Below are 72,089 nucleotides of genomic sequence, written 5' to 3'. Positions count from 1 at the left end.
ATATTTCTTCTGTGTGTTATTAGTGCCTTCTGTTGTTGAAACATTTTGGTTTGTTTGGGGCGCTTTATTCCCTTGTTTTTTCATGTTGTAAGTGTTTTACCATCTAGAAGTATGAATCTAAGGCAGCCTAAATTCTACCCTGTATACCTGTAGTGTTCCTGAAAGTTTCCAGTGCTTTGCTTTTAATGGTGAGCCCAATATCAACAGCACCCAGTATATACAATATATAACCTTAAACCTAATACCTCCTACTGAGGCATCTACTGCTTTCTTGCATTAAATCAAAATGATAAGTTCAATAACTATGGTATAGTACAAACAGAAAATTTGTTAAAATGGTTTACAATTTCAAATGGCGGATGAGAGAACAGAGGTAGTGTTGTATGCAATATTCATGAGGGAGGAAGAGAGAAGCTAGAAGTAAAAATTCACTGGAAGAGTGGAAGAGGAGCCGGCAGAGATTGCTGTTAGTTGGAGAAAAGTTGAAAAGAAAATACAAGAAAATAGATAAGAGAGAGGAAGAATACCAAGAAAGAGAAAAAATTAAAGACATAAGAATACAACAAAAATGTAAAACACCATTCAGGAAGAGTGACAGCACACTAGGGCTGGTAGTGCCCAAAGAGAGGCTGTGTTCCTCTGTTGCTTTCCCTTGCATAGCATTCTTGTTGGTGGTGACCATTTCTAGTTTTACTCTGTGGAGAAGCACTCATAGTGGTGAGAAGTGCTCCAGCAGTACAGTGTACAAAGGGCAGAAAGTCACAGTCCTCTAACATAAATGTTGCAATTATGTAGGTATTTAAGCCCATTCCTCTGGACCAAACACTGAAATCTGTTAGGCCTTGAGAAACTGTTTTTTTTTTTTTGAGATTAAATCTGTTGTAAAATGCTATAAATGTTATAAATTTATGTGCTATAAGAAAATAAGAATTATACTAGCTGAATGTAGTGGTACACACCTGTAACCCCAGCTACTCAGGATGCTGAGGCAAGAGGATCATATGTTCAACGCCAGCCTGGGAAACTTAGAGAGTTTAAAACAAAAAAAAAAAAGCTCTGGGAATGTTGCTTAGGGGTATAGGGCCCTTGGGCTCAACCCCCATTGTTTAAAAACAGCAACAACAACAACAACAAAAAACCCACAATTATACTATGATAGCTTAGTTCTGTCTTTTAGTGGTTGGTCTTTTACAGTATTAGATTTCAGAGGGAATGTGTGATTTTTTTCTCCCTTGCCTGAATCCAGCAGTTATGCAAGATGTATAGACCACCACATACACAACTGAACCTGTTCAGGCATCAATTCCTTGCCCACTCCTGGAAATAATTAAGTATATTTAAAAATAAAATACAAAGGCAAAACAGAGTAGCAACATTAGAAACATTAGCAGGGAATGAAAAGATCAGTCTGTATCTCTCATTTGTTGTGTGTTACATAAATTATGTATTTTTTATCTTCCCTTATATTTCTTGCCACTGTTCTTCTGTTTGCTGTGGAGAAGGTTATGATTAAAAAAAGCATAAAAAGATAAAAAATTCTTCTCTGTATCTGGATAAAAATAACAGACCCCATCACACCATTTCTTTTTAGGCACCGCCCCCTGTGTGATTGGTATTCAGTCCTGCAGTGCCTATTGCTGAAGGAAGAAGGACTCGATGCTGTACTTCAAAAATTATACAGAAGAACTAATTCTCTTCTACTTCTTTTAAGCTTTATCACTGTCATCATTTTGGTGTGTACACAGAATAAAAGGACAGAAGGGTGAATCGTCAACCCAGAACATTTTTGTTTTGTGTGGGTGTTTTCTATTTTATTCATCTGTTTAAATTATTTATTTTTTATTTGTCTATATAAGGGAGGAAAAGCTTAGGGAAAGAACCTGATGTAGAACAGTTGGGATTTGGCTAATCTGCTTAGAAATAACATTAATCACTGGATTAGATGCTGTCAACAATACAGTGCTTCCATCTCCATTTCCTTCGCCCACTCTTGTCTTGCCTTTTCTTTCTTCATGACTTTTAGTTTCATTTAGATTTATCTTTTTAGTTTCTAGCATTTTTTGTTTTCTAGAGTTTCTTTTCTAATTTCCCTTTGCATTTCATTTCTGAATTTCACTATTGCTTTGTCATGAAAAGTCTTTTCACATTTTGCTTGAAGGGTGGAGGGTATAGAAATGTGATATGCCAGAATAAGCTTTTTCTTAATGTGTGCTTATGAAGAACTTTATATTTTTTAGTGTTTATTTTTTAGTTGTAGTTGGACATGATACCTTTATTCTATTTATTTATTTATGTATGTATGTATGTATGTATGTATGTTTTATGTGGTGCTTAGGATTGAAACCAGGGCCTCACATGTGCTAGGCGAGCACTTACTGCTGAGCCACAACCTCAGCCCTATATGTTTTTTAATAATAATAAAAATATCACAGCTGTGCATATCAAAATATGAGTTTAGTGCCACTGCTACAACTATATGAGTCTAGGTGCATTGTATTATTTTCTTACTACTTAAAACCTCAGGTTATTTTTCTGAGATCAGATTCTATTACTATTTATTAAAAACCTCTTTTGTGCCAGGCAGTTTAATGTACTCTTTTTCAAAATGATTCTGGAGGTAGATATTTTTATTTCTTTGCTTATAAAATGCCCATAAGCTAAGGCTCAAAGGGTTTAAGTACAATGTCAAGAATATAGTAAGTTATTTCTCTATCTGAATTCCAAGTATCTTTCATCATTACTAGGAGGCTGTATGGGGTAGCAGTTAGGAAAAACCTGGAGCGACATTACACATTGGTTTGAGGCTCAGCTGCATCCCTGGACTTTGGTGTCTTCATGTGTAAAATACAATTAATTATACCAGCTCCAAGTCTTGTTTCTTACTAAGCTTTATAATAAAGTGTTAAGAACAGCACATGGCCTAGAAGTTCTTGATGAATGTCATCAGATATATATTAGACATTTATCATATTATGATCTTTGTATGCTAGAACATGGGCATATAGTTTCTACCTGAGACTCTGAGACCTATTCTTTGAGAATTTGAAGTGACATAATGGGTGGTTTCAAGTACAGACTGCCATGGAAACATTTCAAAGAGAAGCATAACCCGTCCTGGAGATCAGCAGGATTTTGAAATCTGAAGGATGGGTCACAGTTAGAAGGACTTGTGTGTGTGTGTGTGTGTGTGTGTGTGTGTGTGTGTGTGAGAGAGAGAGAGAGAGAGAGAGAGAGAGAGAGAGAGAGAGAAAGAGATTGGTTGATTGAGTTCAAATTAAGGAAAGAGACTATAAATCTCGAGGTAGGAGTACCCAGTGGGTTGCTGAACCTGATAAAAGTTCACTATGGGAGAAAGTTCCATAAGACTGGCTGAAAAGATAGGCAAAGCTCAGATTCAGCATGGTTTATGAGGCTACGGGAAGTACTTGGATTCATTGTCAGGACTTGGTTATAATGCCATAGTGTCTATTTCTAGATTTCTAGATTTCAAAGAATCTCTGAAAGGAAAACAAACTCCACATTTCCACATTTCAAATCTCTTATTTTTTCATATTGTATACTCCTAAAAATTCTTTAAACTGGTTAAAAGTTAAACTTAGTACTGACACAAACATATCCAGAAAAACAAGAATTTTTTTTAAAAATAGCAATCAATTTAGGAGGCACTGTTATTGGTGAATAAGAGTAAAACATTTCAGTTGAGCCATTTTTAAAAAGAAATGGTTTCAGAATATAACATCCTTCCTGATGGTTTCAGATGGCTTTATTTGTTCATAAATAACTCTACTTGTTGATTTAGCCAGTTTTATCATATGAATGCTTCATTAAACAAATGGAGCCTGCTCATTATAGTCAAGTGGGGATGTATTCAAGCAAGTGGGGAAGTTGAGAGAACATGCTTCTATTTAACAGCACAGGCCATCTATCTGGCCTTTTGCCATCTGGAAGCCCTATATAGCGCTTCCCAATATAAATCTTCAATCTGGTAACCAGACCGACAGGGACATTCAGCTACAGTATCACAATGTCAGAAAGGCCTACCAAAATAAAAATTACTCTGTGAATAAAGCAAAACTAAACCCGGAAAGCAGAATACATTCTGTTCAGTCTAGACATTATCCAAATTGAAAGACTAGATTTTTTAGAAAACCACGTAATTTTGAATTTTTCCCTCTAAAAAAGACCAATCTCTTTTAAGTTCAGATTTGGCTAGAGGGTTACCACTGTAATGAAAACAAGGCAATCTTGAAACACTGAAAAAATAGTCGATAGATTCTGGAAGTTTTCTCTCCCCATACCTCCCATTACTGTAAACTACAATTTTTGAAGTTTTAAAGCACAGAGTTGGAAGTCCTTCATCTAATTCTGGAGGCTTAAGAATTATTTAAAAATTATATTTATCATTTCTAGCCTTCACAAAGGCTTACAAAAAATGCTTGTTCCTCTGTCTTCTTTTTTGGGGATGGGTATCGGGGATTAAACTCAGGGCACTGGACCATTAAGCCACATCCCCAGCCCTTTTTGTGTTTTAGAGACAGTGTCTCACTGAGTTGCTTAGTGCCTTGCTTTTGCTGAGGCTGGCTTTGAACTTGAGATCCTCCTGCATCAGCCTCCCGAGCTGCTGGGATTACAGGCGTGTGCCACCATACCCATCTCCTCTGTCTTCTTTAAATCTAGTTAACTTTAAATCTAACTTCTTTCTTTCCCATGTGGCAAGCAATTTTATGTCAGTCATTAGGGTTCCCTTTTCCACACTACAAGGTCTCTTACAGAGCCAAGATTCTTGGGGATGCCTGTGATTTTCTGCTGGTGTTTCCCTTTTTCCAGTTTATGGGTCCCTTGAAGTCTGCAGCTTTTGTGGATCCTGGCATACGGGGAATCTTGCAGTGACAGAGCCACAGTTTCTAGGGACCACCATGTTTCATGAGGTGTGATTTCCTTTGTCTTCTGAGCAAAATGGAACATGAGTCCCTTCTCATCAGGGAACTTGGCCAACTTCCATTCCCCTTCTGAAGACCCTTTATTCTTCCTCCGGCTCAGAGGTGGCCCCTCCTTAAAACTTCACATTAGATAGGAACCTGTTAGTTTTCAGTCATATCAGCTTCCTACCTTGTAAATCCTGTGAGGTGAGGGAGTATGAGGACTGGATAAGAATAGGCTCGGAGGAGGTAGGGGAAGCAACGAGAAAGACAGTTTTAATGTCTTCATCTACACCTTGCTGAAGTCAACATTTGTTCTATTCATGGCTGACCATCCTTTGTGTTTTTATTTGTTCTTTTTAGTTATACATGACAGTAGAGTATATCTGAACATATTTATACAAACACGGAGTACATCTTACTCTAATTAGGATCCCAGTCTTGTTCTGTACATGATGGTGGGATTCACTGTGGTATATTCATTTATGTACACAGGAAAGTTAAGTCAGATTTATTCTACTGTCTTTCCTATTCTTGTCCCCACTTCCTTCCTTTTATTCCCCTTTGTCTAATCCACTCAACTTCCATTCTTCCCTCCACACCCTCTTGTTGTGTGCTAATAACATCCACAAGGCAGAGAGAACATTTGACCTTCGGTTTTTTGGGGGGGATTGGCTTATTTCGCTTAGCATGATAGTCTCTAGTTCCATCCATTTACCAGAAAATGCCATAAAGTCATTCTTTTTTTTGACTGAGTAATATTCCATTGTGTGTGTATACCACATTTTCTGTCTCCACTCATTTGTTGAAGGGCACCGAGGTTGGTTCCATAGCTTAGTTGTCGTGAATTGAGCTGCTATAAACATTGATGTGGCTGTATCACTATAGTATGCTGATTTTAAGTTCTTTGTGTATATGCCAAGGAGTGGGATAACTGGGTCAAATAGAGGTCCCATTCCAAATTTTCTGAGGAATCTCCATCCTACTTTCTAGAGTGGTTGTACTCACTCAAGAATGTGTGAGTATTCCCTTTTCCCTACATCCTTACCTCCATTTATTGTTACTGTGTTCTTGATTGTTGCCATTCTGACAGGAGTGAAATCTCAGGATAGTTTTAATTTGTATTTCTCCAATTGCTAGAGATATTAAACATTTTTTGGTATATTTGTTGATCATTCATATTTCTTCTGTGAAGTGTCTGTTCATTTCCTTAGTCCATTTATTGCTTGGGTTATTTGCTTTTTTGATGTTAAGTTTTCTGAGTTCTTTTTATATTCTGGAGATTAATGCTGTATCTGAGGTGCAGATGGCAAAATTTTTCCCATTCTGTAGGCTCTCTCTTCATGTTCTTGATTGTTTCCTTTGCTGTGAAAAAGCTTTTTAGTTTGATACAATCCCATTTATTGATTCTTGATTTTACTTCTTGCTCTTTAGGAGTCTGTTGAGGAAGTCAGTTCCTAAGCCAACATAATGTAGTGTTGGGCGTACATTTTCTTCTAGTAGGAGTTGGGTTTATTGTTTAATACCTAGGTCTTTGATCTACTTTGAGTTGAGTTTTGTGCAGGGTGAGAGATAGGGGACTGCTACATATGGATTTCCAGTTTTCCCAGCACCATATTTTGAAGAGGCTATCTTTTCTCCAATGTATGTTTATGGCACCTTTGTCTTATATGAGATAACTTTTTATTTGAGTTTGTTTCTGTGTGTTCTATTCTTTTCCATTGGCTTTCATTTCTGTTTTGGTGCCAATACCATGCCTTTTTGTTTCTATAGCTCTGTAGTATAATTTAAGATCACTTTTCATGTCCTTGGCAAATAGGGATAGTTTGAGCTCTTTTCCTATTTATATCACTTTTATTTATTTCTTCTGTCTAATTGCTCTGGCTAGAGTTTCAAGAACTATGTTGAATAGAAGTATTTATAGAGGACATCCCTATCTTGTTCCAGGTTTTACAGGGAATGCTTTAAATTTTTCTCCATTTAGAATAATGTTGGCCTTGGTTTAATGTAGATAGCTTTTATAGTGTTGAGGTATGATCCTACTATCCCTAGTTTTTCTAGTGTTTCGAACACGAGTAAATGCTGTATTTTGTCAAATGCTTTTTTTTTGCATTTATTGAGATAATCATGTGATTCTTGTCTTTATGTCTATTGATGTAGTGAATTACATTTACTGATTGGCATATGGTGAACCAGCCTTGCATCCCTGGAATAAAACTCACCCGATTATGGTGCACTATCTTTTTAATGTGCTTTTGTATATGATTTGTCAGTATTTTATTAAGAATTTTTGCCTCTGTGTTCATCAGGGATATTGGTCTGAAGTTTTCTTTCTTTGATATGGCTTTGTTTGGTTTTGGTATCAGGATGATACTAGCTTCATAGAATGAGTTTGGGAAGTGTTCCTCTCTTTTCTATTTCATGGAATAATTTGAGGAGGATTAGTATTAGTTTTTCTTTGAAGGTCTGGTAGAACTTGTCTGAGAGTCCACGTGGTCCTGGGATTTTCATTAGTGGTAGACTTTTGATGGTGTCTTCAATTTAATTGCTTGACATTGATCTATTTAAATTTTCCGTGTCCTCCTGGTTCACTTTGCACAGGTCATATGTCTCTAGAAATTTGTTGATGTCCTCAAGATTTTCTATCTTTTTGGAATATGAATTTTCAAAATAGTTTCTGATTATCCTCTATATTTCAGTGGTGATATTTCCTTTTTTAATAACATATTTTAGAAATTTAAGGTTTTCCCCTCTTCCTTTTAACTTGGCTAAGGGTTTATCAATTTTACTGATTTTCTTGAAAGAACCAATTTTTTGAAAATTTTTTTGGTTTCCATTTCATTGATTTTGCTATGATCTTCATTGTTTCCTGTCTTCTACTGCACTTAGTGTTGATTTGTTCTTCTTTTTCTAGGGCTTGAAGTGTAATGTTAGGTTATTTATTTCATGATTTTATATTCTTTTAATGAATGAGCTCAGTGCTGTGAACCTCCTTCTTGGAACTGCTTTAACAGTATTCCAGAGATTATGATATGTTGTATTGCTATTCTCATTTACCTATAAGTATTTTTTAAAATTTCTTCCCTGATTTTTTCTGCTATCTATTGGTAATTCAATAGCATATTATTTAGTCTCCAGGTGATAGAATAGCTTCTATTTTTTACTTTATCATTGATTTCTCATTTCATTCCTTTATGATCGGATAGGATGCAAGGTATTATCTCTACTGCTTTTTATTTGCTAAGTGTTGTTTCATGACCTAAGATGTGGTCTGTTTCAGAAAACGATCTGTGTGCTGCTGAGAAGAAAGTGTATTCAGTCATTGATTCATGAAATATTTTATATATGTCTGTTAAGTCTAATTATTAATTGTATGTTTTTACTTCTGTAGCTTCCTTGTTTCGTTTGTGTTAGGATTGTCTATCCAGCAATGAGAAGCATGTTAAAATCACCCAGTATTGTATTTTGGTCTATTTGTTTCTTGAAATTGAGAAGGATTTGTTTGATGCATGCTCCATAGTTAGGGGCATAAGTAATTATGATCATCGTTTCTTGTTGTATGATTGCCTTCAGCAGTATGAAATGGTCTTCTTTGTCCCTTCTGATTAACTTTGGCTTGAAGTCCACTTTATCTAGTGTGAGGATCAAAGCCCCTGCTTATTTATGAGATCCATGTGAATGATATGTTTTTTTCTCATCTTTTTACCTTTAGTCTTTGTCTTTGCCTATAAGTTGAATCTCTTATAGACAGTGTATTGTTGCATCCTGGTTTTTAATCCAATCTTCCAGTCTATGTCTTTTGATTGATGAGTTTAGGTCACTTACATTCAATGCTATTGGTGAGAAATGATTTTTATTTCCTGTCATTTTGATTAATTTTTGGTTTTTAATTTGAATTAGTTCCTCCTTTGATTGACTATTCTTCTAGTGTAGTTCCTCCTTTTGCTGGTTTATTTTTAATTTTTAATTTCTTCTTTATTGAGTATTTTTTTAATAGTGCAAGCTTTGTAGTTTTGAATTCTTTTGACTTTTGTTTATCATGGAAGGTTTTTATTTCATCATCAAATTGGAAGCTTAGTTTTGTCAGGTATAACGTTCTTGGTTGGCATCCATTTTCTTTCAAAGCTTGGTATATATTATTCTAAGATCTAGCTTTTAGGGTCTGGGTGGAGAAATCAGCTGATATCTGGATTGGTTTCCCTCTAAATGTGACATGTCATTTTTCTCCAGCAGCCTTTAAAATTTTATCCTCATTCTGTAAGTTGGGCATTTTCATAATGATGTGCCTTGGTGTGGGTCTATTGTAATTTTGTATATTTGGAGTCCTATAAGCCTCCTGTATTTGTTTTTCTATTTTACTTTTAAGATTTGGGAAATTTTCTGATATTATTTCATTGAAAAGATTGTGCATTCCTTTGGTTTATATTTCTGAACCTTCATCTATCCCAATATTTCTTAAATTTGGTCTTTTCATGTTATCCCATTTTTCTTCAAAGTTCTGTTTGTGGTCTCTTAACATCTTTTATCCATGATCAACTTTATTTTCTAGATTATATATTTTGTCTTCATTGCCTGAAACTCCATCTTCCAAATGGTCTTATCTGTTGGTGGTACTTTCAATTGAGTTTTTAATTTGGTTTATTGATTCATAAGAATTTCTAACCAATTCTTCTTCAGGACTTATATCTCCTTGTTGAAGTGATCTTTCACTTCTTGGATTTTCTGATTTCATTCCTTTCATCTTTTATCTGCACATCAACTTAGTATGAAATTTCTAAACTCCTTCTCTGACATTTCCTCCATTCTGATATCATTGAATTATATTAGTTAGATATTTTGATTTGTTTGGGATGGCTTATTGCTAGTGTTTTTATGCTATTTGTTTGTCTACCTATTTATCAATAAGAATCCGAGGTGGTAGAGCTTCTACCCTTTGAATTTATAGTGTTCCTCAAGATTTCTATTACTTTAGGTTTTGTGGGGGCAAATTATAACAACCAATGCGATCGATATTCAGCATTTTTCTAACTACTTAGTTCTTATTTTGGCATCTACGATGTTAATTGGCACAGAAATGCTGTGGTAACCAATTGCCAACAATAGAGATATGGCGTTTGCCAAAGGGTTTTTCTATTTTAAAAAGGTGATGAGGGAGAAGTCAAAGGAGATATAGGGTGTAATAATTGAGAGGAGGATATGAGAGAGTAGTAAAGAGATGAAGGAATAGTGAAAAAGAACAATACAATTTGGGTGTTAGCAAAAGGAGAGAAGAGAATCAGAGAAATAGACAGGAGAAAATATATAAAACATTCCAAAGTTTGTTAATCAAAACTCCTACTCTTAAAAAGACAAAATCAAGAAAATAACTACCTTCAACAAATGCTATAAATCAGAAGAGACAAATATGTATATATACAAATGTCCATGGATTATTCAGCACACAAAAATTAAGAAAAAAAAAAGATCCTTGATGGAAGAATAAGGAATTGTTTCAGCTGCAATGGTCAAAGTATTGTTTATAATATTATATGTTGGTTGTCAGTTCCCAGTTGTCTTTCTTTCCATTTTTTCTTAAGTATGTATTGTTCACAAGGGTAGGAATCAGGGACTGTCAATTCCTTCTTCTTTTTGTGGAGCTAGTTAGGTTGTTTGTTCTCAGCTTCCCTTCTCAGCATTATGGGGTAAAATCGGTTGGAGGGTGTTGTCTGCTCCACTCACAGTGAAAGGTCTCTATGGAGTTCTGTGAAAGGGGTTCCCAGAAGCCGAGCCTCCTAGAGGTAGAATTTCAGTCTAGCTAGACACCCGTAACATTTGGTCTCAAGCTTTTAAATCAGCACACCTCCAGAGCCCTGGGCTGGGAGTCTATACTGTTGGAATCTCCCCTGGGGGGCGCTGTAGCAGAGGAGGAGCCAGTCCTTTGTCCCCTCTGCCTCCCGAAGCTCCCATGTCTCAGTCTCTTGGGCTCAGTGCCAAAGTGAACATTCACCCCCACTACACACGCATCCCTCCCCCTGCCCAATCAAGTGCCCAGTGTCTTTAGCTGGTCCTATGGACAGTGAGATTTAAAGAATGAGAGGCACCCAGGGTCTCTGGGGTTTGAGTGTCTCCAATTCCCCTGGGAAAGGCTCTCTCTATTCCTAAATTTCTCCTGGTTTTCTAGCCACACGGGGTTGTATGGCAGGCCTCTGCCAGGTCAAGTTTTCAGACCCAGCTGGAATTACACAGGTCTGGGTGCTGGGTTTGGACCCTGCCAGCCAGTTGCCATGGAAGCTTTCTTTCCTGGTTCCCTGTGGGCTATTGGGAGACTCACTGTGTACTTCTCCCATGAAAATAAAGTGTAGCTCATCCACTGCGTCTGATCAACAGTTCTTGATCACTGATTTCTCTGTTTCAAGACATTCCATGCCACCTAAAATGTGGGTTTTCTTAGTCCCCCTCTCTGATTTGCCTGTGGTGGATCCACATTGGCGGCCAACAGTGGTTTCTTTCTTTATTAAAATTTTCTTCTATCCAACCTTCTGAGTCCATAGGCTCTTCTCAGAGTCCATATTAAATTCCAGGAAGATTTCTTTTTTCACCCACCTCAAAGAGAAGGTATTTTCCCGCCTTCCTGGTCTTGGCCATGGAGCAGCTTGGACAATCACCTCCCCTATTCCACCATCTTACCCCTCCTCTCCTGGCCTTCCTATTTTGAATAATACTTCCTTTTGGAGAAATTCCCACCTTAGGAATAGCTCCCCGATGTTAGAAGTGAGCACTCGAACTTCAAGCCTCTCATGCAGCTTGGGTTTTTGGCTGTCCAGTCAGAAGCCATAAGTGAGATGTGACTTGGAAGAGAACAACAGGAGGAAATGGGATCTGCACTGGTCTTCTGTCGTAGGCATGAACATCAGCCAAGAGTTTTCAGTGTGAGAGTGTTGTAGGGTGGATGCAGGGCTTGATGTAGGGATGGTGTCATTAGTAGTTGGGAGTAAGGTTCTGGCATTTGGGGTTTGGTGACAGACAGTTGCAGCTATTTCCTCATCAACTCGGTTCTACATCATAGATTTTGTATGTTTTCTGGAAGATTATCCTTTTGCTTATTTCTTCAGTAATCTCAGTGATTTTATGAGTTTCTCGACATTCTCTTTTCAAAAAAAATCAGATTCATTGAAACATAATTTATATACAATAAACCCCCCATTTTTAGGTGTATAGTTTGTTGCATTTTGACAAATGTTAGAGTCTGTAAACAAGTCAGAATGGTGCCTGGCATTTTGCCAGGGAAATGTTAGAGTCTGTAAACAAGTCAGGATGGCGCCTGGCAAAATGCCAGAGGGAGTGGTTTGTGAGGTGGCGCCAGTGAGTCATTAAGTGTGGAGATTTCTTATTGGTTGACTGCTGTATCTAGTTTATGTTAATTAAGATAAGCTGTGTGGAATGTATACATACCTCTGTTGTCCTACAATAAACGGCTCCCACTCCTGCTGTATCAATGTACACAAGTTGTTTGTCACCCCCCTGGTTATTTTGCTGCAGCCGGACTGCGGCAGACAAATGCTTATAGAATATTTCTACATCATATCAGAGAATTCCCTGATACCCCTAAGTATTCATTCTCTACCCCACTGTACTCCCCAGCCCCAGCTCCAGCACCAGGCAATTGTTGATTTGTTTTGTACTTCCATAGTTTTTATTGTTCCACAATGTATATTTTTTAAAAAAACTAGATGCATGCTTTTGATATTTATGCATGTTGTATATGTCATTAGTTTTTGTTATTGTTGTTGTTTGTTTGTTCATGAGTGATATTGCATTCAAGGGCTATGCCATGGTTTTATCCATTTGCAGATAGACTGATATTTGAGTTTCTGGGTTTTTGGCTATTGCGAATAAAGATGCTGTGTATATTTACATATGGACCTTTTTGTGAATGTATGGTTTTGCTTTTCTTGGATAAATACCTAGGGTTGTAATTACTAGATTGTATGGTTAAGTGTATGTTGGATTTAGTGAGAAACTGAATATGTTTCCAAATGACTGTACTGCTTTGCATTTTCTCCAAAAGTGTATGAGAATCAGAGCTGCTCTACATTCTTGTCAATACTTGCCATTCACAGTCATTTTAATATAACTCATTCAGTTGATGTTTTGTAGTATCTCATTGTGGCTTAAGTTTCTTGTTGGCTAACAGAGTTGAGCATCTTTTCAGTGGCTTTATTGCTCATTTTGTGTGTTTTCTATGTGAACTGTCCAATTTTTTTGTGCATTTTGAAAGTTGAGTTTTGTTAAATTGTAAGAGGTATTAGAAATACAAGTGTTATGCATTATAAATTACTTAATGTGTTTTGAAAATCTTTTATCCCAAACTATAGCTTTTATTTTCTTATTACTGTCTTTTGGAGACAAGAAACTGTTAATTTTGATGGAGTCTAATTTATCAATTTTTGAATGTGCTTTTTGTGTCCTATCCCAGAAGCCTTTTCTTCTGGTATATACTCAGGAGTGGTATAGCTGAATCATATGGTGTTGCTCTTTTCAGTCTTTTGAGGAACCTCCATACTGATTACCATTGTGGCTGTACTAGTTTATAGTCCCACCAACAGTGTATAAAGGTTCCTTTTATCCCATATCCTTATTAGCATTTGTTATTTTTTGTTTTCTTGATAATTTCATTCTGACTTGGTTGAGATAGAATCTCAATATGGTTTTGGTTTGCATTTCCCTGGTGGCTAAAGATATTGAACAATTTTTTTTCATATAATTGTTGATCATTTGTACTTCTTTTGAGCAGTGTTTGTTCAGCATATTGGCTACTTATTGATTGGATTACATCTTTTTTGATGTTAGATAATTTGAGTTCTTTATATATTCTGGTTAAGAAATGGTTTACAAACACAAATGCCCATAGGAATCAGACAGGTAACATGACTGAGTAATCTAAGTTATATATGGATAATAGGGAGTGGTGGGGATTGTGGCAGTATAGAGTCCATACTTTGTTTAAAAGTGCAACCACTAATTAATTGTCATGTGAAATTCAGGCCTGATGTAACTAATTTTTCTAGATAAATTGGTAACGTAGATTTTTGTATTATGTGATAATAAGAAATTCCAAGTTATTTACAAACACAGAGTGGGCCACACAATATGAACCAAACAAAATGTGTATATAAATTATCTGACACCTTTTTTTGGTGCTCTAGTGTAATTATTAATTTTTTAAAAATTAATTAATTTATTCTAATTTGTTGTACATGACAGAAGAATGCATTTCAATTCATAGTACACAAATGGAGCACAATATTGCATTTCTCTGGTTGTACACAAAGTAGAGTCACACCATTCATGTCTTCATTCATGTACCTAGGGTGATGATGTACATCTCATTCCACCATCTTTCCTACCCCTTTGCCCCCTCCCTATCCCTCTCTCCCCTTTGCCCTATCCAAATTCCTCCATTCTGCCCATGCTCCCCAACTCTGCCCCCATTATGGATTAGCATCTACTTATCAGCAAAACATTCATCCTTTGGTATTTTTGGGGATTGGCTTTCTTCATTTAGCATGATATTCTCCAACTCCATCCATTTGCCTGCAAATGCCATGATTTTATTCTCTTTTTGTGCTGAATAATATTCCATTGTGTAGTTTCTTTATCCATTCATCTATTGAAGGACATCTAGGTTGGTTCCACAATTTAGCTAATGTGAATTTTACTGCTATAAAGATTTATGTGGCTGTGTCAGTGTCGTATGCTGTTTTTAAGTACTTTGCTTGTAAACCAAGGAGTGGGATAGGATCACTGGGTCAATGGTGATTCCGTTCTAAGTTTTCTTAAGGACTCCACTATTTCTACCTTGAAGACTATGGTCACCCCTTCAAGGGGATTTCTAAATGAAATAGAACACTGAGACACATACCAGATATGAAATCAGGAAAGAGTGATAATAATGGGAAATTTGCTGAAGAGGATTCTGATAAAGTGCACACCAGGTATTAGGAGATATTGCTGAGTAAATGCCATCCACATATTATATATGCTGTAGTATGAATCAAAGTGAAAAAGAAGAGTAATTCAATCTAGTGAGTGAGCATTGACTCAGTACAAGAGTTTGGGTCCCTGCCCCTATTGCTGGGTCTGCTCTTTGAAATTATACCTAAGGAAAACATTTCTGTGCTCAGGTTCCTTGGCATGCCCTTTGCCCCTAGGGTGGTCCCTGAGAACTGTTTAGGCTTAAAGGGGAGAAGTCAATAAGAAGACACTAAAATAAGATGTAAAGGGCAACTGTGGTACCATAGAAATATAATACAGGAAACAGACTATGTAATGAGTGTTTAATGCTTCTGCTAGTAAATAAAGATATACACTTTTATGGTAGCCTGCCTAGTAAGAAAATTGTTGTGTAATATGGCATAAAACAAAGTAGAAGTTTTTCAGTTGTCCTAAAGATTAATGTAGATGACTAGTGTGTAATAGAGCCATCTACATTGATAAAAGTAAGCAGATACTGTCATTTAATTTACTCCTATGTTGATGCCCCAAACCTAATTTAATTTCAGTTAGCATAAGCATTATTTTTAGTTCAAATGGCAATGTTAAAAATGGTCCTATAAAAATACGTATATAGATATATTACACCATCTAAATAAAATTTGGTTAAAACGTGAAGAGAGAATTGTGCCATTCCTTAGTGTCCTTTAGAAAACATTATGGTATAGAATTTTACTATTTTGAAATGTATTCGTCTAATGGAACCATAAAACAATTGGAATAGGTTAAATAGATTTATATTATATATTTTAAATGCAAGATACATTATATGGGGATGATGTAAGCCAAGGAGTTTTTTTGTGACTGCTCATGTTAAAATTTGGGCAAAAGGAAAACATAAGTGTCCCAAAATGCCATAAGGTCCTTTTGATGCTTTGCTGACTATATTCCCACATGGACGCATACTGGCAGTTGGGCTAATTCTGAAACAGGAGCACATGTTCCATAGACATCAGAGAATACTCTATTAGGAAATCTCAGTTGGATTGCTTGGACCAGTCTCCATTCCTAGCTTTTGGTGTTCTAGCTTTGATGGGTTTTTAGGGGAGATTGCATGTCATTTGAGTCTAGCATTTGGCAGGATGCTGTAAAATGTCCTTGGTTTGTTCTCTTGGCTATGTGCTATGGATGATCCCTCTTAGGATTTTTAAGGCCTCTTTGCTGCCAGCTTCTTTCCCTCTGACATGTACTTCTTGGTCTGAGATAATGTGCATTTCTTCCTGCCTTAAATTGTGGGGGAAAAGGTCTAAAGAAAGACTATAGACAACTCTAACTTATTATTTCAACTCCTCAGAGGAAACATGACCATGTACTTTTATGTGTGTGGTTTTTTTATTATTTAATTGCTAAGAGTCATTCAGAATTCATGAGTTGATTTAATTTTTCTTTGGTGAAAGTAGTAAGAAAAGACTGCAAAATGTTACCAATTCAGCTTTTAAATTATGCATTCTACATGTAAATATTGCAAATTGTAGGGTGTTTTAAGTGAATTTTTAATTCAATATTTAGCATTAAACTTTAAATTCTTGCCTAGAATTTCAAACATGGAAGTACACTCTAAAAGGAAATGGGATTTTGGTTCTTTTTTTTTTTTTTACAAATGAAAAAAAGTTTAGCATTTAAAATGTGAAAAACACCCACTTCCCTCCTTCTTATGCTCTCAAAAATTTTTAAATTATGTTTAGTTAAATTGATATGTTAAGGAAGAGTCCCTGAGACACAATCACAAAACAACATTATTTTATCTTCCACATTTACTTAAATTTGTTCAAGAGCCAGTTCTTTTTCTAGATGAAAACTAAAGCAGGTTACACAACTTTTCTGATTTCTCTTAGTTTAAAGATAAAACACACAATAAAATCTTAATTTATACATAGACATTTATATGTAATTCTCAGAATGCCAAGGATAAACCTTTGGGGATCTAGAGGTCTCCATAGCTTCCTTCTGCTGAGATCCCATCAGAAGGGTTGATGACCCTTCAGAAGTGCAAATGATGAACATGCACCAGTATTTATATATGTTCACATCTGATCCATGGGATGCTTAGGCATCCTTTGCCCTAATACATATGAGGAGTATAGGCCCTTTTTTCATGGTGCGAATGGGATGGATCTTAAAGCATACAGCTCTAAATTAAAAGTTCTTTCCACAAAGCCTCCTTACAAGCTTTCACTCCTGGTCATTCACTCCCAGAATGGTAGTCAGTGTTGTATAACCAGTATTTAGCCTTCTTTGTACAAATTCTCCAGGGTAGGCTATCTTATAATTCTTTTTGGTATCTCATGTATGATATCTTAAAAGTCTTAAATGATTTTCTTTTAAAATTCTGGTATATAAAGAGAATAACAGTCATTTTAAATTATTGTGTTGAGACAGAGAAGAGTAGATGTATTTACAGATAATTTGAGCTTTTGCATAATATCAATCCTATTGTTAAAGAAATGTCCCCTTAATCATAATACAGCTGATGGTGTTGTCATTACTTGTTTTCTGAGACATGATTGGTGAAAGAATTTGGTATTGCAGAAAACACATTATTGAAAATCAGAAGATGCAGATCCTAACCATAAGACCTTAACAAACCTACCTCTTTGGTGCTTTCATGTGGAAATTGAAGGAACTGCATTACTTCTATTGAACATCATGTACTTATTGAGTTACTATTGTGTGCTTCCTCAGACCTTACAATATACAGGTGAAGACATGTTAAATAATCACACCAAAGTTTAACTGCACACTTGAATAGTGTTCTGGCACTGGTTTTAGAGACCCTGGCTTAGACTGAGAAGTCAGGGGAGGCTTTTCTATAACAGGGTAACATTTGGGCTTATAAGAAGGATGAGTAAGCTACTGAGTAAAAAGGTTGGTATTTGGAACAAAGCAAATGAGACAGGAAATACAGAGGACAGAACAAAGGCCCTAGTTAAGAAGTCAAGAGGATCAGATCAGAAGTCAATGGATCAGATTAGATTATGTTTGGTTGAGGAGATGATGAAAGAGTAGGGTTAAGAAATATTTCTAAATGTCTTGCTTGACCAGGTTTAATCCATTGTAACCATTCACTACATAGAGAAAATTAGAAAGGAGCCCAATGTCAAGGGGAGATGGGAAGGGAAGGTATTATGGTTTGTATATGAGGTGTTCCCCCAAAGCTTCTGTTAATACAGGGATATTTAGAAATAAATGGTTAATTTACCAGAGCTGTAACCTAATCAGTTCATCTAAGTTTGAATGGACTGACTGGGTTGTAACTGTAGGCAGGTGGTATGTGGCTAGAGGAGGTGGGTTAGTGGGGGCATGTCCTGGAAGTGTGCTTCATCCCTGCAGCCCCTCCCTCCCCAGGTGTGTATGATATCCCTGAAGCTAAGGGAAAGTGTGCTTCAAGGAGCGGAATGCTTATCTCTGTTAGGTGCTTCTGAGGGTGCAAGAATGATTACAAGTGTCATGCAGCCACAAGCAGGTCTCTGGGAATCCTAGGGGGAATGACTTTAAGAAGTGCAGGGGTAGTAGTGGGGCAGGAATGTATTAAAGACTGAGTTGGAGAGGATTCTATGGAGAGAGGGAGTATAGACAGTTCTTTCAAAAGATTAATGTGAAGAATTAGAAAGAGCAGACCATGGGAGAGGCCTGTGGGGTGTAGGGAGGTAAGATTTGTTTTAAGTTGAAATAGGTGAGAATTTTTAAAAATTTAAATGCACAGAGGAAGTTACAGTGTTCGAGGGGTTGAAGTGTCAAGGGAGAGAGCAGTCTATGGCAGGGTTACTAAGGGTGCCCCAGAGAAAGGCATTCAAAACCCATGTAAAAGGAGTTTCCTTGGAAAAAAACCCATAATCTTACAGGAGAGAGGAAGACAACTGAAGCTGATCTGTGGGTTTAGAGCAGGAGGTAAAGGTTGTTTTCTCTAATGGTGTTATGTAAAGTTCATTCTAGTTCGTGTAAGCATGCTGCCTGGGTTTGAATCTGTATCATATCACTTTTTTACTATGTGATTGTGTGATTTTGATCTAATTTTTAATTTGGGGGGGGCTTAGTTTTCTCTGTAAAATGAGGATACTGACAGAAGACACCCTGTGGGATTAAATGAGCACATCTGTGTAGTGCTTAGTATAGGCTCCGTGTGCTCTAGATGTCAGGTTGCAGGAGTAGCAGTGACCATAGTCATCCTCAGTGTCTGGTACTACCCTCATCATACCCCATGCAGGATGGGATCATGGTCTTTAGCCCTGTTGCACAGGTGAAGTAACAGACTTGGAGATGAAGTGACTTGTCTGGAGCCACAGAGCTAATTAGATTTGAGAGTCAGATTTCCACAGTCAAGCTTCAAACCCATATCTTTACAACTTCTAAAAACAAATTATCTAGACTGTTTCTTCTGCAACTATCTCAAAACTTGAGATTTCAGGATTAAGCCTGTGAATCTTTCAGGATTAAGAAATGTAAAGTAGATAAAGTTGGTCTTTTTCTTTTGAAGTTTTTACATTTGTTCTAATTAGTTATACATGACAGTAGAATGCATTTTGACACATTGTACACAAATGGAGCACAACTTCTCATTCCTCTGGCTGTACGTGGTGCAGAGTCACACTGATAGTGTAATTATACATGTATGTAGGGTAATAATGTCTGTCTCATTCCACTGTCCTTCTCATCCTCACAGGCTTTCCCCTTCCCTCACTCTCCTCTGCATAATGCAAAATTCCTTCATTCCTCCCTCTCCCGCCCCATCCACTATGGAGCAGCGTCCACTTATCAGAGCAAATATTCAGCTTTTGTTTTTTGGGGATTGGCTTATTTCACTTAGCATTATATTCTCTTGTTCCATCCGTTTACCAGCAAATATCATAATTTCATTCTTCTTTAAGGCTGAGTAATATTTCATTATGTATCTGTACGACATTTTCTTTATCCATTCATCTGTTGAAGGGCATCTACGTTGGTTCCATAGTTTAGGTATTGTGAATTGAGGTGCTATAAACATTGATTTGGCTATGTCACTGTAGTGTGCTGATTTAAAGTCCTAGTTGGGTAAAATGGTGATTCCATTCCAAGTTTTCTGAGGAATCTCTGTACTGTTTTCCATAGCGGTTGCACCAATTTACTGTCCTACCAGCAATGTATAAGTGTACCTTTTTCCCACATCCTGGTCAACATTTATTATCACTTGTATTTTTGATAATTGCCATTCTGACAAGAGTAGTTTGAGCAATAGTAACAAAAAAGGCATGGTATTGGCATCAAATTAGACATGTAGACCAATGGTACAAAATAGAAGACACAGAGACAAACCCACCTAAATACAGTTATCTCATACTAGATAAAGGCACCAAAAACATACATTGGTGAAAAGATAGCCTATCAACAAATGGAGCTGGTGAAACTGGAAATCTATGTGGAGTAAAATGAAATTAAACCTCTGTCTCTCACCCTACACAAAAATCAACTCAAAATGGATCAAAGGTGTAGGCACTAGAATGGAGACCTTGTGCCTAATAGAAGAAAAGGAGGCCCAAATTTCCATCCTGTTGGCTAGGAACTGATTTCCTTAATAAGACTCCTAAAGCTCAAGAAGTAAAATTAAGAATTAATAAATAGGATAGATTCAAACTAAAGAGTTTCTTATCAGCAAAAGAAACAATGAAGATAGAGCCTACAGAATGGGAGAAAATATTTACCACAAAAACCTCAGATAGAGGACTAATCTCCAGGATATATAAAGAACTCAAAAAACTTAACACCAAAAAAAAAGCAAATATCCCAATCAATAAATGGGCTAAGGAACTGAAGAAGAAGAAAGAAATACAGAAGAAGAAATACAACCTATCAACAAATATAAGAAAAATGTTCAACATCTCTAGCAATTAGACTACTCTAAGATTTCATCTCACTCCAGTCAGAAGTTGATCTCTTACAGCTTCTGTTACCCCAGAGGTTCATTCCCTGCCAGCAGGCCTGCTCTGTTTCCCAGCTTTCAATCCTTTCCTGTGCATCTGCCCCTCCTCTGCTTACTCTATTTTGGTAGCTTTTTTTCTATCTCATCTTTGTCTTTCGTCTTTGTTTATATGTTTTAAAAATTTTGTCAAAAAGTGCATGGGTTCAGTTTGAAATCAGTGAGTTGAGGGTGGAGGCTGGGCATCCTTCTGTGCAGGCTGCTGAGCACATCCCCCCTCGAAGGCTTGGGATTTTGTCTGGAGCATGCAGCAGTGCAGGTGCCAGTGCTAGTTTGGTTTCCACACTCATCCTTAAAAATATCTCCACTAGCATTCACTACATCATTGGAACATATATACTCCCATGACCTATTTCTTCTCCCATGAGGTAGCTGCTGTTTCTATTAGTTGCCTGCTGTATGATCAAATAACGTTGCCTTTCAAAGGTCTCTAACCCCTGAGGTTCTTTCAAATTTCTTTTTAAAACTCAGACACTCCTCCTAATGTTATTTAACTTAGAGACTTTTCCTGATGTTAGCAAGTGCTTGATATTCTATCACAGATGGCTTTATTTTATGAAACATTTTATTTTGCAAATTAACTCCTGAGAACATCATCAGACTATATGTGAAGAACATAAAGTTCTATGGAAGGAAGGTGTTATGTATGCTTCTAAAACTAGTTGTAATCTTAAAGGTATGTTATTGTAATCTTAAAAGTATGTTATTGTGTTGTTGTTTTTTTTTTTGGCGTGGGGGAGAATTGGGATACTTTTGCTTCAAAATAAAAGTTTCAGATCCTGCCATAGACTTAATGTTTTTATATGATTTAGAACAGCTGTTTTGTAGGGTCTCCCTGACCTTTTTAATCTCCTGATATTTCCATACTGTTCCATCATTCCAAAGAGGCAGTCATTCTTTGCAAAATAGATTTGCTGAGAATTTGTTCTGATGAATCACTGTTTTCTTTCTTTTTTTTATGTTATCAGTGTTACCGAGGTATAATTTACATTCCACAAAATTCACCCATTTAAAGTGTAAACTCAGTAATTTCTCTAAACTTATGGAGTTGTACAACCATTAAAACAATCTAATTTTAGAAGTTTTTCACCACCTTTTAAGAATTCCCATTTGAGCCTATTTGCATCAAGGCCTGTACTGCCTCCTCTCTAGCTCCAGGCAGCCAGTAATCTGCCTCCTGTCTCTGTGGATTTGCCTTTTCTAGATATTTTATATATGTACAATCATATATTGTGCAGTATTTTAGATCTGGCTTCATTAATTTAGCAAAATGTTTTTGAGAGGCTTATTCATGTTGTAACATAATTTTTTTGCACAAAATTTTTTCTTGTCTTTTGAAGCACATAGTTTTTTAATTTTAAAATGACTACTGTGACATTGTTACTATTGCTACCTGACATCTAGAGTGCACCAAGCCTATACTAAGCACTAATTTGATGCTTTTTATTTCTGAATAGCATTCTATTGTATGGTTAGACTATATTTTGTTTATCCATTCATCAGTAGATGGATATTTGTATTATTTCCATTTGGGGGCATAATATGAACAAGCTGCTGTGACCTTCATATACAAGTCTCTGTGCAGACGTATATTTTCATATTTGTACTTGGGTAGATTCCTAGGAAATGGCATTTCTGAGTTATATAGTATGTTTATGTCTAACTTAAGAAACTGAAACTATTTTCCAAAGTGAGTGTACTATGTTGCATTATCACCAGCAGTGCATGAGGCACTAGTTTTTCTACATGGTTAGCAGCTCTTGCTATGTCTTGATTGTAGCCATTCCAGTGGACATGCTGTGTGTCTTATTGGGGTTTTAATATGTATATCCCTTTAAAATTAAATTGCTTTTTAATTGAATTGTTATGTTCCTTGTATATTCTGTATATAAGTTGATATACTGTTTGTAAATATGTACTCTCAGTCCTGATTTTTAATTCTAGTTTTTGGAAACAAAGTTTTTTAATGAGATCTACTTTATTAATTTGTTTTCTTTTATGATCATGGTGTTGGTGATGTATCTAAGATCTCTAATTCAAGTAACTAAGATTTTCTTCTGTGTTTATTTGTAGAAGTTTTATAGATTAGTTCTTTTATTTAGGTCTATGAACATTTTACATTGATTTTTAGTATTCTGAGAGGTATGGGAACAAGTTTTCTCTCTCTCTTTACATATTATTTTCAAAATTTCATAGCTATTTGTTGAAAACACTATTCTTTCCTCTAGTTAATTGTCTTACTCCTTTGTTAAAAAAATTTATGTATAAATATAATGGTTTATTTCAGTACTCTCAATCCTATGCCATTTGTCTGTATGTCTTTCTTATGTTAGTATTATGCTGTCTTGATTGCTATAGTTGTATAACATTTTTTTAAAATCAGACAGTTTGAATTCACCATCTTTGTAGTTATTTTTCATTCTTCTTCTGGCTAGTCAAGTTCTTTGCCTTTCAATATATTTTAGAATTAGTTTGTCAATATCTGAAAAAAGCCTAGTGGGATTTTAATTGGGAGTTTCTCTTAATCTATAGATTAATTTGTAGAGAATTAGCCTCTTAACAATATTGAATCTTCCAATTCATGAAAATAGTATATCTTTATATTTACTCTTATTGATTTCTTCCATCAGTATTTTGTATGTAGTTTTCAGCATATAGATGCTGAAAGGATTTACTGTGGTGTGCTGTTGTCAAGACACTTTTAAAATTTTCAATTTATTTCTCATCTTTCATCCCATTTATAGGTTCTGCTCAAACCCTATCAATGAAATTCTTCCATGTTGTATTTGACAATTGGATAACGTCTTATAGTTGTACTGGATAGTATCTTGTAAAAGTTATTTCTAAGATTTTCCAGTTGCACTTTCCAAGAGATAAAGAAGGGGGTAAATCATTTTTTACCATATTGATTTGGTGATTTGTCTTGGTAGTTTAGTAAGGCTGTCATGATGGAGTGTTCACATAATTGATAATAATGTACTAATGTAAAAGATGCAGACCTTTCTGAAGGGGTTTAAACTCAGGAAAAGTGAGTGTATAACCTCTCTGTTCCTTCTTCTGTAGGTCTTGTGGTGTCCCTGGAAGTGTCAGAGAGCCCTGGGAGTATCCAGGTGGCCCGAGGTCAGACAGCAGTCCTACCCTGCACTTTCTCTACCAGTGCTGCCCTCATTAACCTCAATGTCATTTGGATGGTCATTCCTCTCTCCAATGCTAACCAACCTGAACAGGTACTTCTGGTCCATCCTGTGATGCATCTAAAATATTAATCTTTTCAGAAGAGGTGGGTAGAGAAGCATCCTGAGTATATATTTGACCTCTAAAATTAGGTGGCATTTTCAGTGTGCCTATACTGTTTTAGGTCCTAGTGCTCGAAATATTAGTCAACTATCAGAAGAGACTAGCCTGTTTTTAAAAGACCATTGTTGTAATCATTATTGTCCTCCTCCTCCTCCTCCTCCTCATCATCATCATCATAATCACATGTTAAGTAGATCCTCTGAATGTTTTAGGCAGGAACTTGGAATTGTTTTTAGAACATTGGTGACAGGAAAGTACCAAGATATAAAAAACAAAGTCTATTTTGGCAGGAAGGGATGGGCACTAGTAAGAGATGAATGAGAGTATACTTTTAAAAGATGGTGATAGCAGTAAGGAAGTAATGTTATATAGTACTAATTGATTCTCTTAATTTCGTAAGCATGTAAGTATAAGTAGGCATACTAGCCAGCTCAGGAAGTCTCATATAAATTAGACTGTGCCACACAAAAAAATGTAGACAAAAAGAAAAGTTACTCCACAAAAGGCTATATAACATCACAGAAAAGAAGGCTCATAATTTGTGATAACTACTGCATAAAATAATGCTCAGAAAATAATGAATTGTGATTATGGGCACACATTTATTTACAATGACAACTTCTTTTATGAATCTTTTCTGTTTCAATAAGCTTACTACTGCCTAAAATATTCGATAAGATAAGCTTTCTGTTATGAAATTCAATAAAAATTCAATAAAAACTTTTCTTTCTTCAAACCAGGGGATTTTTGTAATTAGACTAAACTTTCAAGATTATTTGTTCAACTTCCTCATTTTAAGAGTCAAGGAAAAAACTTGACTACAGTTTTCCCCAAATTTACAGGTAGAGCCTAAGTAGAACCTTTCTGTGTAACATACTGATTCCACCTCCATGAGTGTTTAGATTTGATAATAGAAATTGCTACTAAAGAAGTGTTAGAGACCATCTGAGAAGCAGAGGGAGTGGCTATAGAAATGAACATAAGAATAGCAATCACAGACTTCCAAGTCTTCCCTTGTATAGTGTTTATTTTATATTCATCCTATAACGATGACCTGTCATTTTGTGTCTTAGTAAGCATAAGATAGGCAATGCTAATATTTTTTAAACTCTGTTTTGGAATTAACTTTTTGAAGGAGGGTTGATAGTAGAGTAGCATATTTTCTGTGTTCTAATGGGCTAGATAATAAAAAAAAAAGTTATTCTGATTTGGTATGTGAGAATTTAGAACTCCAAGATAACTATGAACAGTTGTAGTAAGAAAAAGTTGGTGACAACTCTTAGAATAGAAATAAAATTCTCCAGCAGTTGGTGCAGGAACATATAGTCCTGTCTGTCAGCTATTGTTAGGTGTCTAGGAGGGAACAAAGTGGCCAGTTTGTTTATTTTTCTTTCTTTTGCAGGTCATTCTGTATCAGGGTGGACAGATGTTTGATGGTGCCCCCCGGTTCCATGGTAGGGTAGGATTTATAGGCACCATGCCAGCCACCAATGTCTCCATCTTCATTAATAACACTCAGCTCTCAGATACAGGCACCTACCAGTGTTTGGTCAACAACCTTCCAGACAGAGGGGGCAGGAATATTGGGGTCACTGGCCTCACAGTGTTAGGTGAGTGACAGAGAACTTGCAGGTACCTTGCACTTTATTTTCAAATCTCCTGTCAAGAATATTTCCTTCTGCCCTTCTTCTCCACTCTGGGTCTGCTCATGTTCCTTCTCTGCCTTTCTTCTTTAAGGTCTGTCTCTTCTGTTCCCCTCTATGTTTCTAACACACAGGCTTTCTGCCCCCTTCTTCATTTCTGGTGGTCTCTAAAGCTTCTTTAATGGCACTTTCTGGGAGATGGATAAAGGTGGTATAAGACAACATCTGAAATGGTCCCACTCTTTTTTTAAGCATCAATATAAGACAGAAGCCTCTGTTGAGAGCACATTAGATGATGGATTATTTGTTGTGAGTACAAAGCAGAAGTTTCAGTGTGTGTGAGAGCAATACTTTTACTTCCTGTGTATATAACATGTAGCAGTTCCATGATAGTTTTTAGCTTGTACCTGTTGTCCTGGTATAATTTTAATAATACTTCCATTTACATGTTCAATTTCTCAGTTTTCCTGTCTCTAAAATAAAACACTGACTTCTAAATGTGTTCTTGTGGTAGAAGTGGCTGAATTCAGTTCATTTGGGGGAGGTGGAGGAAGTACTCAGAGAAAGCCAGTTCTTTTAATTCTCCTCCCTTTCAGGTCTCAGAACCTACCTCCACAGTCCCTGTCAACCCCTGCTCCACTTGGTCTTCCATTGGGCTGTCAATTCAGGATGCCAGTGTGGGGAATTCTTCTTGTTTTCTCTCTTTGGATGAGAATATGCTATAATCCTTAGTGCATTTTTCTCCTAGTCTTCAAATAGCATTAAAAACTAAGTACCAGATTGGAAATTTCTATTCTCAAAAGTATTATTCACTATAGTATATTAAAAATCATATGGATTTTTAAATACCCTGAGTACTGGGTACAGAGTACTAATGGAATTAAATATTCTGATGTTTACACCTCAAGTTATGTTAACTAGCCTCCCACAATATCCATACTGACTTAATTTTTTTAAGCATTCTAGGGCCTGAGTTTTCTTTATTTTACTTATATGTGGTGATGAGGATCAAACCCAGGGCCTCACACGTGCTAGGTGAGCACACTACCACTGAGCCACAACCCTAGCCCTTACTTAATTTTTTAAAGGAAGAAAAACAGTCTTTATTTTATAGTTGATGCTAGATTCAAGGAAGTATTTTGGATTTTCCAGAGAATTACAGTGACAATGTCAAAGCAAGCAAATTGAGGATATTGGTTTACTCTGTCACAGCAGTTAGGAGCCTATGAGATTTATACTCTTCCTACCTGTATGCTTTCCATTATTCTCTCTTCCCCAGTCACTCTCATTGCTGATTGCTCTGTCTTGCCTGATTCCTCTATATACTTTTTGCTCATTTTCCATTTGTATATTCTATCATTTATTGAAAAGTCATTAGCATTATAAGTATATCATTACTTGGACTTAAACACTGGTGCCTACATTCCCTAATATTTGACTTTAAGCTATGGGCTTAGTTTATATTTTTACTGTGTAGTTTTGGCTTAAGTATTCTTTTCTTGTTGTTGTTGTTAATTTTTTGTTCCTTGTCCTCCTTTGTGCTCTTTTCTGTCTTCATGATCATAAAATATCCACGGTATTACTATCAAGTTCCTGTTACTTGGATCCTTACTCTAATTTTCCCCACCACAAAGCAGAATTTGGTATAAAATGGGTCTTTTGGTTTTTGTTTGTGAAATAACAAAGAACTTTATTGAAGTGGTCTTAGCCACAGAACGACCGGCAGGGCGAGTGTTCTATTCCTTGAAATTTTCTTTTAACAGTGATGTTTTGACTATTTTTAAAGGTATAATGTTGACGTGATGATCTTAAGAATTCTCTTTAAAGAATGCAGAGTGAAACCAAGACCATAAGATACCTTGAAAACATAATAAAACAGCATAGCCCCTTTTACATGTTTGCCCCCTGCCAAACTAAAGTTATAGGTTGTGCCATTTGTGCCCAAGCCCCGTGACTTAATGCATGATTGTCCTCTGGCTTCTGCCAGGAGGTTGTCTCCTAGTGTGTGTTCCGAAAACAGTGTTACCTGAGGTTCCAGTGTACTGAATGTTTATGTTGTCTCTGTCATTGTTTGGCTTACAGTAAATGTGTACTTTATTGTTTATTCTTCTTATTGTAGTTCCTCCTTCTGTCCCACACTGCCAAATCCAAGGATCCCAGGATATCGGCAGTGACGTCATCCTACTTTGTAGCTCAGAGGAAGGCATTCCTCGGCCAACTTACCTGTGGGAGAAGTTAGACAATACCCTCAAGCTACCTCCAACAGCCACTCAGGGTATGTACAGAGCTGCTTTAATCATTTTATTAGTTATGGGAAATTTGGAGATTCATTAAGTAATTTTAATGGATTTTGAGAAATAACCTTCTTTATTTGAAACTGCTGACAAAGCTTTCTGGGTCATTCTCTGTTTAAACTTTAAAGTGAATACAACATTTCCTTTATCTTCTCTTTGTTCATTTGGTGGTTACCATGCATGGAAATTCTGTTCCGAGTAGAGATTTAAAATAGCTAAATGGTAGCTGCTCTGAGTTAGCTCTAAGTCCACCCTTGAGGTTTATATCTGAGAACCCACTTCCTACTTGAGGCATAGATGCCAAAGTGTGAGAAGCATCTGCATAATCACTCACGAGGAGGTTAACCCTCCTGTTTCCAGTCTAAAGTTTCCTTAGAGAGGAAGATAAGAAAGAGAATAGGGAAAGGCCTCCCAACCGATGAGATTGATGAACCAATCACACCAGATAGGTGCAGGTGGAGAAGACACGAGTGTTATAAATGGTTTTTTATATGTAAACTCAGCTATTTAAATCTGGATTTAAAGGAAATATGCTTGAAAACTTGAAGAAATTTTATGAAATAAAACGAGGGAATATTATATGTAAAATCTTCTATTTGAAGACAGTAAAATGTAGTAGCCTTAGGTTTTGTATTATCTCTTATACCTAAAATGTTCCTTGTAGCTTTCTCAGGGATGATTTATGAATCTCTCTCTTTTTTTGTACCCTTTTTGTACCAGGGAATAAACCCAGGAGTACTTAACCACTGAGCCACATCCCCAGCCATTTTATATTTTACTAGAGATAGAGTCTCTCTGAATTACTTAGGGCCTCACTAAGTTGCTGAGGCTGGCTTTGCACTCATGATCTGCCTGCCTCATTTATAAAATTTCTAATTAGTTACACATTACAGTAGAATGTGTAACTAATTAATAATAATCAGCCTCCCAAATCGCTGGGATTACAGGAGTGCACCACCATGCCTGACATGAATTGGCCATTAATGGAGAGGCCTAATACATCCTTAATTGTGCCAAGTTTGAATCCTATCGACGATGGTCCTTGCCTGCCCTGGAAAAGGAAACTCCTAAGCTGTTTGGTGAATTTAGACACATTAAAGAAGCAGTTCCACCAGCCTCTGAGGTGCCTGCAAGGGTCACAACACAATAGTAATGGCCCTTATCATCATCTTTTAATTTACCTAGTCCAAAATTAATTAAAAAAACTTTTTAACATAGTAACTTTTGGGTTACCTTGATAATAAGTACTGTAATTGATTGTTCATTGCTGAATGTGTCAGCCATATTGTGGGCTAAATAATTTAGCACTTTTTGTGGACTGACTTGTTATTCTCACCATTGTAAGTGGTATGCTTAAAATAGCTCTTGTCTTGAAACGCTAAAAACTATCTTCAAATTCCAGATTTTCCAACAGTTATTTCTGTAACAGTTCACCTCTTTGATCCTGTGATACATTTTTCCTGTAAAATAAAGTGGTTACACAGGGAAAGGTCCACACAGATATGGTCATCTGATCCTTGAAAAAGATGGCAAAAACATAAATTGGGGAAGAGACAGCCTTTTTAACAAATGGTGCTGGGACAACTGGTGATCTATATGTCGAAGAAGGAAAGTAGGCCCTATCTCTCACCTTGCACCAAAATCAACTCAAAATGGATCAAAGACTATGGAATTAGGACAGAAACTACACAACTCCTAGAAGGAAAATGTAGGGTCAACACTCTAGCTTTTAGGCACATGTAGCAACTTTCTCGATAGAAGCCCTAGAGCTCCAGAGATAATGCCAAGAGTTAATAAACGGGATGGCGTCAAATTAAAAAGCTTCTGCAAAGCAAAGGAAATAATTAGGAATGTGAAGAGAGAACGCACAGACTGGGAGAAAAATCTTTGCTAGATACTTTTCTGACAGAAGAGTAGGATCTAGAATATATAATCTCAAAAAACTTTATACCAAAAAAAATCAAATAACTCAGTTAATAAGTGGGCAAATGAATTAAACAGATGCTTCTTAAAAGAAGAAATACAAATTGCTAACAAATACATGAAAAAATGCTCAGCATCATTAGCAATTAGGAAAATGAAAAGCAAAAGTACACTGAGATTTTATGTCACACCAATCAGAATGGCAGTTATTAAGAATACACACAATAATGCTGGAGAGGATGTGGAGAAAAAGGAACACTTTCACAGTGTTGGTAGGAATTGGTACAACTGCTATGGAAATCAGAATGGAGGCTCCGCAAAAGACTAGGAATAGAATCACACCACTTTTACTCCTGAAAATTAAAGTCTTCATTATGTCATTTTCAGGAAAATGGATGGAAGTAGAGACCATCATTTTTTTTGCCCATTTGTAAAATTTCTAATTAGTTATATATTACAGTAGAATGCATTTTGACATATCATACATAAATGGAGTATAACTTCTCACTCTTCTGGTTGTACATGATGTAGAATTATACCAGTGGTGTAATCACACCCCATACCCCTTCCTCTCCCTTCACTCCCCACTGATTAATCCAAAGTACCTCTATTCTTCCCTAGCTGAGACCCCCCCTTTATTGTGAATTAGCATCCACGAATTAGAGAAAACATTCAGCTTTTGGTTCTTTTTTGGCTCTTTGGGATCAGCTTATTTCATTTAGCATAATATTCTCCAGCTCCACTTAGCATAACATTTACCAGCAAAGGCCATAATTTCATTCTACGTTAAGGCTGAGTATTATTTCATTGTGTGTATATATATACCACATTTTCTTTATCCATTCATCCATTGAAGGGCACCTAGTTTAGCTATTTTTAATTGAGCTGCTATAAACATTGATATGGCTGTATCACTTGAGTATGCTGATTTTAAGTCCTTTTGGTATGGACAGAGAAGTAGGATAATTGAGTCAAATGGTGGTTCCATTCCATTCTGAGGAATAAAGACTGTCATGTTAAGCAAAATAGTTCAAAGTCAGAAGGTTAAGGATTGAATGTTTTCTTTTATGCGTTGAAGCTAGAGAAGAAAAAAGGAAAGAAAAGGTGGGGATAGATCTAAAAAGGCAAAGGGAGATGGGTAAAGAAAAAGGACTAAGGGGTGGAAGACAGGGATGGAGGGGGGAAGTGCTTGGGAGAGTGATATTGGCCAAATTGTATTGTTATATTGTGTGCATGTGCGAATATATAACAACATATCCCATCAATATGTATGACTAGAATGCATCAATTTAAAAAATGTGGAAATCAAGCAGAAAGGGGAAAAATAAACACAACAGGGTTAATAATATCTTCCTCAAAGTCCTCTGTAGTATCATTAAGATTCCATGATTGATATTTATTACATTTCTTTGGAATAGCAGATAAAGTTTAGAATTACAAATGAGCATTTGACAATGACTATTTGTATTTAAACTGAGAAATACCTGTAGAGCAAACCTTCCGTACATCTTTGTTTTTGGATATGATATCTGTCAAATTTCTTAGTATCCACTTTACAACTTGAATATTCTTTGGTTCTTTAGGTATGAATGTGAATTTGAAAGCCAAAGAAGAAAACCTTTGTCTTTTGTATTCAAACTCTGGATTAATTATCAGAATTACTTTGTATAACTTTAACTATCATAATAACATGTTAAATGAGTTAGATTTTTAATTTAAATTCACCTTTTCATATCCTTGCTTATAAACTAGATCTCAAAATTACATATAATCTCAAAATAACTTAGACTTTTTTGTATAGGAGATTGTTTTCACTAATTATGTTTATAATTGTTTGATAAAAACTGGTGCATTCTCTGAGAAAAGAATATTTGACACCAGGGGAGAGCATCCCAAGAGTCTAATGTTTTGTTATCAATAGAATGATATTTTGGAATTAGAAATGCTGAATGGTCCCTGTGTGTAAATGCTATCTTGATGGAGCTCCCTTTGGCAAAATCTGGGAGAATTTGAACATTAAAATAAATGTATAGCCCATAGAGGAGGAAGAACCAATAAACACATGTAAGTTGGGGTAAAGGGAAAGCATTATCCTTCAGCAGAATGCTGACTAATGCATACAGAAGGAATGTGGAGTTACGAAACCATGATTAATAGCATAATGACGAACAAAGGTTTGACAAGGAATAGGCTTAATTTACATAATTCCCAAGTACGTCCCCACAAATTACTTATTAGTTACAAAGAATATAGTTAGTTTATAATGGGGAGACAACCTGGTAATAACACTGATGTGACCAGAGTAAACATCACCAGTATTGTGATAAACTGATAATCACATGCTTACTAATTTATGTACTGAGGAGGATGCAAAATCATTTCTGTGGCTTTCCTGTCAAAAACACATAACCTGAATCCAATAACAAGGAAACACCAGACCAAAAAAATGTAAAGACAAAATTGTTCCAGATTGAAAAAGACTGGTATGGTTTTGATATAGATTGAGTGTGTTTCTAAAAGGTTCATGTGTTGGAGGTTGGTCCTCAGTGTGGTGGTGGGACCTTTAAGAAGTAGGGTCTAGCAAGGATTTAGGTAGCTCTTGTGTGACCCCTGAACTCTTGTGTGAGTGAGTTGTAGAAGCAAACCTGACCCCTGACTTGCTCTCTGACTTTTTTCTAGTGATGTGATCTCTTGCTACCACATGAGCTCCTTCCATTGGGACCTCACTAGAGGCCAGTTTAATGTTGTTGTGTCCAACTACAACTAAAAAATAAATTAAAAAAAAAATCACACAGTAAACCAGGAACGTATTTGTAATCCTAGTTGTTTGGAAGAATGAGACAGGAAGATCATAGGTTCAAGGCCAGCTAGGGCAACTTAGCGAGACCCTGTCTCAAAATTTAAAAAAATAATAATAAAATTAAAAAAGGCTGAACATGTAATTCAATGGTAAAGTGCCCTGGGTTGAACTGCCAATACCAGAAGAAAAAAAAAATCACACAGTGGGAGTGATGCAGACTTGTAAATTTATTCTTGCAGTTATGCCACTTTTCCTTACCCAACTTGAGCTTATGTCATTAGATTACTTCAGGTTTATAATAGTTTATCATTTTTTCCTCTATGTTTAATATGCTTTTTTGCATTATTTGTACTTTTCCAAATTAAATATTTAGCTTGGAACATGGTAAATTATGCTCAGTAAATATTAGATGTTTCAGTGATTACTATTACTTGAGCAAATTGGAGGAATTCTAGTTCTCCTTTCACTGAAGGTGTACCCCATTCAAAGTCTTGGCTCTAAATTGAGGCCTGAGTTTAGTCCCATCCATAGGGACCAAAGACCAAGTGGTTTTCTTTTGTTGCTGTGTGGCCATTGAAACCATAACCACTGTCTTTCTAGACCTATATCCACCCTTCATTTCTGACTTTGTTTCCGGCTCCTGTGGGATATCTCTTATCTTTCTTACAAAAGCTTGGATGAATATTTATAATTATTGTTAACTGCACATGGGGGGGGGGGGTTAGTTAGAAAGAACTACACATTAGCTAAGGCCACCACATTGTCTCAACTGGAAGTCAGACCTACTAGTTTGTAGTGATTTTTTATGATTTAAAGTTATCCACAATCACAAAATCTTAACATTACATTAAAAAAAAGTAGGTAGAGAAAAATCTGGTAATCAGCAGGTAGGTTAAAGAACACAGTAAACAGTGTCCTAAGAGTTCCTTCTTGGTAATACAAACATGTTTTCCTTCTCTCTTTCTCAATGGTACTTGGGATTGCACCCAGAGGCTCTTTACCACCAAGCTAAATCCCCAGATTTTTTTTTTTTTTTTAAGTTTTGAGACAAGATCTCCGTAAGTTCTGAGGCTGGCTTCTGGTTTAAGCTCCTCCCATTTCAGCCTCTGAAGTTGCTGGTATTACAGGGGTGTTCTCAGCATGGTTTTACATTTTTACAAGTAATACTCATCACAAGATAGCTAAGCCAACATTGTGCTTTATTATTGCCAATCTTTTGTCTGTGTACCATTTTTTTCTTTTAAGTGGTTTTATGTCAGTATTGTTTTATAATCTGATTTCTTTAATGAAAGAATATATTAGGAACCATTTCCCACATAAAAATCTATGACTCATTTGTAGGAATATATTGTATTTAGCCTCCTCTTGTTGAATATTTAAGTTGTTTTACATTTGTAACTTTGATTTAATTTTAGCCCAATATATTTTAGAGGTATAATTTCTATAAGTTATAAGAGGTCTTTTTTTTTTTTTTTGATGTTGTGGCATTGTTTTCTTGGCGGTGCTGGGGATAGAGCCCAAGGTCTTGCTTGTGCTAGGCAAGTGCTCTACCACTGAGCAGTCTTAGTAAGAGGTATTTTAAAATTATTTCTTAATTTTTGGTCTAGGTTTTAATGTTACCATTATCATTTCAATTTCCACCTAGAGATCCCAGGGGATCACTCACTCACTCATTACCTCCCTCAAGCAAACATGTACAAATTAGTTCTCTGAGTTGATACCATTAGTGTTCATTCAGATCACCACAACGGAAAACTGAATTAATTCTCTTTCCTGAGTTCCAACTTTTAACTAGTCCTCACACATAGGCAATCTTCAGTCTCTCCTGAATCCTAACCCCTATCTCTTTTCTATCTCTATCACTAAAGATTTAGTGCAGGCCTTCTTCACTTCCTGATAGAGCTATTATCAAAACTTCCCATTTATGATCTGGCTGCCAATTCTTCACCCTGATTGCTGATGTTGTTTCTAAAATGCACATCTGGATATCTTTTCTTGCTTTATGTCAAGAAACACCTACAGTTTCAAAGATAACACCTAAATTCCTTGCATGTTAAATAAGTTTAGAGAACAAGCAAAGATCAGGCTATTGATTAATATGTTTTATTGCAACATATTATTTTAAACTTTTATTTCAGAGTGATGGAGTTTAAATATTAAGTATTTGTGGTATTTAAAGTTTTTAAATAGATTTTATTTGACATTTATTTTGTGTTACTGTTTCCTTTTTTATTTTTACAAATTTTTATCATCAAATGTCTGTTTCAAGTTGAGATCAGTTTTACATATTATTAAAATATGTAATTTTGTCATAATATGTTCAAATAATAATAAACCACATATTTAATATTGTGTCTTTTTAACAGAATGTTTTTGAGCTTTTTATATAAGAAATAATTCACTGTTTATTATTATGGGTATTTATTATTATTTAAAATGCATAAATCATATGAAAATACAAAATAATTTATGAATCAGTAATTCTTATCTCTCATCCTCAAATAATGAAGTTTAATATTTGTTGGGAATTTCAAGATACTAGATATTTTCCAAATTTCTTGACAGATTTTTCTCATGATTCAAAAATATGCAAAAATTTCCAAGGAATTCCCACATGGAAATATTACCAGATACTATATTAAGCCCATCAATATGCATTATCTCATTTAGTTATCATAGTGCCCTCTGATGTAAGGACACTTTGCTAGCTCTATGTTATAAGGATGAGGATGCTAAAACACAGATGAAGAACAGGCAAGACCCTAAAGACCACCTAACTAGTAGAAGGTAGAACAGATTTCAGGCCATCTAGCTGATGCATTATTGATTAGTAAGCCAGAGGTGGGGTTCTGGAATTAAGTAGAAATGGTAGAATTGGAAACGTACCCTTACATTTGTTTCTTTCTCTTTCTGAAGGGTGTTATGGCTTAGGTGCATTGTTTATATAAGATAAATACTAGTATGAAGTAAAACTGTAGGGCTTAATATCCTTTGAGCTTTCTAAACCAGTTCCACACAATTGAACTTTCCCCATTCTTAAAATTAAAAAAAAAAGATCATCAAAGAAGTAACTTGATTTTAGAGAATTACTTGTGTACCAGAGCAGGTCCAGATAAGTGACAGATTGAGGAATTAGCCTTGCTACTTTCGGAAAGGGCTGTGTGCTTTGTGGCTACAGACAGTCTGATATTTACTGAAGAGTCCTCCTGTGTCTGCTTTGCCTGGTATACATAAACAGGCCTGTTCTGATGCTGGTTAATCCTTTCTTCAAAGTGTATGTCTCATTCCCTGATAACACTATGAGTTAGCTCTACCATGGTATGTCAGACTTATTTAATAGCACTTTCTAGCAACATGTTCACATTGTCTGCATCTGTAGAGACAAAGAATAATGACTTCACCTTTTAAAAATAACTTTTTAAAGCAATAATCTTTAGAGTTTAGCTTTCTACACGCCAGAATGCTGGTTAGAGCAGCTGTTTAAAATTTCCCAAATTGTTTCTGGAAATGCCAACAAAATTACTGGTTTGGTGTGAGCTGATCAAATTTCTAGAATTTGAGGACTCAAGAGAAAATAAAGAAGAAAAAAGAACATTATGTGGAATTGTGGGGTTGGTTGCCCAGAGATTATGGTTTTCTTGCATGATGACGTTAGGACATGTGTAGAAGAGGGAGTTAGGCAGATGGCTTAATTTTAATACTAACAGCATTGGAATATTGCTTGGTTAGGAAATATCCTATAGCTGTACCTTAGAATGATGCACTTATAAATGTCTTACTGGAAAGCCAAGTGTACATATGGTGATTATGAGCTTTGGACTTGGACAGATCTGATTTTATAGACTGTCTCTACCTGTGTACTATTTAGTCTTGTACAAATTGAGTAGCTACTCTGGGATTTCTTATCTTTGAAAAGTAGGAAATATAGAACCTGAGCTTGTTATGGAGATTAAATGGGACATTTAAAGCTGTTAATACAGAGTATGTGGTATATGTTAGATTCTAGAAAGAAGGTTGGTTGAGACATCTTTATTTATTGAGCACCTTTCTTCATGCTGGGTAATTTCTCAGTGTGGTGTTGTGATGATTAATAAGACAAACCCAGTTCTCACCTTAACAAGATATGAAAGCAAACAATTAAAATAAATGGATTAAAGTCTGTCAGGGCTGAAGAATATGGGGTGCTAGGGGAACACATAAAAGAGACAGCTAATGAAGTCCTTGGAAATTAACAGAATGTGTAGTTAACATCAGAAGAGAAAACCCTCTGATCCTGGCTTGGCCAAGTATATGAGCAAATTCACTGAACCCCACCTCCTGTGCCCACTCCCTGACACCAAAAATCCTCAGAAAGTTTTGTTTTTATTTTTAAGGAAAAGAAATTAACATACAAAGGCAAACCAGTTTACCCTAAATATATTGACTTTGGTGTGTGAAATACAACCCAAATGTCCCAAATTAGCAAGTATCCTGTCCTGGGTATCATATAATATGGGTTCAAGATAATTAAAGTGGCCACATGATATTTTCTTGTGTGTTATATCACTTTTCCTAATGATAACACTCAGCACTTTCCCTTGGGTCAAGAAAGATCCAACACATGCCAAACTAGGAGAAGACAGATGAGAAGTTTCTCTGCTCTTCCATATCTCCAGGGTAGGTGGGGTTCAGTGACTTCTGCAACAGAAAAATTCATTTAATATGTGTGGTTAACATCAGGCTACAGTAGATGGGGACATAAAGCAAGAAGGTGAACCTTAAGAACACGCTAATTCCTTACACACTATTTTGGTGTAAATGATAGTATATTGCTCCTATTAAATAAAAGCCGAAAATAAAATCTCTTCTTTTCCTATACTGTATATTGATGCTAATTCAAGTGTGTGTTTGATAATTCAGTCATTCCTTAACACACACTCCATTTTATTATGTTGGAAGGTATTATAGTTTGGAATAAGCTCCTCTTAATGCAAGAATATTCCCAGGTAAAATGGTTGCATTATGAAAGCTGTAACCTAATCAGTCCATCACCTTTTGAATGAATATACTAGAGTGTAACTGTAGGCCGGTGGGGTGTGACTGGAGGACATGGGTCACTGGGGGCATGCCATGGAAGGGTGCATCTTGCCTGCAGCTCTTCCCTGCTTCCTTTCTCTCTGCTTCCTTACTGACACGGGAGCATCTTTTCTCTGCCATGTCCTTTCCCCATGATGCTTTGCCTCACAGTGGGCCCAAAGCTATGGAATTATCTGCCTATGGGCTGAAACTTCTGAAACTTTGGGCTCTAAATACACTTTCCTGCTCTGAGTTGTTCTTGTTGGGTATTTTGGTCAGAGTGACCTAAAGCTGACTAAAGCAGGACAACCCTGTGACATTGACGTGTGGGGATTTTTCAGTGAATTTGCTCTTACTTGGGTCAGTCTGGGCCAGTGGTTTTTTTCCTCCCCCATATTCTGTTGATTTCCCAGGCTCTCATTAGAGCCCCTCTTGTGTGTTCCCCCCAGTCCTGGCTGGCACTTAGCCCATTGATTGTAATTGCTTTCCCTCTTTTCTCATTTTGACCTTTTCACTATTACATCATCATCCTCGAAAATTACCCCACCCAAAGGAAAATGCTCAGCACACATTGCATGTATTAAATGAAGGAGCTGATACAGACATGAACATTGTGGTCAGATCTGCTTTTGCTGACCCCCTCCTCTCTATCTGCTTTTGATCTAGATAAAGATGAGGGCTTCTCCAGAACCTAGATAACTGAGTCTTAGTTTCACCTAAAAATAAGTCAACCCTGTGGGGTTAGCTCCACGTGTCACCCCAGCCATGTTTGGAATTTATGCCAGATTTTTTTTAACTTATGCCATTAGGAGGCTTTTTGTACCTACTTCTAAATTTCCAGCTATTTTGAATGACTGAGATAACAGGATCTATTATCCTTCCTGTGGAAGGAGGCAGAAAAGCCTAGAGCTTAGAGGTAAGCCAGCCAGCCATCCAATTAAAATTTCTAATGAGCAACTTTGTAATCTTATTATTCATTTAAAGCATCAGTCACTTTATCTGTTCAATGGGATCACTAATAAAAATACTTCATAGAGTCATTGTAAAATTGAGATAATATATATATAAAAGCTTACCTAATGCTTGGCACATATTCATTAACTTGGATTTTTATTATTATTTTGTTATTTTTATGATATTTAAAATATTTTAGTATTTATTATTAATATTTTATTATTTTATTATTACAAAATTATTATTTTATAGATCTAAATAATCAAATTATGGTGATATTAATGAATTGCAAAAATGGGAACTGTCAGAACATTCCTGGGAACTACCAGTGTGGTGACCTTGAAAATATACTGCTCAAACCTCCTGATGTGAGGAGCATGATTGAGTGATAGACAGCCCCTGCTGCTTCTCTCTCAGTGTACCTCTGCTTCCTATCGAGGCCAGGCTTCCCTCACAATGCTCTTAGCTGGTGGTGAGCAGAGTGGTGCTACCAATGCAGGCCTGTTCTTGCAAGGCATGGGGTGCCTTTAATGGATGATTTTGGCTCAAGGATTCTCCACGTGTCTGATGGAATCTTCCATAAAGCTGGGCTGTAGGCTGAGACACTCCCTGCCCAGACTCTCCTTTTTCCCTTCACAGAGGTCAAACTCGTATTGTAGTCTAAGGTTCTCCCTGCTGTTTCCAGCTTCTTTTCTATTTCTTTTACTGATGTTTCCCTCAATAAACCTCATGTTCTTCTTAGTAACTGCTTTTTAGAAAATCTGAGCTAATCCAAGAATTGTAATAGTTGTTGGAAGAGAGTAACAATCTATACCTTAGAGAACAAGGTATAGATTTTCTCCATCAGTTATAAAGTAGATATTATTATGGAGTTTAAATTGATCTTTGTGTTGTTGCATTTTCTCAGAATTAAAATATGGTCCTAATGATCATAAATTCTCTAGAACAAGCATTAGTCACCCTTTCCTTAGGGAAGGCCACTAGAATTTAGGGTATAACATGCTAATATGCAGACTGAATTTTAAAATTGCTGCTATTGAGGATAGTTAGTTTCAGGTCTTTAACAAGTAGTTTTAATTGTTAACGTTCAAGAACCAAAAATTTCTTCCCCCAAAATAAACAAAATTGACAACTCTCTAGGGTATCTATTTATCTTTATAGTTTAATCTTTCGCCTATTTCTTTGGTTTTCTTATTCATTCTACCAAATCCTCACTTGATTACTATTTTTGTGACAGACCAGGTCCAGGGTACAGTCACTATCCGGAACATCAGTGCTCTCTCTTCAGGTTTGTATCAGTGCGTGGCTTCTAACGCCATTGGAACCAGCACCTGTCTTTTGGATCTGCAGGTTATCTCACGTAAGTATGTAGAATCATGATGCCAACTCTAGGTGCGAAACTCCATAACCTTTGTCAAACTAGTAAACAAAGGATTCTGGTTGTTTTGAGATTGTCTGAAGATTGAATAGAAATTCTTTCAATTTTAACAATAGTTGAAAATATTTTGTAAATATCAGTGTACTTTTTAAGTATATGATGATCTTTATGACAAAGTGTCTTTCTCTTCAGGATTATTAGAATTAAACCAATTCTTATTTCATAGTGCTATAGACATATAAATTTACAATGAGCTTATATCTGTAGCAAGACCTTCTTGTGTTTTTTCTTAATTCTTTTTATATGCCTGATTTTGGGGTATCTGATTATAAATAAGCAGTGAAGGAAATTTCTTTTTAGTTGAGAATTCTGGGCTATTTGAATTCTAGTTGCAAAGGGAGGAATGTGGCTGGGATGAAATCATTAGGTATCCCATGAGTGCCAGGCTCACTTGGGGCACTCAGGCAAATTGGATAGGCACTGTCTGTTCCTGCTCTGCTCCAGCTGCTGCTCTCTTGAAGCTACGTGAGTTGCTTAATGATTTATTCATTCACCAGATGTTGAGAGCCTACTATGTGTTAGTCTTCACCCCTGGGGATATAGCTCAGTTGGTAGAGTGCTTGCCTTGCATGCACAGGCCTTGGGTTCAATCCCCAGAACTACACTCACAGACACACACACAGACACATAAAAAAATTTAACAGAGGTTTAGCTTTATATGGATGTGATACTTCAGGCAGTTTTGTATGCTATAATTAAGCTTACATATGTTTATACTTTGTATGGGTATATGCAATTCCTCTCTCTTCCTCTTTCTTTTCTTTAAATCTACCTTAAATATATTTTGCAGCTCAGCCCAGGAGCATTGGACTAATAGCTGGAGCCATTGGCACTGGTGCAGTTATTATCATTTTTTGCATTGCACTGATTTTAGGGGCATTCTTTTATTGGAGACGCAAACATAAAGAGGAGGAGGAAGAAGAAATTCCTAATGAAATAAGGTCTGTATGTCAGATGATTTGTCCTACATAGCCAATGTGTAATCTGTTCATTTTGGCAGTCAAGATTTCTTTGCTAATCATATAACTCTGATGGCCAAGATAATTTAAGTGGCCACATGATATTTTCTTGTGTGTTATGTCACTTTTTCTAATGATAACACTCAGCGTTTTCCCTTGGGTCAAGAAAGATCCATCACACACCAAACTAGAAGGAGACAGATGAGAAGTTTTTCTGTTTCTCCATATCTCCGGGTAGGTGGGGTTCAGTGACTTGCACAATTGAAAAATTCACTTCATACGTGTGGTTAACATCAGGCTATAATAGATGGAAATATAAAGTAAGAAGGAGAACCTTAAGAACATACTAATTCCTTACACACTATTTTGGTGTAAATGACAGTATATTAGCTAGATTTTCATTACTATTACAAAATACCTGAGGCAGGAATTTTGTTATAGAGGTTTACAAAAGAGTTTTATTTTGGCTCAGGGTTCTGGAAGGGGAAAAGAGGCCATATCTGGTGGTGGCCTCCTTGCTGGCAGGCTTGAGGAGGTTGCACAGGAGTGTGTGTGAGTCTGTGTCTGTGTGGTCTCTCTCCATCTTCTTATAAAACTCTCAGGATCTAGTCATGGAGCCCCAACCTATGACCATATTTAATCCGAATCATGTCCCAAAGACCCCACCTCCAGATACCAAAGTGACTAAGTTTTTCACCCTCAAAAAAACCTCACAATGGGAATCAAATTTCAACACCTGAGCCCTTAGGAAGCGCTCAAACTGTAAACACTGTACCAGACAGTTCAGATGTGATGTCTTAAAAAAAAAAAAAAAAAAACAATGTCAAGATGATCTTTAAAGAAAAGTGACTTTTGGCATCTTATGGAGATTTGATGTTTCAGGCTCAGTCTCAGCTTTCATTATATCCTATCCTGTTGAAAATGCTTTAATGGTTCCAGTCTCCTTAGCAGGACCTGCATTGCCTTCAGGATCTGATAGCTACCCTGCTTACTCTGTGCTCCATACTACCCTTTATTTTCCCTGTATCAAGGTCTTTGCTCAAGCTTCTGCACTCTCCTGGTCCATGCACCTTCTTCTTTCAGTATCTATTAAATAAATCTCTTGATTTAATTCAAGACTAGTTAGGCATCACCTCCTCACATATAATGTCTTTTTAGCCTCTTGCCCAACTTTTTATACTTATAGATGTTTTTGCATTTATTGTCATCACCGTTTAACCATAGGCTTCGTGGGTGTCTTTTTTCTTTCTTTCTTTCTTTTTATGGTGCTTAGGTTGGAACCTGGGGCCTTGGCAAGCTATTCAAGCACTCTTACTCTAAGCCATATTCCCAGCCCCAGTTAGGTGTCATTTTTGCATGAAATATATAGAAGAATGTACTCTATAAATGTTAAATAGATGAATTAACATCTAAACTAGTGACATCTGTTTGCCTCTTATAATTCTTTAGAGTTCGGGCTGTGTGTTGGAATAGGTTATTGAGGAACAAGAATTACTGAGAAACATCTCTCATAAGCACAATCTCAAATAGTAATTTGATTTCTCAAACTCCAAATGGTAATAAAATCAAGCCAACATTAATGATTTCTTGAAGTTCTTCATATAAAGCTTGTTTTGTGTGTGTGTGTGTGTGTGTGTGTGTGTGTGTGTGGTGTTGGGGATTGAACCCAGGGCCTTGTGCATGCGAGGCAAACACTCTACCAACTAAGCTATATCCCCAGCCCTATAGCTTGTTTTTGTAGCTATTTGATGACAATTCACTCAGTGGATTTCTTTATGGACTATTTAGAGTCTTTCTTTCCCTCTCTCTCTCTCTCTCTCTCTCTCTCTCTCTCTCTCTCTCTCTGTGTATGTATGTGTATATATACATATATATTATGTATTTATATAATTTACACACAAAACATATATATATATATATATATATATATGTTATATTAGAAGAGATATTCTTTGAGAGATCTAATAGTTCCTTTACTACTGAGAAACTGAGGAAAGAATTCCTTGACTATTGTTTCACAGGGAGTGGGTACCGAAGCTGAGGCTAAGCATGGCTGCCATGTTTGCTTCATGATAGACCATTTGTTTCAGACATACTAATGTTAACATAAAAAAAAAAAAAAAAAGATTCCTTGGTAGGATGCTAGGATAAATCTGAAGTAAATCCTAATGACAACTTTTGTTCCTTCTCAGAGAGGATGATCTTCCACCTAAATGCTCTTCTGCCAAAGCATTTCACACAGAGATATCCTCCTCAGAGAACAACACGCTGACCTCTTCTAACACCTACAACAGTCGATACTGGAGCAACAATCCAAAAGTTCATAGAAACACGGAGTCATTCAACCACTTCAGTGACTTGCGCCAGTCTTTCTCCCTTCACTCAGGCAATGCCAACATCCCCGCCATCTATGCTAATGGGAACCATCTGGTGCCGGGTTCACATAAGACTCTGGTAGTGACAGCCAACAGAGGGTCTTCACCACAGATCATGTCCAGGAACAATGGTTCAATCAGCAGGAAGCCTCGGCCACAGCACACACACTCCTACACCATCAGCCAAGCAACACTGGAGCGAATTGGTGCAGTTCCTGTCATGGTGCCAGCCCAGAGTCGGGCAGGGTCCCTTGTATAGGACATGAAGAGAGGTTGTGTTCAGAAAAAAATAAATGGGATGCCTCCATACAAGGGGAAGGGTGGGTTGGGTGAGTGCTGGGAAAGATAGACTTTCCTTATGATTATATTAGACAAAAGCACAAAGAGGAAGACAGTGCTCTTACTGGCCACTAAGATGTGTACAGTGGACTGGAACCCTCCATCTTGAAGCCTTGTCTCCCCACCACAGATGTCCTGGGATTCTTTTCAAAAAGCTGCATCTCAAAGATGTGCCAAGCCAAGGAGAAATATAAGAGCAGAATAGCACTTAAAACTCAAACTGCAGTCCAGATGGGCTTGTTCTTTAATTCATGCCTAACTTAATAATTTCAAGAGATTAAAGTGCCAGATGGAATTTAATAAGGAAATTATTTAAAAAATAGGTGTCTTTAGAAAAAATAATGAACAACCCTGTGATGTGTTCTGCCTCTGCCTGTTCAGTCCCTCATTGTATAGAGGGCTGGATGGCATAAGTGGTTAATATTGGTCTTAACAGTGATGGCTCTTCTGTCACATAGAATCAAAACTTTTTGCACAAACAAAATTTAGCGAGAAATGGAGGAAAACAAAGGAGACTTCTTTGAGAAACCCCTCCATATTTATTTATTTATTTCTTCCTGAACCATGAATTTCATATTTGGAATTTTGCTATATTGACAGATTCTTGTCTGTCTGTGTTATTCTAGGATCTGTTACAGGTCCATGGCATAACTTGTTCATTATTTCCTGGAAAAGTATTTTTTTTTAAAGGAAACTTTTTTTTTTTAAATACATGAGAGGCATTGGACTGGGCAGTGAAAAGACTTAACACCTTGTTTGGTTATTATAGTTAGTAAACCCAGCAGAAGGTCTGACACAAAAGGGCTAGGTTATTTGGGCAGCTCAGAAGCAGGAAGGCAGGTGTATGGGACCTCAGCCTTCCTGGGCAGCTTCCCAGAGTGAATTTGACCAGGTCTCCCTTGCTGTGACACCAGGTTACTCTTAGTGAGGGCAGTACTTGATGCCTTTTGTCTCAAAAGGCATAATTCTTCCTTGTTTGACAGAGGTTGGGTTATTGTAGGAAGGGCAAGATTATTGTTTGTTTGTTTCAAAATAATTCTTTTTGCAAAAGAGGTAAGACTGAGACAAACAGGGTAACTTGCAGCATGTTCCTGGGAGAGTTTGCACTCTGACAGCTCAGGTTTGCAATTTTGCCCAGATGCATTTTACACCATTGTAAAGAGACTCCTCTTGTGACTAATTACCTGGCTTGGTTGGTCCTGTAGTTCACCAGATTAGTTTACAAACTCGCCATTCAGTTTTGTGCTATGAAGATCTGGCCATACTTGTATTGGTGGCTATCTCGCCTTAATCACACTTTAAGAAACCTACAGGTGATTTCTTCCCAGATGTTTCCCAAATTATTTATGATACCAACCCCATGATTCAATAAGAACATCTTTCCTTCCCTCATGTGCTCTCACTCCCTCTTCCCACCATGCTCCTTGACTTCTGATTTCTGACTTTTCTGAGTGACTGGATGTGAACAGTTGTTGTATACATGATTTTCCCAAGTGGACTATACCCGGAACCTAACCGTTGCAACCATTTAATGTTGTCACAAAGCGGAATTTACCTTAGCATTACTTATTTTTTTCCATTTGATGGTTCTTGACTTTGTAAAAATTTAAATAAATGAATGTCTATACTTTTTTATAAATAAAAGTGAAATACCATGACACAGAAAAGATGATACTATCAGATGCTGTTTAGAAAAGCATTTATCTTGCATTTCTTTATTCTTTCTAATTATCTAAAATTCAATAAAATTTTATTCATATAAAATAAGTTGTCATTAATTATCATACTAATAAATATATGATTTTTATTTAACAATCCCCTTGATGTTAAATGCATTTTTCCATTCCATTAAATAATATTTATAACCAGGTTAATGAATGTGTAATATTTCAAAAACTACTTTTCTTTCTTTTGTTGTTTGAAATTTAAGTTCTAGTTTTTACACATGATTGGATTTATAATTACCCTCTTCAGATTTGAGCTGTTTTCATATTTCTTAGTCTGAAATTTCATGAACATGGGGTCCACACCTGCTCTTTTTACCACTGAATCTCTATCACCTACTACAGTGCCTACCTTGGGTTTTCAAGTGATAAATGACTGATGATTTGTAAACTGAAATTGCCCAGTCAAGTTATGGGCATGACTATAGCTCTTGATATATATTGGATCATACTTCACTAGAAGAAATGTAAAAGTTTGCTTTAAATTTTTATTTTGAGACAATAATGCATTTATATGCAGCTATAAGAAATAATATACATCACAAATAACCCTTCACCTATTTCTCCCAGTGGTGACATCTTGTATAACTATTGCAACATACCACAAATTGATATGGATACAATCCATTAGCCTTATTTAGATTTCAGATTTCAGTACTTGTACTTGCATTCATGTGTGTGTGTGTGCGCGCGCGTGCGTGCATGGGCGCACAAGCATGCACATTTCATTGTGGGCATTTCATCACTATGTAGATTGATGTGACCCCAACAATTGACATCCATGTGCTCTTCACAGTACCTCCCTCCTCTCCAATTCCCTAATCTCTGAAAATGACTGCTCTGTTCTCCATCATTATAAATTTGAGAATGCTATATCAATGGAATGTGTAGTATGTAAGCTTTGAGGATTCCCTCTTTTTTCCAATCAGTATAATTTTCTTGAGCTTTATCTAAGTTATTGCATTTATCAATAGTTTGTTCCTTTTTAGATAGATTATCATTGCATCATATGGACATACCACAGTTTATCATTATTGAAAGGTACAAAGGACATTCATAACTATTAAAAGATACAAAGGACGTTTGGATTATTTCCAGTTTGGGACTATTATAAGTAAGCAGCTAGAACTATTTGTGTATAGGTTTCTGTGTGAGCATGTTTTTCATTTCTCTGCGGTAGGAGCCTAGGAGTACAGTTGCTGGGTTGCATGTATTATGTGCATGTTTAGTTTTTTAAAAAAATGGCATACTCTCCCAAGTGGCTGTACAGTTTTATATTTATTCCCACAAGTAAAAGTGAGCCAGTTTCTCTACATCCTTAACAGTGTTAGATATTATCAATATTTTTAATTTTAGCCATTTTGATAGGCATGTAGTAATATCTCATTATGGTTTTAATTTGCATTTTCTGGTAGCTAATGATGGAGAACATCTTTTTATGTATTTTTTATATCTGTGGCCCTTTCAGCAATATGTCTGTTCATGCCTTTGGCCCATTTTCCAGTTGCTGTTTTTTTTTTTTATTGCTGTTGTTTTTGTTTTGTTTCTGCTGTTGAGTTTTAAGAGTCCTTTGTGTATTCTAGATGAATGCAAGTTCTTTGTTGAATATGTTGTTTGCAAATATTTTCTCCAATTTATCTCTTGTATTTTCATTCCTTTCATGGGGTCTTTTGTAGAGCAAAGTTTTAAATTTAATGAGGTCACTCCAGACATGGTGGCTGTGCCTGTAATCCCAGCTACTTGGGAAACTGGGGCAGGAGGATTGCAAGTTTGAGACCTGTCTGGGTAACATAACAAGATGCTTTCTCATTTTAATGGAGTCCAATTTTTCAGTTTTTCATTTTGTGGATTCTGCTTTTGGTGTCTAGTACCTAGACCAGGTACTGAAGATTTTCATTGATTTTTTTTTTTTACCTCAAGTTTTATGGTTTAACTTCTGTGATCTAGTTGCTCTTTTTCAAAGCAGCTTTTTGTTTCACTAATTTTTCCCTACTTTTCAGTTTTTAGCTTCATTGGTTTCTGTCTTGATTTTTTTATCTCTTCAGATTGTTTTGAGTTTATTTTGGTCTTAGTTTTTGTGTTTCTTGAAGTGAGAACATACTTTATTGGTTCTATTTAATGTAAACATTTAAGGCTATGATTTGACTCTCAGTACTGCTTTATCTGCATCCCATATGAAGTTTAGGTTGAGGTTTATTTATGTATTCATTTTTGCCTATATAGATCCAGTTGCTCTGTCCTTTCTCCAGTGAATTGCTTCTTTGTAAAAGGTCCTGTAGGCATGGCTCTGTGAGTCTCTTTTCTGAGTTCTACAGCTGATTCATTGATCTTTTTGTGATTTTCCTTCCATAAAATTATCTAATACCATGCTGACCACTGTAGTTATTTAATAAGCTTTAAACACATGGTAAATGAGTTTCTTACACATGATCTTTCTTTTTCAAAGTTGTTTTAAGTATTTGGGGTCTTGTGACTTTCTATATAAATTTAGAAATAAGATAGTTTGTGTTCACAAAACACCTTGCTTTTTTCATAGGAATTACATTGACTTTACAGAATCAATTTGGAAGAATGACATATTCATTGTGTTAAATCTTCCAATCTCTGAACATGATATGTTTCTCCATTCATTTAGGTCTCTGATTTATTCCACCAGTATTTATAATTTTCAGGATACAGATACTATAATGTGTTTTATACCTAATTATTTCATTTTTGAAGCAACTGTAAATAACACTGTACTTTAAACTTTGGTTTCTCTATTATTAGCAAATTAAAGTGTGAATGGATTTTATGTGTTGGTTTTGTATCTGGCAACTTTGCTGAATTCATTTGTTCTGCATTTTTTTTTTCTGTAGAATCCTTGACATTTTTTGACATACATAATATGTCATCTGCAAATAGGAACAGTTTTATTTCTTCCTCTTCACTCTGTGTGCCTTTTCTGTCTGTCTTTCTTACCTTGTTGCAATGACTAGAACTTACTATATTATGTTAATAATAATAATTGAGTGTGATGTTCTTCCCTTGTTCCTGATCCTAGGAGGTAGGCTTTCACTTTTACAACCAAATATGATGCTAGCTGAAGGTTTTTAGAGATGTTCTGCATCAACTGAGGAAGTTTTACTCTATTACTAGTTTGTGGAGAATTTTTTTTAATATGAGTGGGTGTTAAATTTTGTCAAATGCTTTATCTGCATCTCTTAATCTAATCGTATGTTTTTTCTTCTTCAGTTTATCGATATGCTATATATTACATTGATAGACTTTCAAATGTTGACCTAGCCTCACAAATATGGAATAAATTTTAGTTTGCCATGATGTATAATTATTGTGGAATTTGATTTGCTAATACTTTGTTGAGGAATATTTTAAGTTTATAGAATTCTCAAGTGAAATCTTCTGAGTCTAGAGATTTCTTTTTTAGCTATTCAGTTTCTTTAATGATTATATGATCATTCAAGTTGGATATTTCATCTTTATTGAGATTTAGTTGTTTGTGGTCTTGATGGTAATGATCTACTTTTTCTAGGTTGTCAATTTGATGAACGTAAAGTTATTTGCATTATTTCCTCATTATCCTTCTAATAGGAACAAAATCTGTATTGCTGTAACCAGTTAAATTCCTGATATTGGTGATTTGTATCTTCTAAATTTTTTATTTTTTGTATTTTACTAGAAGTTTGTTGACTTATTGACTTTTTTTCAAAGCAGCTTTTTGTTTCACTAATTTTTTCCCTACTTTTCAGTTTTTAGCTTCATTGGTTTCTGTCTTGATTTTTTTCTCTCTTCAGATTGTTTTGAGTTTATTTTGGTCTTAGTTTTTGTGTTTCTTGAAGTGAGAACATATTTTATTGGTTCTAATTAATGTAAACATTTAAGGCTATGATTTGACTCTCAGTACTGCTTTATCTTCATCCCATATAGTTTTAACGTGTTATATTGTATTTTAATTTAGTTCTGTGTATTTTTAAAATTTTATATGAAGCTTCTTTGATTCATGGGTTATTTAGAAATATGTTATTTAATTTCCAAGTTATTGGAGTTTTTTGTTTTTGTCTGTTGATAAATTTTAGGTTGATGTCATTATGGTGAAACAAAAATACTCTTAATGATTTTAATTGTTTTAAATTCGTTGAGATTTGTTATATGGCCTTTCCAGGGAAATGTCTATGTTAGTACAGTTTTCATTTCTTTTTAAAATGTTTATTCTGTCACTGTTAGTTCGTATGGTCTGTATGTATCATTTAGACCCTCTTGGATGATTTTTAGTAATTTTCTATCTGGTAATTCAGTTGCTGAAAGTAGAGTATTGAATTCTCAACTTTATTTGTGGATTTGTGTATTTCTACCTTCACCTTCATCAGTTTTTGCTTCCTATAGTTTGAAGCTCTCTTTTGGAACATATATAATTAGGATCATTGTGTTTTCCTGGAAGAGGGATCCTTTTATCATTATGTAATGTTTGTCTTTGTTCTACACTGAACTCTGATATTAATTTACCTACCTCTAAATTTTTAAAATTAATATTTGTGAGTTTTATCTTTTTTCATCCTCTTACTTTCAGCATCACTGTGCCATTGTATTTGAAGTAAGGTTCTTGTAGACAGTGTATTGTTGGCTCATATTTTTACATCCACTCTGCCAATATTTGTCTTCTGATCAGTGTATTTAAACCATTTATATCTAATGCAGTTATTGAAATGTTAGGGTTTACATCTGCCATTTTATTTTTTGTATTCTGTATTTTCTCCTTTATCTCTCATTATCTATTTTCTTTCTCCTTGCCTTTTTGGGGTACTTGAAAAATTTTTAGAATTGCATTTTGATTTATTCATAGTGTTTTTCAGAATATTGCTTTGTACAGTTTTTTTTAGTGTTTGCGTTAAGTATTAAAATATGCATAATAACATCACATTATATTTGTATCAACATTTTATTACTTTGAAATATAGAAACTTAATTCTATTTATGTTCATTTTCTATCCTCACTTTTAAATATCTTTTTCTTGAGTATAAGATGTCATATAATTTTTTTCAGTAATCAAATATGATTTATAAAGTTCATGAAGAGACATCCATCATATATTGATACACTTCTACATTTTTGTTATTGTTTTGTTCCTGATGATCTGATTTCTTTTTCTTTTTCCTCATCATTTTCTTTTTGTTTGAAGAACTCTCTTTAGCCAGTTTGTAAGTGTAAACATTTTAGTAACAAATTCTGTTAGTTCTTTTTTGTTAGAGAATGTCTTTGTTTCCCATCCATTTCTCACTGGATTTCCAGTCACAATCCACAATTCTTTTTGTTCTGTGCTTGAAAAAGTTAGGAATTGTTCATCCATTGTCTTCTAAAATACTCTTTCAGCCCTACTCCCTTTCTTATATCTCTCTGGGACTCTGATGATGGGTCTTTTGTTATTGTCCTTGTTTATTTTTTTTTCAAACTGTTTTTCTCTTGGTTGTTCAGATTGAGTAAATTCTATTGATTTGTTTTCCATTTTATTGGCATTCAATTCTCCTCTCTCACTTCACTCCACTATTGAGCCTATCTAGCAAGGTTTTATTAAAGTTATTGTACTGTTTTAGTTTGATAGCTTCTTTGAAAATTAAATCAATTTAAATTTTAATTAATTTTTGGTACATATATAATTAGGATCATTGTGTTTTCCTGGAAAATGGATTCTTTTATCATTATACTGAGATAGAATTTACACAAGTTTATTTTACATAAAAATTGTACTCCATTACTTTATAGTATGTCTATAGAATTGCACGAGCATCACCATTATCTAATTTTAGAACATTATCATTACCCTGAAAAGAAACTGTACTCATTGTCACTCCTCATTGCATATCACCTTTAGGCTCAGGAAACCAACTAATGTACTTTCCATTTCTACAGATGAACTTAACCCACTATGAACTTTTAACATAGCTGGTATCATTTATCAAGGGAGTTTTCATGTTTGAGTGGTTTATTTCACTTAACGTAGTGCTTTTTAGGTTTATTCATGTAGCATGTATTATTATTATTTGATATCTATTTCTTTCCAGAGATTTTCTAATTTCTAAAGTAGTTTTCAAAGGATTAATAATTGCTTATTGAGGCATTTTTATTATGATTGCTTATCAGATAATTTCAACATCTAATTCATCTTGTTGTTGTCATATATGTTGGTTGTCTTACTGAAGTTGTGATTTCCTGGTTCTTAGGATGATGTCCACATTATATTCTGAGACTCTGGACCTTTCTTAGTATTATTTTTTGTAGCAGACATCCCCTTGGTGATTTTTTTGTGTAAATTTTTTTTGTTTATATGACAGCAGAATGCATTACAATTCTTATTGCACATATAGAGCCCAATTGTTCATATCTCTGGTTGTATACATAGTATATTCACACCAATTCATGTCTTCATACATGTACTTTGGATAGTAATGATCATCACATTCCACCATCATTAATTACCCCATGCCCCCTCCCTTTCCCTCCCACCCCTCTGCCCTATCTAGAGTTCCTCTAGTCTATTCCTCCTATGCTCCCTCTCCCTATCCCACTATGAATCAGCCTCCTTATATTAAAGAAAACATTTGGCATTTGGTTTAGGTAGTAATCCTCTTGGTGAAGTGAAACAGTAGAACTAGATGAGTGTACATGGTTAGATTCCCAAGAGCCTCCTTAATGGGCCTCTTTGTCATGCAGATGAGTGCAGCAGAAGGACAACCCTCCTTGGCTCTGCTTGTACCTTTTGGTTAGCCTGGGATATGAAGTTGCACCGTGTAGCTGTCTCCACCTGAGGTATAAGCTGGGCCCTGATGACACCCAGGAAAACTACTTGTTGCTGCAGGTAGTGATACAAATTCCATTATGTGCCGCTCTGCTGATAGCAGTGGAAGAAAGGGAGGGAAGTGGAATGTCACCTCTTTCAAGCTTATTGATTGTAGTTGGAGATGGAGGCTCATCTTCCCTTTGGCTAAAATTAGGGGGAGTGGGAAGCACAGTGTCAACTATGCTGCCTTTGTACCAACTCTTTCTACCAAGTTGGTGCTGGGTGTGATCTCAGGCTCAACTCCCCACTGAGTAATCCCAGGTTTCCTAGTGAGTACATCCTTTGGGTTTTTTTTGAAGGTCTTTCTGTGTTTATTTGTTATGTTTTGTCTATTTTTTTTTTAATAAGAGGGAAGACTATAGACTATTGTTTTAGTCAGTTTTTTCACTGCTGTGACTGGAAGACCTGACAAGAACAAATTTGAGGAGAAAAAGTTTGTTTGGTGCCATGGTTTCAGAGGTCTCAGTCTAAGAGGGTTGACTCTATTGCTCTTGACCTGAGATGAGGACGAGCATCCTGGTAGAAGGATGTGGAAAAGGAAAGCAGCTCAGGACATGGCGAACAGGAAAGGGACAGAGAACTCTGCTCACTAAGGACAAAATGCAAACCCCAAAGCCATGTGCCCAGTAAGTTACCCCCTCCAGCCACACCTGCCTGTGCTCACCATCCCGTTAATACATTTAAGTGGATTAGTGGACTGAGTAGGTTAAAGCTCTCTTAACCCAATCAGTTCAACTCATTATTTTACACATGAGCTTTTAGGGGACACCACATCTAAACCATAACAACTAACTTATAATGGAACCTAATGTTACTGCATCTGGCCACAACCAGTTAAACAAATCTTACAGTATTCTACTGTTTGGAAGTTTTAAGTATTCTTAGTTGTGTATTAAAAAATTCTTACTCCTTAGTTTGATTCATTCAGTTCCTTCTACAAATGACCCCTTGTTTTTCCATTTTCAAATTCCACTTCTTCTCTACATTCAGCCTTTGTGCCAGGTCTCTTCACTTTCCCTGGAAATGATTATTTCCTTCTTTGAAATGTTTTTTTTTTCTCCTCCTCCTCCTTCCCCCCCTTTTTTTCCCTACACCTTCCAACTATTGTCTCCATCCAAATTTTCCTGCACCACGAATCAAATCCAAATAATCTGTCCTTCATAAACCTCTTTTTTTCAGACTAGTGAGAAGGGACTGCTCCCTCCCATGATGTATAACATTTATTACGTGTAAGGGAGTTGTTACAGCTTGTGTTCCTATTATTCATGTTCTATGATTGAGCTCCCCTACTGGACCATAAACGGAGATATTCCACAGCCATTTTTTGTTCCCTAATTATGTGCCAAACACTGTTCTAGGAGATAAAAGTAGATGATTAGCCTCGACCCATGTCCTCAAGGAACTTATACTCTAAGGGATATAGACCTGTAAGCAAATATGAGTAGTGTAAGTATGTAAGTGGATATTCAAACAGGTGGGTCCATGTCGCCTGTATCTTGGTCATGGTCACAACACATGGCACATTGCTTCACTTGAAGTGCTTGAAGTATGTGCTAAATTCATGAAACTGAAAATATGTGGTTGGTTCCTTAATCCCAATGTGAAAAGTAATAGGGGCTGGGGCTGTAGCTCAGTGGTAGAGCACTTGCCCAGCATGGGTGAGGCACTGGGTTCAATCCTTAGCACCACATAAAAATAAACAAAATAAAATCATTCTGTCCATCTACAACTACAAAAAAAATTTTTTTAAAGTAATAGTAAACTATCAGAAAATTCCCAAAGCAAGTGAATTATTGTTTACTCAGGTGGCCATGATTGTGCCAGTTTTTTTTTGGTGGAATTTAATGTTGTATTAGAGGTGCAGTATTCTTTGGAAAAGTTGTAGGGACAGCATAGTAAATGCAGTGGTTTGCAAGAATCCTACGTGAAATGCTTATGAGATGCTTTATGTAAAAATCCTACCTATTGCTTTGTGCTTACTTGATGGCAGGAACTTTTAAAAATGTGCTTCAAGTATTAATCCATTTTATCTCATCACAATCCTACATGAAAGATGTCATCACTCATATTTTACAAGTCCAGAAGCTGATGATAAGAGCGGTTAAACAATTTTCCTAAACTAGTAAGTAACCTGTCAGTCATTTTTTTCTCAAAGCATATTCCTATCAGACTAAGCCAATGTTCTGAAAAGAAAGATCTTGATTCCTAGTTGTTTTGATAGCCCTCTTTTGGACAAGTCATTTAGCTTGTATTAAGTAAAGTAATACTCAACTTCACAGAAAAATGTTGAGAAGATAAATGCAAAATGTTGAAAAGGTGACTTGTAAATCCTATGTGTGTGTAATTATTTTTAGCTTTCCTCACAGCTCCCTGTGGAGAAGGTATTATTTCCCTATTTTAGGTAAAGGCTAGGTACAAAATTTTGACTTAATCGTAAGACATCAAAATAGAAACAATTATTATTTTTTTCATTTTTAAAAAAATTTTAATTTGTTATATGTGACAGCAGGATGTATAGCAATTCATATTACACATATAGAGCACAATTTTTCATATCTCTGGTTGTGCACAAAATACAGTCACACCATTCTTGTCTTCATACATGTACTTAAGGTAATGATGTCCATCTCATTCCACCGTCTTTCCTACCCCCATCCGCCCCGCCAGAGACAATTATTAGACAAATAAGTCTAGGTGCCTATTATGTATGTAACACTGGATTTAGTGGATGTCTGATTATTTTTGGCAGGTTGGATAACAAAAGATAATGTAACCTATAAGAATTTACATTGAAAGCTGAATTCTTTTATCATTCATCACTTGCTTTCCAAGTTCATCAGTTTTATGATAGTTTTACATTTAAGGCTTGGACAAAAATGTATGTCCATTTATGAATATATGGAGTTTCATTGCCCATTACATTGGAAAAATTACAAAATTCTCTAAGGCTTCATTTCATCTACAAAATAAAGATATAGTCAGAGCTGTCTTTGAATCTGTGAGGACTAAATGAAATGATGCGTGTGAATGACGAGCATGGGGATCGGGCACAGTGAACACTGATACTTGCCGTCATTAGTACCCTTCCCAGGCAAGAGCCAGGTCGTTTACACCTACTTTGCATTCCAGTTCCTTTTGCCAGACATGCTAGTTGAGTGCTACTGCATTGTAAAATAGCACTTTGGGACTCTTTGTTTAGGAGAAGGGAAAAGACTTGGTAATCATTGTCTGTCTCCCCAAGTAGTCCTGTGTTTCCTTTCCCCTCACATTTTATTCCCAAATAGCACATTTATGTTCTGCTCACCATCAATTTTAATTCACTAAGGAGAATTAGAGGGTAGGAAAACATCAACATTTACCTAGCACCTACTGTATGCCAGATAGCACGCTAATCACTCATTTTATCCCCATAACACATCCAGCTTCAGTGTTTTGCTAATTTTACAGCTGAGGAAACTGAAGCCTATATAGGCTAAACTCAAGGAGTCAAACTAGTAATTTACAGAACTAAGGGCTTTGTCATTTATTGTCATCCACCACCCTTCTGCTAAGATGGCTCATAGATATTGAGGTTCTGCCTCAAATTTGACATGGCATAGACAGCCCTTGAATTCTTCTAGTCATTCTTTGCCCTTTAAAAAAAAAAAACGAATAAAATGTCTGACTCTGGCCTCCAGAATATTAGAGTAATTTTTTCCATGCAGTCAAGCTTTTTGAGTCTTCCTTTTGAGTTCACACACATTAAGAAGACTCACAGCCTTTTAATTCCTTCTCATCAGTTTCCTAGGGCATTTGCAATTTGCATAAAACATCGGTCCCCTCACCATCTCCGGCTCTGCAGTCAGAGTTCTGTCAGAGGAGGCCAAATTTGAGTTTATTTAGGCAAGAAGTTTTGAGGGAGACAAGAAGTCTCTGAAGGCATGTGGTAATTTGGAAGAAGCTGCTAAGTGGAAGGATGCCCTGTCTTACCCCTGGCCCTAACTGCCTGTCCCAGTCCCCTCACCACCTCACTGATATCAGGCAAGTGCCTCAGCCTCTGAAATGGGGGCCAGGATTCCTACATTGAAATATAGGAAAATATGTGAAATTGTGGTGTTCTTACAAATTGTAGTTGTTATTGATTCACTTTGTGTCATGTATTTGAATTTTATAAAATGAGGCGGGGGGCAGGGGAGGGTTCCATTGGAGAAACTAGAGAAGATCTGTCTCACACACAACCAGCCTGTTATCTCCTCCTTCTCCACATCCCTTTTCCCAGTCACCCAGAAGTGTAGGCCCAGGTTTACCTCCCAACACATCATTATGATGCAGGTGTAAGCTGTGATTTTTCTGAACACTAATTCCTTTCGTGTAGAGGTCACACCCTTGAATATCTGGAGAGTGTAAGTAAATGAGAAAACTGGGCCAGGGATGGTATGGTGACCTGGAAACTCAAGCCCACCTCCAAAAATGTAGCAGCTGATCAGTGCCCTTCCAAGAGCTATCAGTAGGACTCTGGGTCCAGCATGTCCAGGCCTCTTGACTCTTACAAGCCAAAGAGGCTGATTTGTATATCTCTTGGATGTGTAAGTAGGCAATGAATTGGGGCTGGGGGAAGTTTAGGCCCTATTTGGGTTAATGGTAACATCTGTGGGCTGTGCTGGGCCTGTGTATATAGTCTCAGTCATGGGGTTCCCTGTTTTTAGCTATACAAGTTGATCCAGCAGGAAACACTCCTCTTCCGAAGAGCATCTGTTGACCAGTAATATTGTGCCCAGCTCTTTTCAGAGCACTTTACATTTCTATCAACTCATTCCAATGCTCACTACAGCTCTGAGAGGCAGGTACTGTTATCCCATTTTAGAGATGAGGACATTGAGTTTCAAGAGATTAAGCAAGAAGTCCAAGGCTGTACAGTAGTGACAGAGCTAGAACCCAGATTCCAGATGTAGACAATCTGGCTCTTACCTGTTGTACTATAGCATTTTCTGATATTTATGTGTTCAGAGGAAGAAAAGGTGCATTTCTGATCATTTTCAAATTTAGAGGATCTGAATGCTTTAGATCAGTAAACACTTCTCCCTAATTCTCTTTACAACAATGAGGACTTGCCTTTGGATAGAGGGAAAGGCTGGTTTGCTCATCAGGCTCTTTGGCAAGGCTCTTCTGAAGCAGACAGAGCTGAAAGCCCCCATTGTGCAAATGCCCAGCTTGCCCTGCCCCCCACGAGAAGTCATGAGCAGGTCTCGAGCTCCACACAGCTCCAGAGGCCTGCGGAGGAAAACTCCTCATTAACAATGCACTGATTTGTGACTGCACTTTTATAAAAAGAACAGCTCTGATAGAGACCTCTGAAGCTGCTGCTGCTTTTTTTTTTTTTTTTAAAGTGTGGTATTTGGTTACTTGCAAGGCACTGAAGAGGAATTAACTTTTAGATGGGTACAAGGAATCTTCAAATGTGTTGCTGCTAGCACTTTTCCTTTTGAATAGAAGAGTGAAAAGAATGTTAAATTTCAGGAAGTATTATCAGGAAAGAGTTTCTTCTCAGTTGACAGAACACAGCCAGGAGGGGGAAAATCTTTCACCTAGCTCTGACTTTAATTATTCCACATGATGAAAAAAAAATCCCATTTTGTCTGGAACACAAAGTGAAAACCTGCCTTTTAATCTTGCACGAAAAACTTTATCAATATGTTTATGAGAGAAAGGCCCAGCTAGGCAGGAATTTGGCCTCAGATAAGGGGAGGGCTTAGGCTCTCCCTTCTGGAAAAAGGAAATGATTTACTGAGAGCCTATCACCTTCCAGACTGTCTGTACACTATCATACTTGTTCCTTCTTCACTTCCATGAGGTATTATTTCCCCTAAGGTATATAATTAATGCCTCTCCAACTCTTAAGCACCCCCTCTCTGCCCCTAGACATTCTCTATTGTGGTTTTAGAAAGCAGAGCTGCTTAGGGAGGCAATCTATTGGGCAGTGGGCAGGAAGGAGGAAATGGAAGATGAAGAACTGTTCCTATGGGTTTTTTTGGGGGGGGTGGTGGTGGCATTGGGGATTGAATCCAAGGTACTCTACCATTGAGCTACATCCCAACCCTTTTTATTTTTTATTTTGAGAGGGGTCTTGCTAAGTGCTGAAGCTGGCCTCAAACTTGCCATCCTCCTGCCTCAGTCTCCTGAGTCAATAGGATTCCAGGTATATGCCACTGCACTGGCTCCTAGGATTCCCTTAGAATAGAAGAGGCTCCCATCTGCCTTTTGCCACCATCACTGCCCGCATCTAGTCCAGACTGTGCACCTGACATTCCCATCTCTCTCCTCCTCTCCATTCTAACTGTTCTTTTAGGCTTTGTTTTTCCCTAATTCACTTGGACTCTCATGATGGTCACTTTAGCTGGACTTCTGCCTTTAGTCTCGCCCTCTTCCAGACCTCCTCTATACTGTTGCTGATTTAAGATGTGATATTACACTTCTGCTTGCTGAATTTCTTAAATGAACCCTCATTGTCCAGAAAGAGGTTGAGTAAAAAATAAAATATGGCAGATTTCATGAAGCCAACTAATCAGTGTTACTGGGAGCAAGCAGGTACCTGCAGCTCCTAAAGCTACACAGGCGATGTGTGTTCTTGTTAAGAATCAGCAGCCCAGCAGGTCCAGGCTCCTCGGCTTGTGCACCAGGCCCTCTGCCATCTTGCCTGTGCTTGGCTGTCAGCTTCACTTCTCAGCCCCATCTTCACCTTCCCTTCTGTTGAATCCTACCGATATGCCTGCCGTGACCTAAATCCAGCCTTCCCTCTGTGGGCACACTGCTGGCTTTTAAGTAAGTTTCTTATTGAACTCATCTTTAACCTCAGCTACTAGCAGAAACTATTTTCTTAACATCCACCATCTACAACAGCAGTGCATTTATTTGTTGAAAATTCTGGCCTTCCATGATGGAGTTGTAGTATCTTTTTTTTTTTTTTTTTTGGTGGGGGATACCTGGGAATGAACTCAGGGACACTCAACCACTGAGCCCCATCCCCAGTCCTATTTTGTATTTTATTTAGAGACAGAGTCTCACTGAGTTGCTTAGCACCTCACTTTTTTTCTCTTTTAATTTTTTATTGGTTTTAATTAGTTATACATGACAGTGAATGCATTTATGCACTTTGATATATCATACATAGATGGGATATAATTTCTCATTTTTCTAAGTGTACATGTTGCAGAATCATATTGGTCATGTAGTCACATATGTACATACAGTAATAATGTCTGTTTCATTCTATTATCTTTCTATTCCCACATCCCCTCCCCTCCCCTTCCATTACTTCCCTTTACCTAATCTAAGGTAATGCTACTCTTCTCTAGTGCCCCCTGCCTTATTGTGAATTAGCATCCACATATTAGAGAAAACTTTCGGCCTTTCATTTTGTAGGATTGCCTTTTTTCGCTTAGCATGATATTCTCCAATTCCAACCATTTACTGGCAAATGCCATAATACCTCGCTTTTGCTGAGGCTGACTTTGAACTCAGAATCTTCCTGTCTATCTGAGCCTCCCGAGCCACTGGGATTAGAGGCGTGCACCACCAGGCCCAGTGTATCTTTGCATTTTTAGTACTGAGTACATAATGTTTATGGCTAATGAATGTTTACTGAGTAAGATGAATACATTTTACAATTAACTCAAGGGCATATAGGACTCCAGGGCTGTCTGGTCCCTTATTCTTCTGTTCCCTGCAGGAAACTATAACATAGAAATATTAGGCAGACTGTAGACACACTGAAACACCCTATTTCTTAGGGATGGCCCCAGAGAATCACCTCAATATATACATACTTTAAAAAATATTAAAATTAGGCCATAGAGATAATTAGCATCTTGCTTTTTATCACTTAATGTTATATATTCTTATGTGATCACTATTAAATATTTATGTAGCTAAGGAATATTTTATTACATTGTTAGTATATTTTTAACCTAGTGTTTTCCTAACTCTGGCTCACAAGCCTACCTAGTAGAAGGCTTAGTGGATGGCAACTAACTTTAAAAAAAATGAAATTGTATGTATGTGGTAAAGATATATTTTATATCACAAAGCTTCTCTCTCTCTCTCTCTCTCTCTCTCTCTCTCTCTATATATATATATATATATATATATATATGTATATATTTAAACACAATCAAAGGTAAGGGTGGTGTGTGACAATAAATACATGGCTTGAGTTATAATATACTTTGTATTTCCTATTGAGGACCATATTCAAACAGCTCAAAAGCTACTGTTTTAAATATTCTTCTATAGAAAGACATTTAGGTTATTTATAGTTTTCACTATTATAAACAACACAGCAGTGAATTTCTTGTGGATAATATTCTGTGTTTTATTTGCTATATCTATCTTTTCTGGGGAAATATTGAGTCAAAGAGTAAGTTTTTAGTCCCCTGATATCTTCTGCCATGTTATTGTCTAGAAGAATCATAGCAAATGAGATGACCAGTAACATCACACAGGGCACCCAGGTGTATTTCAGAATTACATCCTGACTTGTGAACACTCTCAGGCATTAAAGGAGGGAGGGAAGCACACACCAGGTAGAGAAAGCAACAGTATTCAAAGAAATTGAGATGGGTTTGCTGCAAGTGTCTATTAACTTTGAGGACCAGTAGGTAGTGTTGTGCACAGGCGGTTATTGAAAAAGAGCAGGGATACAGTAAAATTGTCTGCAGTCAGGATTCCAGGGTTTATACATGTACTACTAAGGTTTTGGCCTTTATTCTTTGAGAATTGGAGCACCATAGAGTTTGAAAGCAGAAAGTTTTGTGAAGACATGGGACCTATATTATAGACAGAGTAATGGATAAACCAAACTTTGGATGCCAATTGGGAAGCTATTTCAAAAATTCAGGTAACAAATGCTGAGAAACTGAACTTGTCAGGGGAGTGGGGATAGAAAATAGTACCAAATGGAGAGAGATCTCTTACATTGAATCAGAAGGAGTTGGTGACTCTTTAAGGGATAGGGAGTGAGGGAGGAAGCAATCAAAGATGACTTTATTGTTAGATAATTCATGAATAATCCATAACGGAAATTGGGGTCTCATTTTATTTGCAGAGAGTGAATGGAAATAGTGACACTGTAGCTTACCAGGCAGATGCCATGGGACCTGGTCTTACCTGCCAACGGAGAAATGATAGGGCAAACTCCCCCATACATTCCATGAGGCACCAGAGTGCCTGCCCTCCAGTCTCTAGTCTTGATGGGGTGGTTTAAACTCCCTGATGGTTTGGTTTGGTTGTGTTTCTAGAACAATTTGATAATGAGATGATATGGGACACAATCCAAATAAGTATAGGAACATTGAGAAACATGTTTTTTTTTTCCCTCATACTATTTCATTTGCAAAACTCAGAAAGCCATTTCTGATGGTCAAAACTTGGAAATCAGTAACTTTGGCAGTGATTGGGAGGGTGGAAATCCCTTTGACTTTGGATAAAAGATTCTGACTTGGAGAAGGATCTGAACAACTTTAATATTTTAAAATGGTGCTATGGGTTCTTATGAGATATCAAGGTCTCAGGGAAAATGTAGGGTTGCTTCTTGGTAAATGTCTTCTCGTTCTTAATAGACAAAGATGTAAAATGGAAGATGTTTATCTCCTTGTATTAAGTGAGGGAGGCAAACTTAGAAAGCTGAATCATGCGATGGCACAGTGCACACACATTCACTCTTGCCCTTGCCCCTGGTTTGCTTTTCTCAGGATTTCACTCACCATTTTTCCAACAAATATTGTTGAGTACTTACTATGTGCTGGGTACTGTTCTGGGTGTTGGACGTCTAGCATCAAATAACACAAAGTTTCTCAAAGAAGCTTACATTCTAAAAACTCTAACATTAATCAGGATCAAGAAAGCCCAGCGGTGATGAATGGTAAGTATGTATGGCTCTCTTGATTAACCAGAAAGTTCTGTTCCTTACCCTTCTTAGTTCTGCATAACAGGAGGTTATGATTCCGTGGTCACTGAGACTATTGAGGTGGTTTATCCTCTTTCAGTCAAAATCTACCTAGGATGGAACATGCATAAGTTTATTAGTATGTGTTTGACTCTAGTTCCTCTACAGGCAGGTAAGAGTACATTCCTGGCTTAGATTCAGGAGCCACAGTTCCTCCCTCAGCTGACTAGCTGTGTAACCTTGGCAGATGGACATAACCTCTCTAGCCTGGCTCCACTTTTTAAAAATAAGTGCATTTGCTCTACTTATTGTGCAAGGTTTCAAATGAGGTTACGGATAGGAAAAATATCTTAAAATGTCTAAGTGATAAATACACATAAGATTATTATTATTCCCCATGTTCCTGTATAAGCCAGAAAAAGGCTTGTCCAGACCCGAGGACAGCCAGGCTCATCATGACTGTTGATTCTGGGGAGGGCAAAGCAGGCAGGGAGAGGAGAGTGTGTGGTTTGGGGCAGCTTTGCATCCACAGGGTGCTAATGCTAGGGGATGGTTGCTTGCACTCGGGAATGTTAGAACAGAACAAGGAACACTTTTGAAAATTCTCCATTAGCAGTCTGCCACCCCAGTAATTGACACAGAGCTGCTGTTCCAGAGACACTTCCTGATTGATGGGTAGTCAAGCGGGGTGTGGTGTTGTGGGGAAAAATACTCTGCTAAATGGCACTTGTCTGTAATGTAACATGAAACAGTGCAAGGGGTTTTCCTTCTCATTTTTGCTTTGTATTGTTTTCATCAGATTAAAATGTACAAAATGTCCTGCATTTTGAAATGCATGTTATAGTGTTTCTTGATACTTTCAGATCTTGGGCATTGATGGTGTTCAGTAGCTCTAGGGTGACACTTGCTGCAAATTGTGGGAAACTACATCCCTAAAAATTCATCGTTTGGGTGAATTTTCCTCAGGCCTGTTCGGTGTGCAGGGTTAATACTGACACTGATCTCACAAGCATCTCATGAAAACCAGGGTCATTGTGCCACAGAATACTTATTCTTGTTGAACTGATGTATCCTTGTAAATTGAAAACGGGTGAATAATACCTGTGAGTGTCCACACTGTGCACTGTGCTGCCACCTTGTGGTGCAGGAGGGGAGGGAGCAAAGTTGGGTGCACCAGGGATAAACCAGGAAACCTGCAATCCAGTTGCAACTCTGCCACTTATAGCTCTGCGGCTTTTATGAGGGTCACAAGACCCACCTTGCCCACAAAACTGGCCGTTATGTAAGTTAAATTACAAGGATATAACAACTCTGTAAACTCTGTGTATAGTGTGGTTTTACTAAGATTTCCTCAGGGACACGTTAGTGGTGTAGAATATAAGCAATAAATAATGTGTCAGACCTATGCACATATTGATAGCAGTAATAATAATGATGATGATTTTATATTGTGAAAATGTTTTGATGGATTCCATTTTTTTCTGGTTCTGGGTGAGAGTTGGCCCAAGGTTCCCACAAGAGAAATTCATATGGAATTTGCAAAGCAGAAGAGAAAGGACAGCCCCTGCGCTCTGAAAGCTGGTGTGGGACTCCAGACCTACAGTACTCACTACAGTTGCTCCTCTGCTTTGACTTTGTTGGGGGTCTAGCAACAACAGAGCCTGCTATTCCTGCTCCCACCAGATCTCCTTCAGCTTCTCCTTCAAGTTCCAAGCTGGGCATGGGTGCAGCTCCGTGAAGGGCCTTGGCTGCTCTTTTAGGTCACCAGCCATGTGTGGGATACATGGTCTGAGAGGCCGTCACGGGGTCCCATGTTCCTTTTGGTGCACTGTTGGATTCCCTGCTGACTGCTCTTCTAATCTGAGCCTTCCAGCCACCAGCAGAGGCACAGAAAGTCCTCCTCATCAGCTCCTGATTAGCAAATGTCTTTCATTCTTTAACTCGCCTCTTGCAGACTTACTTATCCAGCTTTCCCCACACTTGCAGAAGGTCTAATCCCTAGAGTAAAACCCTGATCCCACATCAGTCATAGATGATCAGTTTCCCTGATCCGCCCTTGCACGACATCATGTACACAAACTCTTCTAAGCATTTTATAGACTTTTATATATTTAATTTCCACCACACACCTGGCACAGAGATCTATTTTATCCACAGTTTGAAGATAAATAAATTGAGGCATAGAAAGTTTGAACAACTTGCCCCCAAACCCAGAGCCACTAAGTAGAAGAGCTGGGATTTTAATCTTAGCTTCAGTATGGCTCCAGAATCTGTACTCTTATTCTCTGCACTATATAGTCTCTCCTGGTTAGTTTTTCACTGATATCATTATTGGAGTTCAGTGTCAGGTGAGAGCTACAAGTTCCAAGATTGCTCCTTGTAGGCAACTGATGTCAAATAAAAGGGCTGAGCCTGAGAATCCTGCTCCTTGTCCTGACGACAGATGTGAGCTCTAGATTGGGACTCCAATCCACAAGGAAGAAAGGGTAGGGCAGATGGTGAGAACTAAATCCAAAGTCCATGGGGATGGAGGACTAGAGTTGGTCCCTCAGGGGAATTCCATATTCCCAAAATACCACATTACATGGAGCCCTGAGTCTAGGGACTATTTAAACCTACAGGTGGTAAGTGAATGGAAATATGTGATTTGTGCCACATTCTTTCTTTGGGGTAACTTTCCTTGATTCTATATGGCTCAAGTGGAGATGACTAGTCCCCTCTGGGAGGAGCATGTTAAGGAGGAGCAGGCCTGGGCAGTTGGAGCTTTGTTTGCCAGAATTATTGAAGACAAGGTTGATTGGAGTTGGTTCCATCCTCCTTGCCTCAGTGACTGAGTCATGGATGATCATGTGACATCAGCCCAATCAAAGCTGACAGAATAACTTGTCGTTTCCTCTGTGACTATGGAGCTGTAAGCACAGTGTAGGTTGCAACTACTCATGGGGTCATGTTCCCTGGCCAAATGAAGGTATCTCTGTTTTGGTAAAGGATAAATCCAATAAAGAAATGCAAAATAGAAAGAGCCTAAACCTCACTATATGAGTCCTATGTGGAAAACAAGCAAGCAAATAAAAAGCTAGAGCTTTATATTTGTGCTAATATGACTGCCACTAGCACATGTGGCTATTGAGAACTAGAAATGTTACTAGTTCAAACTGAGATAGCCTGGAAATGTAAAATGCATGCTCTATTTTGAAGACAGTGTAAAAAAAAAAACAAAAGTAAAATGTCATATTAATAATCTTCACTTTCTAATTACATATTGAGAGTAGGGTCATTTTGGATACATTGGATTAGATAAAACACATTATTAACATTAATTTCACCTCAATCTTTTAACTTTTAAAAAAATCTGTCTTCTAGCTGGGCTCAGTGGCACATGCCTGTAATTCCAGCAGTTTGGGAGATTGAGGCAGGAGGATTATAGGTTTGGAGCCAGCCTCAGCAATTTAACAAGGCCCTGAGCAACTTAGACCCTGTCTCAAAATAAAATATAAAAAAGGGCTGAGGATGTGGCTCAGTGGTTAAGTACCCTTGGGTTCAATCCCTGGTTACTCGCCACTGTGCCCCCCCCCCCCCCGCAGCCAAAAGTGTCTTCTAACACTTTTTGAATTTCATATATGTCCCACACTGTATTTTTACAGATTAATGCTTCTCTGTACTTCAGACACAAGAGCCAGTAAGTTCCTTTTTTCACTGATTCTAATTTGAGTTCAGTCTCTGTCATTTGCAAATGACAGAGTTAATACAGGTTGGGTCCCAGCTTGGGAGGTTAGACAACAGGAATAAGAGCAGGACCCTGCTAAGGCATCTGGTGGAGGCCAGAAGACATCAAGCTCTCCAGGTATGTGGCTTCTGTGAACTCCCAAATTACATTTCTTTTTTCTCATTTCCTCTCTGAGAAGAAATTTCTGGTCAGCTAGGCATTTCTCTTTAGCCATTTTACCATCACAAAGTCAGTATGCTCAAAACCAAAACCTCAGGTCCCTCTGCTCAACCATGCTCAAAGGTCCAGTCATCCTGACCTCACCGCCCTCCCCTAGCTCTTGATTTTTAATAAAAACAACAGACTTTTGAGCTGGTATGAACTTTAAGGTCCCTCTGTTGGGTACAGTCATTGCATAGATATGAAAACTGAGTAGTCAGAAATGGGTTGCAGTTATCATTCTCCATGCCTTTCCCCATCATGCAGAGCTCTTTCCTGTGACAGGAGCAAGCCATTTCTGTATTCTGCCTTGGTGTCTCACCTCCATGTACATCTGCTGGGGTTAGATCATCTGCTTGATTGCACTTCCCCTTTCGTGGTACCAACAAATGTTGGTTCCTAGTGCTGAGCTAAGAATCCCCCCCAAAAACAGAGTAGTCAAGAGAAGTTGTTTACATTTGTTTTCACTTGCTTGTTCATTTTTATAAAAGAAGAAGCATATGTCATTTGATGCATTTACTTTAGAGAACAAGCCATGATCAATAAGTTAAAGATAATTCAAAGGTATCCTTCAAGGTTAAGGTTGAAAGAGGAAAGTGCTTAGGAGTAAGAGACAAAGACCTTCAGTGAGGCAGAGAAAGAACAACTAAAGGATATTTAAAGAGAGAGACAAGGAAAGATACAGTGAGATGCACACAGGAAAGGAGACCTTTAAATGAAGGGCAATCAGTATTGAGTGAGGGCTCTGCAGAGACAGATGCCATCTTCCCAAGAAGTGCTCCTGGCAGGTCAAGAAAGGCCTGGGCTCCTTGTTGGGTGGTGACTAAATAGATGGACCTTCTGAGTAAAATAATGCAGAGGCAAAAGAAAAGTCACAGCTGAGACTCAGAGGAGGTTGGGCCGGGAAAGTGGATGATTTCAGGTGCAGCACCTCGTGCTCTTCCCACAGTCCCTCAGACTGAGCTCCTAGGAGATCTGTCAGCCACCAGCAGAAGGCCCTGTGAGAAACAGAGAGGGGCACAATAACAGCACAATAGGACCAAGTGACAAAGGAAGCCCATCCTCTAGTCAGACTGATATTTTACATTTTTTACATCTTTTACATTTTTTTAACATATTTTACATCTTCACATCTTTTCCCAAATGCATTCATATTAGAGGTTAGAGCATCAGCATATGGAATTTGAGGGGATGCAATTTAGTCCATAACAGGGACCAAGTTAAAATGTCAGGACATTTGTGGTGAGAAAGTCCTCTTTCCCCAGTTCTGGAGGCTGGAAGTTCAAGGTCAAAGTGCTGGCAGGGTTGGTTTCTGGTGAGGCCTCTCCTCCTAGCTTGGAGATGGTGGCCTTCTTCCCATGTTCTCACATAGCCTTTCCTTTGTGTGTGCTGGGAGAGAGAGGACTCTGGTGTTTCTTCCTTTTCTTATAAGGCCACCAGTGCTGACAGATTAGGGTCCCACCTTATGACCTCATTTAACCTTAATCTCCCCTTTTATGATTCTTTTCCCAAATGCATTCATATTGGGGGTTAGGGCTTCAGCATATGGAATTTGGGGGGCCACAATTTAGTCCATAACAGGGACCAAGTTAAAATGTCAGGACACTTGTGGTGAGAAGGTTATCCTTCAAGGTTTAAGGTTGAAAGAGGAAAGAAGCAGAAAAGTGTTTAGGAGTAAGAGACAAAGACCTTAAGTGAAGCAGAGAAAGAACAATAAAGGATAGTTGTTCCCCTCTTTCCCCAGTGTGGCAGCATGGGAAAGGGCAGCAAGGGACCAGGGGATGAGGGATAATGGCAATGTGGCCATGAGGCAATGATTGGATGAGAAGGATAGCTAGGGAGATGAGGTCAGCTCGCATCAGTGATGTTTAGGGTCTCACATCATCTGCCATGGAACAGATAGGGAGAAAATAGCAGCTCCAGTCCCGAGGGAATCAGGGGAAACTTGCTCATGACCATAAACATGAACTTATAGAGACTCTCAAGCATAATAGTCCACCCAAAAATGGGTTCTAGAATTTTCACTGGCAGGCTTTGTTTACATTAAAAAAATTAAAAGTCATCTGCACCTTTCTTAGGCTGTGAGCAAGAGGAAACTCAGGAGATGTGAAGAAGTGGAGCAGAGGGAGTCAGCAAGTGGCGTGGGCTGATGGTCATGTGAGGACTGACTGAGGGGTGGAGGAGAGAGAAATATACACACAGAGAGATGTAATGGTAAGCCCCGAGATACTTTCCATAGTGGAGAGTATCATCAGGACTTTTGGTTTATCACTGTTAAAGTCCTTATACCAGTAGAATTTTCCCAGTTACAGGTGTGAGGAGAAATGTGGCACTTGGTCATTGCCCTTGAGATGGGCAGCATTGAACTAAGGGTGGGATCTGGTTCTTAAGACTAGGGGTTCCTCTGCTTTCACTCCTGTTACAGCGGACCTGGCAGAGAGCCACCTGGAAGACCCCTGCTTTTGCAATCTCACAAGGGGCCAGGCTTACTGAGAAATGATTAGTTCCAAGTTCACCCAGAAACCAGCCTCTCAAGCCAGTGATGCATGTAAGAATCAGAATTTTAGCCAGCATGTTTACACATCCATGAGCAATGCTAGGAGAGGGGAGCAGGTGACTAGGAGCTCACACTCAGAGCAGTTAGAGTTCTTTTTGAAGTTTGTAGAGGAGAAACCACAAAGGGGCTGGGGACTAATGAAAATAAGCAAGTTGCCATGGAAGTTCAAGTACCTTGAAGGTTCTGCCTACACCATTCAGAAGCAAAAATACTCAGGCCGGTTTCACAGAGTTAGTTTTCCCAGACTAGTTGCCACTTTTAGTAGGTAGGACAGCCACTTCATCAGAAGCAGGGCAAGGTACAGCAGGAAATTAGGGGATCACAACATGTCCACAGTGAAGAAGTCTGGATTCTTCCTCCTCAAGGGCAGACTAGAGAACTAAAATGCAAGTGAGCTTCAGGAGAAGAATGAACAACAAAGTCCAGGATCTCCCGTGGGCTTGTGACCAGGGGCTGAGAGTCATTGCAGGGCTGGGTCAGAAGGTACAAGAGATTTTGATGAGAGGGAGATGAGGGAATTTTACTGGGCATTTAGAAGAGCCATCCAGCCTGAATAAAATGGTATGCCTCAAAGAAACCAGGAGAAAGGACTTTTTTCCTTAGTGGTGAGTGAGCTCAGAGAAAAGCTTGATGAGCTCTTCTGTCCCTGGCTATCTGCTTCTCAAGGTTCTCACCATCCCAAAGTCCCATGTCTGTATTTCTTGTTATTTACTCTATCTTAAATAGAGTTGAGAGCTCAGTACTTTGGAGAGAAGGGTATGTCTTTGCAAAGTTTATTAGAATTAGTTGTTGAGGTTCTTAAGATAACTGAGCATTCAGATTTCCAAGGTCATTAAGCCCTAGGATAACAGTCCCTATGCCACAATTCATCATGAGACTGGTAGCAAGGCCTGGGTCCTGAAATTGTGGCTGGTGCCTTGGAAGACACTTGACTCCTGGGATTCTGCGAGGCAGATAACTCTGTGTTTACCTTATAACCATAGCAATCTCAGAGTCTCAACTGACCTTTGATTGCCTGCACAGGACAATCAATTCATCAGAACCTGCTCACAGAACTAAACTGGCCCAGAATTTTGCAGAGTTCAAATTCCTTTTAACACTAGGGTAGGCGTTACCATACTTTTTCTGAAAAGGAATAGAGAAAAAAAAATGTTTGAGCTTTGCAGGCAAGTTTCTGTTGCAACTACCTAACCTGGACAATGTAGCAAAAAATATCTACACAGACTATGTAAATGAATAAGCATGGCTACATTCCAATAAAATTCTATTTATGAAAACAGGGAGCATGCTGGATTTGGCCTATAGGCTATAGTTGGCTGACTCCTTATATAAAACATCTTTTATAATCTTCCTTCATCTTAACCTCTTGTCACCACCAGAATGACCTATATTCCTTAGTTATCAGGAGAGATGGGAGGAGCTTAAAAATTCAAGGTATTTATTTTTATGGTTCTCACTAGGGTCTTGGCCCTTGATAAATGGAAGTGTGTACTCCCAAGCAATTAACATTTCAAAGCCCTCCTGGGCATGATTACTGAACTGAGCTCTGAACGTCCTCCCCACTGTCCTATATCAACGGGCCAGTCAAACACCAAGATTTATGTCACTTCTTCCTAGTGAATATGGGGCTGGTGGAACAATCCAACTCCAAATGAGCCTCAGAAATGTTTCCAGGTAAAAACAGAATTATGAATAACGCTCAAGTTTTTTGTTGATTTTTTAAAAATACAGGATGGTCAAATACAAATGTATTTTACAATTGCCATTTTGCCTTTCTTCCAGCTAGAACTAAGAACAAGTGTTCTGTAGCTTCACCAAAAGGCTTGGGATAAACTCATGGATTTTGCTGAGAATTGAAAAGTTAGAATCTCAGTGTTGTCTTAATTTGTGTTTTTTCTTATTGGAAGTGAGGTAAGCATCTATTCCTACATTTATGAAACATTTCTCTTTCTGTGAACTCATCTGTTGCTGTTTGTGGCCCCTTTATCTTATTGGATTATTGGCCTTTAGCTCTAGAATTTTTTAATGGGCCCTTGACACTGTGGAGACTTGTCATTTCATCTATATTTTTGTTTTTCCTTTTTTTAAATATAAAAGTTTTCAGTTTCCTTTATTTTTGTATTCCACATAGCCAGAGAAATCAATCCCTCTCTTCATTGCTTCTGAAATTTAAGCCATGCAAGATTTTCCTTCTCTTCAAATTACATAGGGATATAGTTATTTACCTTTTAGTTCTTATACAGTATCACATTTTTATGCTGAAATATCTAATCTATTTGGAAATTGTCTTGGTGGATTGTGGAAGGGTAGATTCAATTTTATTTTATATTCCAATTGGCTATCTAGTTGTCTCAGCATGAATCATTAAAAAGTCATCTTTTCTCTGTGATTTGAGATGCCATTTTTTAATATATCAAATTGTCATAAGCACTTAAGTCTTTTTCTAGACTTTCTGTTCTATCTACTCATGTGTGAATATCATACTGCTTTAATTTTAAGGATTATGATGTACTTTAATATCTTATAGGCTAACATCTCCCCCTTTGCTCTTCTTCTATAGGGATTTTTTTTCTACCTAAGTTTTTCTTGTTTGTTCTTCCAAATGAACTTTATAAATAAACTTGTCTATTTATTTATTTATTTTTATTTTTTTTAGGTATTGGGGATTGAACACAGGGTCTTGCAAGTGCTGAGTAAGGGCTCTACAGTGAGCTATATCCCCATCCCTCTTAACTTGTCTACCTATAGAAAACAATTCTGCTGGAATTTTTGTTAGGGTTGCATTAAATTTATGAATTAACACTGAACTAATAATGGCATAATATTGAGTTTTATTATTCAAGTATGTAGTATATCTTTCCATTATTTTCATATTTACCTTAGTATCTTTCATGCATATTTATAATTTTTATTTTACTCCAATTCAAAGAATATCTTATTGGGCAGGTCTGCTGGTGATGAGTTATTCTATTTTGCCTTAACTTATGAAGAATATTTTCACCATATTTAGAATGCTAGGTTGACAATATTTATTTTTCATTTCAGCATTTTAAATATGTTATTCCATTAAGCTTCTAGTTTGCATTGTTCTCAATTAGAGGTCAAAGATAATTCCTAGAATTTTGTATGTTTTCAATCATAGATCTACAGATA

The 72,089-nt window shown here is 37.1% G+C and overlaps 1 protein-coding gene across 4 annotated transcripts; it reads left to right on the top strand.

The window, feature by feature from the left end:
* The first annotated feature begins 24,074 nt into the window (after positions 1 to 24,074).
* On the top strand, positions 24,075 to 43,898 carry Igsf11 (immunoglobulin superfamily member 11). Of its 4 annotated transcripts, none has more exons than XM_026395896.2 (6): positions 24,075 to 24,128; positions 25,601 to 25,808; positions 27,961 to 28,116; positions 40,105 to 40,155; positions 41,180 to 41,246; positions 43,457 to 43,898. In XM_026395896.2, exons 1-6 carry the CDS (start codon positions 24,090 to 24,092, stop codon positions 43,896 to 43,898), a joined length of 963 nt encoding a protein of 320 aa, XP_026251681.1. In that variant the 5' UTR covers positions 24,075 to 24,089. The 4 variants fall into 4 exon arrangements, with proteins under 4 accessions (XP_026251681.1, XP_026251672.1, XP_026251663.1 ...); XM_026395887.2 differs by having other exon boundaries at positions 40,105 to 40,227; XM_026395878.2 differs by having other exon boundaries at positions 24,090 to 24,128; positions 41,096 to 41,246.
* Positions 43,899 to 72,089: the final 28,191 nt, after the last annotated feature.

Source organism: Urocitellus parryii, chromosome 2 (assembly GCF_045843805.1).
Source record: "Urocitellus parryii isolate mUroPar1 chromosome 2, mUroPar1.hap1, whole genome shotgun sequence".
Taxonomy (NCBI): Eukaryota; Metazoa; Chordata; class Mammalia; order Rodentia; family Sciuridae; genus Urocitellus; species Urocitellus parryii.
The sequence above is the reverse complement of the archived record's forward strand: the minus strand, read 5'-3'. Positions and strand labels throughout refer to the sequence as shown.

What these genes read in the sequence shown, in the direction of transcription:
- Igsf11 (XM_026395869.2), top strand. Translation starts at nt 24,090, where the DNA reads ATGGTCATTCCTCTCTCCAATGCTAACCAACCTGAACAG. An exon ending in ACCTCCAACAGCCACTCAGG is followed by an intron (nt 28,117 to 40,104) that starts GTATGTACAGAG and finishes TTTTTGTGACAG; the next exon opens with ACCAGGTCCAGGGTACAGTC. An exon ending in GAAATTCCTAATGAAATAAG is followed by an intron (nt 41,247 to 43,456) that starts GTCTGTATGTCA and finishes GTTCCTTCTCAG; the next exon opens with AGAGGATGATCTTCCACCTA.